This window comes from Amblyomma americanum, chromosome 1 (genome assembly GCF_052857255.1).
Source record: "Amblyomma americanum isolate KBUSLIRL-KWMA chromosome 1, ASM5285725v1, whole genome shotgun sequence".
NCBI classification, from domain to species: domain Eukaryota; kingdom Metazoa; phylum Arthropoda; class Arachnida; order Ixodida; family Ixodidae; genus Amblyomma; species Amblyomma americanum.
In genome coordinates, this window is record NC_135497.1 from 533,609,219 (window position 1) to 533,681,307 (window position 72,089).

The 72,089-nt window shown below is 45.8% G+C and overlaps 1 protein-coding gene across 8 annotated transcripts; it reads right to left on the reverse strand.

The window, feature by feature from the left end:
* Positions 1–19,516: 19,516 nt before the first annotated feature.
* LOC144116279 (uncharacterized) lies at positions 19,517–57,364 on the reverse strand. Of its 8 annotated transcripts, XM_077651001.1 has the most exons (7): positions 37,862–38,001; positions 35,432–35,533; positions 33,784–34,165; positions 29,608–30,032; positions 25,591–25,882; positions 21,753–21,820; positions 19,877–19,983 (listed from the first exon to the last, which is right to left on the reverse strand). In XM_077651001.1, exons 4-6 carry the CDS (start codon positions 29,917–29,919, stop codon positions 21,780–21,782), a joined length of 645 nt encoding a protein of 214 aa, XP_077507127.1. In that variant the 5' UTR covers positions 29,920–30,032; positions 33,784–34,165; positions 35,432–35,533; positions 37,862–38,001; the 3' UTR covers positions 19,877–19,983; positions 21,753–21,779. The 8 variants fall into 8 exon arrangements, with proteins under 8 accessions (XP_077507126.1, XP_077507125.1, XP_077507127.1 ...); XM_077651000.1 differs by lacking the exon at positions 21,753–21,820 and having other exon boundaries at positions 19,517–19,983; positions 33,784–33,891; XM_077650999.1 differs by lacking the exon at positions 21,753–21,820 and having other exon boundaries at positions 19,517–19,983.
* Positions 57,365–72,089: the final 14,725 nt, after the last annotated feature.

Below are 72,089 nucleotides of genomic sequence, written 5' to 3' on the forward strand. Positions count from 1 at the left end.
CAGGCTACGTGGCAAGAAAGATCATTGCTAAGAACTGTTGTCCACAGTGTGCAGGCTGCCTATGTGTAAGCAAAGCTGAAGCAAGTGCCGACGCAGCTTCGTAGTTTACTAGCCATTTTGACAATGGGGGCCTAGTGTACCCCAGCCAGAGCTTGTCAACTGCTGTAAAGGCCACGGAAGATGCCTTTACTGTTTTTTAGTAAAAACAAGCTCCATGAAATGAGTTTAGTTGAATTTTCGAGTCAGCTACAGACACTGTCTTTTCCTCAACTTGGCTGCTCAGAGCATGAAAAGGCAGTTTTATCTACCGTTGTAAAGTTTTATGTTCTCTTAAGGTTTCGTTTTTTTTTGTCAAGGGCCTCAACAAAGGGAGGGAAGCGCAAAGGCAGCGGCATAAGTTTCTAAAACTGCGTCGCTGCCAATAAATGCTTCTCATGTGCACATATGGGCCCTGGCTGCTGTACTTCTGTAACATGTCCGCGATTGATATTGCACGCGAATAAAAACGAGTGTTGCACGACTGTGTTTCCTGCGTTATTCACATTGCATGTGTTTACTCGTTCGCAAATGTAGTACGTACACAGCGAGAACACCTAAATATAACCCAATAAAATTAACCGAAGCGTTTCGCCTACTTTATTAGAGAAAATGTTACCGAAAAAGTACTCCATATATATATAAAAGATATTTATGTACAGCACAAGTTTCGTGATTCGAAACACGAAGTTGTGCTGAATTTCACAGCAGCTTTCGCGCAAGCGACAAGTGCTAAATGTGCAGCTCCTCGACAGAGAATCAAAACAAACCCTGAAACCTATAGTCAGCTGCCTCCATGACAGCTTTGGTCGATTACAGCTGAACGAAAGCAAAAATGCACTAGTCCTCTTGCCGATGTTGCGAGAGCGTTGCGGCTCGGCGGCACCCTCCCGACTTGCAGCGCTCCATGCGGCGGCCGTCGGCATTCATCGCTCGCGGTGCCGCCAGGAAGGCCACGGTCGGCACACTAGCCAGTATATTCTAGGCACTATAACTGTACCACGTTTCGACAGCACGAGTAAGGCCACCTTAGCACGACTACTGCGCTGCACGCGCCAGCGGCGACTGACTGAGAGAACTTTTTGCTGCCAGTCACAAAAGTAAATGAAGCCAGCTGTTTAATGTTTGACTGTATCGAATGAGCCAGGTATCAAACGTTTTGAGGTTGTAACCTTTTTCTCGTGATTAGCTTCTTTTTTAGATGACCAGAGAAGTATTAACAACGGACTACTTTTTTGTCGTGGAGGAATTCTGTGCGCCGATCCTAATGTGGGCGGAGCTTCACTGACTACATATTAATGGTAAGAATCTGTTGGACTATTTTTTAAACCTAAACTGATCTACACTCGCAGGCTCGTGTAGACGAGTGGAGGGCGTGCTAAAGTAATAACGTAAAGGCGCTGCACTCTTCTGTACGAGCGTCAGCCAATAGTGTGATACTGAACGGCGTCTTCTGCACGAGCAGACTACAACGACCACAAATTTCGATCGTATTGCGACACTGTTAGGTAGAATAAACAGTTGATTAGTAAAAAAAATGATATTCTGTCGTGGTTACGATAGCATAGAAATGCTAAAACCACCTTGGTCATTTCTCTGTAAGGCGAAGCACACCGCAACTTGTGTCGTCTGCATAACGCGAACGTGGAGCGCGTCTACGCGATAGCTGCTGAGTCTTTTTCCGACTCGTCTTCTTCGTCAGAGGACGAAAGTGATGATGAGGCAGCTATTCTGAGGCATGAAGCATCCTTGCTTCTGCTGAGATTGGACAGGAACCGCGTCCCCATTTACGTAGAGAGCGATCGAACGTTGTTCCACGGTACTTGGCCACCGAGTTTCAACGACTCTTTCGGTTCACTCGCGAGACAGCCCGCAACCTGACTGACCGTTTTGATGCGTCGGCGTACTATTCGAGAGGCGAGCATGGAAGGCCACAAATAACAGCGGAGAAGACTATGTTGATTGCTCAAGCCGGTCGTGGTGCACGGCCGGCTTTCAAGTAATAAAGCCGGTCGTGGGTCTCACATACCTGGCCACTCAGATGACCGTCAACCATATCGCCGACAAGTTCGATGTCGCCGAGTCATCTGTAGAGGTGTGCCTAAATCGGCTGCTGGAATTCCTCTTCAGTATCTCGGCGGAGATCATTCGATGGCCCACGCCAGCCGAGCGCGAACGAAGTACGGAAGAATTCCGAGCTCCGGCGACCAGGAAGATCGGCAGGCAAGGATTATACCAACGTACGTCATCGGGTGCATGTACGCGACGGGTGCCATATAGAAATTCCGAAGCCTGCGAATTCTGAGCAGTCGTACTACAACCGGAAGAAGTACCATTCTGTTGTCCTGCAGGGCATCTGTAACGAAAACAAGAAGTTCATTGAGGTTTTTGCCGGGTTCCCGGGTTCCGCGCATGATGCGTGAGTGCTGCAGAAAAGCTTCTTTTACGAAGGGGCTCTGCTGCTGATGTAGGCTTTCGACCTGCCTGATAAATTCAAGCGCCTTCTGCAGAGTAAGATAAGCGTTAAGTTGCAGTCTCGCTGACAATTTCTGGTCTTGAATGCCGACGACCAGTCTGTCTCGAACCAGTTCTCGGCGGGTGCCGTGCTCACAATGGTTCACAATGGTTGGAAAGTGTGTGCAGCGCAGTTTCGAAGTCTTCCACGGATTCTCCTTCGTTTTGGACCCTCGTGTTGAAGCATGGCCGTTCAAAAATGACGTTGCGCCGTGGTATGAAATAGCTGTCAAACTGCTTTAGGACGACTTGTAAAGTTCTTGGCGCTCTCTCTGACGAGTTTGAAGGTTCAGAAGACATTCTCGGCCTGTAGTCCATGAAGTAAAGGAGCGTGTCGACTTGGTGTAACCCTGACTTAATTGTCGCAGAGACCGGAAGCCGTGTAGAAACGCTCGAATTGCTTCCTCCATTTCGGCCAGTCGGCAGGAGTCGTCTTCCCATTTCAATTCGTTTTATATTGCCGTGAATATCTTTGCCCCGTTTGTTCGTTCGCACTCAAAATCGCGGGCACACGGCTTTATCATTTTGTTTTATAATACAAGATGCCACCATTACCTCCATTAATCGTGACGTGCAAATGCTCCTACAATTTTCCAGATTGTTGTAGTTGCTTTTGGTTCTTTATCTCGAAGTTCCATGCCAGCTTTAAATTAAGCGCGGCCAAGAACTGCACGCATTTAGTTCGATGACCGTCAAGCACGCTTGTGGCCATCGCTGCCGCCGAGTCATTGTTGTTGTTGTTAGCCTATCAAAAGATGGCACATACCCACACTGGGGGATGGGCCAAAAATCGGGTGGCTGTTCACCTGAACGCAGTTAATAAAAAGGAAAAGCACGTGGGAGCGCAACCTCGTCATGAACAGAAAAGGGATGAGAGTTTTGATTTCAAAATTCTAAGAATAATAATAATGGGAGGGATTAAATAATAATGATTAAGTCAAAATGTAATAATTGATAGAAAAGAAAAATTTAGAACACTTAGCAAGGCAGTCGGTGAGATTCTATCACGCAATTTAGAACAGCGGTACAAACACATCTGTGGCTGAACCCAAATGTGGTTGCGCCAAATGATAGCAAGAGCGGGCTGCTCAAACTAAGGCCAAGATGCTGCAAGGGCTCCTCCAGCAACATTTTCTCAGAGAGTTGAATCGGCGACAATACAGCCAAAAATGTTCTATAGATTCAGGCTCACGGCAAAATGCACAAAGAGGAGAGAGTGCCAAACCCAACTTTTGTAAATAGAAATTTAGAGGGGGGATGCGGCAGCGCAGCCTCGTCAGTGATACTTCAAGCTGCCGAGAGCAACAAATTTTCCTGTTCCAATAATATTTAAGGTGCTCATAATCCGCCGATGTTAAAAGCGTTGTGTCTTGCATGCTTAAAAATGCATGTCGCCGAAATCTAGGTGCTGTAATACAGGCTGTAGCCGGGATGATTGGCAACACGGGGTCGCTGAGGGAAGCCTTTGCGAGATTGTCAGCAATCTCATTTACTGTCACACTGCTGTGACCGGGAACCCATACTAAATAAACAAGGCTCATATGCAAAGGAAGTAGGGATAACAAAGTTGTTAAAATGGGACCGTCAACATGTGCGGCGAGGGACGAACACAGAGATAAAGAATCAGTAATTACTGCAACTGCAGTAATAGAGGGGTCTAGCTTGCGTAGAGCAAGTACAACTGCTAGAAACTCTGCTTGAAATATAGGGGTGAAATCTGGAAGGCGCAGTGAAAAGGACCAGTCTAAATGCGAGCAAAATATTCCCACACCTGCTTTTTCATTGCATTGCCATGCGTCAGTGGCTGTTGCTATATCTGTAGGTAGGGTCCTCAGATGATCTTCTAGAAGACCATTTAGAATACTCGGTTGCAAAAGTTTTGCATTTTTTGGGAATATGTCGTCGAAAACAAAGTGGATAGCGGGCCCATTGCGAAGCGCAGGAAGGATATCAAAAATGTTTACATCTAAAGGCTGAAGTAATCTTTGCACAAACATTACCTGAGGGGAATTGAAACGACACCAGGGGACACCAAAAAAGGAGGTCGGGTGACAACAGAAAATGCTTTGGGAACGGTGGAAATGGGATTCATAGATCCTGAGGTAAGTTTGCACAGTTAAAAATTGAAGTCGTGATAAGAGAGGCAGAATGCGGGCTTCAAGGTACGGCACATTGATAGCCACAAATTTTGGAAGGCCGAGGCACATGCGAAGTGCTTCCCTCTCTAAAAGGACGAGAGGACGAAGTTTATATGTAGACGAGCCTGAAAACAACACTGATCCAAATTCTAAAATTGGCCTGACATACACAGTGTAGATCATTAATAGCGCATCTCTGCGCATGCCGTACCGCGGTGATGACATAATCTCCGTAACATGCCCACGGCACGAGCCCCTTTCGCCGCGACATGGTCAATGTGAGGTCGCCAGGTGAGTTTGTTGTCATAAATGACTCCTATGTATTTTAGGGATTGAACCTGCGGTATTAATTTTAACTGGCAAGTGAGACGTACAGACCACTACAGGAGCGTATAGAGGGAAAACAAGGGTGGCGCACTTGCCAACATTTAACTTCAGGTGTAATGCGCTCAACCAGTGCTCAAGTGTATTCAAATATGACTGCAACAGACCATACAGGGAATGTATATCCGGCGCAGCAGCAAAAAACGCAATGTCGTCCGCATAGACGTAAGTGCGTACATTGCGGTGGAGAGGAATTGAGCTCAACAGAATATTAAAGAGCACAGGAGAAAGAACAGCTCCTTGCGGTACACCTCGCGTTTGTCTGTACCTCTCTGAATGAACACCATTATGGATGCAAAAGAATTCCCTGTTATAAAGAAATGCAGATATCCATGCAACTATATAATCTGGAAATTAAAGAGACTGTAGCCTATGTATCAGGATGGAAGGTTCTACACTGTCGCAAGCTTTGGCGACGTCTAACGTAACCAAATCCGGGACCAGGCGTTGACGACGAGCAAGGAGAATTCTGCTCTCAAGATCAGCATGTACATTCCATATCGAACACCGTGGCCGGAAACCGAGTTGGCACGGGCTGAGTATAGATTTGCGGTCCACAATGGCTGACACCCGAATTAGTAACACCCTTTCTATCAACTTTACCACGTTTGATGTTAAAGAAATTGGCCTAATATTATCCAATTCATAGCCTCCCTTCTGATTTTTAAGTAAAGGGATCACCTTGGACAGCTTCCACTCAGAAGGTGTCCAAGCATGTTTGAGAGAGTAGTTTATTAGGTGCAATAAGGAGTTGGGAGACTCTTCAAAGAGAATCTTGAGCATCTTTGTAGTAACACTATCAGGACTAGGAGCAGCAGCTGGAAATTTCTGGACAACTTGTGAAAGCTCTGATAGATTTACTTGTGAGGCATTATTATTTGGTACGACTGGTGCAAGCAACATTGGGCGCAAAGGTAGTAAAGACGAGAACCGCTTTTGCAGGCCTGTGGCAATTAATTCAACCGCCTGGATAGCTTCTTCAGGTGACATAACTAATGACTGGAAATTATGAGAGGACATGAGCTGTTTCCTAGACCGTAGAAAATCGAATAGTGCACGTCGGTTGCCCGCCTTTGAAAGATAATCGAAGTCTTCTGAGTCATATTTTTCATTCGCGCGAGAAACTGCGTTTAAAGGTGGCTGCAATAAATTCATAATCACTCCAGTTATTCGGGCATTGGTTATGAAGAAGCTTTTTCCATGCTGCCTTCCTCCGCCTGTTATCTCTTGTACAGTCTGCATTCCACCAGTTAGAAGAATTCCCTTTTGTTGGCCTCACCAGGAACTCCGACTTTTTACGGCTTTCCTCAATAGCCAGACATATGCTTGCTGACTGGTGGACTTCGGCGATGTTAGACACTGAAGCAAGGGCAGAGCGCAACGCCGTCTGAAATCTGTCATAATTTACATGTGACCGCAACTGAGAAGACGCCGGAGTAACACGACATATGATATCAAAATGAATAGGTATATGGTCAGTTGAGGTGCCGCCATCAACAGTCGACCAATTCGTTACGCCAATTCCAGGACTAATGAACATGATATCTAAAACAGATTGAGTGTATGAGCGAAGATAAGTGGCCGATCCTGAATTTAAGCACATCAGGTTGTGATCAGAAACCCAGTCCCAAAGGCGCTTGCCGCAAGTATTAGTCCTAAACCCCACGACACATGGTGAGAATTGAAGTCCCCAGCCACGAGAACTGGGTTTTTAGTTAGCGAGTAACAAGTCCAGAGGTCTGACATCCTGGACTCTATTGGGGAAATAACAATTTGCTATTGAAAATGGAGAGCACCCAGGAAGTACAAAGTCTAGTGCCAAAATCTCACAGTCAGGAGACATTTGTTGAAACGATACCATAGCCCTGCGGCAAAATTTTGAAGAGACTAAACTTAGTAAACCCCCTCCTCTTGACTGGCGGTCTAGGCGAAATGAACGGTAATTTTTGATATGAAAATGCTTGTCGGTTGAAAGCCACGTTTCTTGCAGAATTATGACATCCGGATTAAGCTGGGTAGAAATGCAGTGTAAATCTGTGGAAGCGGAAAGAATAGAGCGACAGTTCCACTGCAGAACTCGCAACGACACTATATGGTTGCGAAAGCCTAGCAGCAGCAAATGCTTGCTCCAAAATGGTATCCTTGGGTTTAGTGCAAAGCTGCTGCTTCTTTGATCTGGGCTGGGTGCCCAGAGAAGACAACGAATGAGACATGGGGGACCCGCTGCGCTTAAGAAGCCGCGCATCAGGCTCCACCATCTCGGAATCATAGATTATACCAACATCCCTCGAAGTACCCGAGGTAGGTACAGCGGAAGGGGCAGAAGTTAGTTCCTGGGGCTGTGATGCTACTGGAATTGTAGACCGGATAAGAGGAGAGGGAATTGCTGTCGAAAGAGGTGCCAAACCGGCCTGCAAGGCATGTGGAAGCTGAGTCGCTAGAACGTTTGTAAGGCAATCCGACACACTTGCGACAATCTTTTCTACCATTTTAGACATGGAAGCCTCCACAGCAGCCACAACTGCCTGGGACAGCGTTGAGTCTAGCTAACATGACACCTTGCCGAGCGGTCACACCGGCATAACCGTGGGCACGTTCTTTGACCTCTGAAATAGCGTCACAGCGCGAACAGCGTTTTCTGTGAATTATCTCCAGAATTTGGATTTCCTGAGCTCGAGAGGGACAATTTGAGTAGTTTGCAGAGTGCGCACCACCGCAAAGGTAACACAACTCATTCTTCTCAGTGCAGGTGCTCGTTGAATGACCATCCCCACAGTTGCAACACCTCTAGTTCAATCTGCAACCGCCGGCGCTATGTCCATAGCGCCAGCAGTTGTTACACTGTAGAGGCCTAGATGACAACGGGTCTACCCGAAAAATTAGAGGCCATGCCTTGATTTCAGAGGGGCAGGAAGTGCCGGCAAAGGTAGCAGTCATTGATTCAGTGGGCATCCGCAAGTTGTTAACATCCCGGCTACAGCGGTGCACAGCAACAACACCTGCAGCCGACAGAAGCTCAAGAGTCTCTGCCGGAGACAGGGAAGAGTCTACGCCTCGTACAATACCTTTCGTGCACGCCAGATGTGAAGGGATGAAGGAACTTACCCGAAGGGAGGCAAAGGATGAGGAGTTTAGCAAATCTCTTACACAGGCGAGGTCTGGCGATCTGCACAGAATCCCCGCCACGTCCAAACTGGCGTACCTCGGAAATTGACTCATAATGAGAAGTCGCCGACTGGAGAGCAGCCCGAACAGCGCCAGGGTTGTTCATCTTGATTGCACCAAAATCCTTAGGCACCAGTGCGACAGGTATACTGCCGACACCACTGCGCAAAAAAGCTTCCAACGGCAGGAGATTAGTGGACAGAGAAGCCGACCAGAGGTAGCTCCCCTGGCCGGGAGACTGGGCCGACATAGCCCGGGCTTACTGCTTTACCGCGCAAAGACGCAGAGAGAAAAGACCACAACCAGCCACCCGAAACTTAGCCGATCGTTCCCAGCAGAGCAGAGCTTTGTCCCCGCGTCCAAGCGTCCGCGCCGAGTTATTCAGTTCTTCTTATTATTATTATTAGCCTATCAAAAGATGGCACATAACCACACTGTGGTTAGTGGGCGCGAGTCAGCTTCTTAAACAGTTTCTTCTTCTTCTTCTTCTTCTTCTTCTTCTTCTTCTTCTTCTTCTTCTTCTTCTTCTTCTTCTTCTTCTTCTTCTTCTTCTTCTTCTTCTTCTTCTTCTTCTTCTTCACCCCAGGTATATGCACAGTTTCTTTCGGAAGCCTTTTCGTTGTCTTCCTGACTTCTGGATTGTCTTCACCAAAGCGGGACAGTTTGCATCACCTTTCAACATTGAAAAGTACAAGAAATATACAAAACTGAAGCTTATTATGTAAACGAGCAATAAATGAATAACAAAATAAGCTCGAAGTCTTGCCCCCCCCCCCCCAAAAAAAAAAGTTCAGGAGTCCCCGATTGACCATATTAGGTGTTCACTGGATGGCGGTCTTTTAGTGGGTGCCCACGTAGTGGTTGACACAGTTAACCATAATATCCTTTTTCTAAAACTTGAATCATTTGGTGCTGGTCCTGCACTTGACCCTTTGTGGGACAATGGGACACGTACGTTCCTTTTGTTCTCCATCCTAGGGGCTCGTAAGCGGCAAAGGGAAGCAGCAGTCCCACTTATATGTTATGCGGCCACCTATCTTAATGTTTCAATGATTTGTTTAGAAATGGTTTCAGCTGCGTCCACTGGATGAAGTAGTGATCGACTAGAAACCTGGAAACTTCGTTCTTTTCTTCGTTCGCGTTGCAAGTTTTTGGTATATTCAATGTAGCAAAAATAAATCGAAATGCATGGTGAGTGATTCCTTTTTTCACACAACGTGCACTCGTTCAGAAGATTTGAGATGACAAGTAATAAGAGAGAAGCATTTTTTTTACCATGCTGAAAATAGCTGGGCATTTAAAGACTGAATATTGACTGGTAATATTCAAACATTAAATGTAAAGTTTGTTCTTGTGCTTCAAATCATCAATAGCCAAACCTTCAGAACTGCCTGCGGCAAGAAGCCCTTCGGAATGAACATGGAGGGTAAAAAAAAATGGCCAAAAATAGCAGTTGGCGTCTCGGGTGAAGTTTGGCTCATTGGCAAAGAACACAACCTTCTGAAAGTCGAATAAAGACGTGGATACCGTTGGTGTTCCACGCGGGAAAAGTAGTGCGAACATGAGGTGATTAGAATCATGAGGTGGTTAGAAGAAGCCAGCTCTGGAAATCCATGTAGGTCAATGGGACAAATATATCCCATTTTCTTTATCCCACTAACTCTTTGTACTAAAATTGTGAAATTTGTTGAGAACCGTTTCTGTGCACCATCATATGCTCCTGCATTAAAAAATGTTCCACAAATTTGAAAAAAATACATGCATTCCCATAAAGGCTTAACCTAATCCGCAACTGATAGTTTGCAGGTTGTTCAATTTGGTGCCACATATTCTAACGCAAAGCTAATTGATCATGGCGTACCACAGGGGCCCCATCCTAGAGCCCCTCCTTTTCCTTGTGTACATTAATGACTTGGCAAAATATTTTTACTAGTGTAATTTCATTCGTTGTGCCGAATTCACTACCAATTTTTCCTATAATAGTAAGATAGTTACACTAAGCACGAACTTAAAAGCTGACTTCCGGAATATTTATACTTGGTGCCAAAATAACCATTTGCAAATTAATGCAAGGAAGACTACCTTTATGGTTTTCGATTCCCGCACCACGGAAGGCATTCCAGTGCCCCGGATATATTTTAGCACCCACACTATTTACCCATCTGACTTCACCACTTTTCTTGGGATCATTTTGATAGCCATTTAAAATTTGATCAGCACACTAAACTCATTAGGTCAGAAACTGCTTTTGATGTTCACGTGATAACTATAGCCTGCCATATTTCAGCTACTATCCTTGTACGTTGTAGTTTTTCTTTCATACATAGCCACCATACGCATTGCATATCATCTAGTTGGGGTACAACTAGTAACATTTATCATGTACCCACCACCTTCAAAATCAAGCTCTCCGTCTAATTACTTAGGTGTCCAACGATATATGAGACAGATACTGCGCCATTTCCTTCCCCCAAAACCAATTAATAATAATTAATAATAATTACTTACAGCCATTTCAGAATAGCCATCCTCGATACTTGCTACAATCTAAGCATTCTCCCATTATCATCAGAGCTTCATCTCAGGTTAACATCTCTTATCTTTCATACACATAATAACATTGTTCTTCATATTTTTGAATTGTCCAAACTCTTCAGTGACAATCACACATGGGTTTGCCGAGCAACCAAATCTGCTACTAATGAAAGTGCATGCTAAGTATGGAAAACAAACAGCATACTTTTTAGCCATCTTTGTGTGGAACTCATAGCCATCCGTAATAAAATCGGACCATTATTTACGTTCATTTCACCATTCATTTAGGACCTCCTTCAACCCTGGCTTCATCAGCTCACTAGTGCATTTTTCCCCCTCTATGTATCTTCTTTGCCGGTGTTAACATATTAGGTAAAGTATTGTATGTGTATATTACCTGTATTACTTTCATTTTCTACTTTGCTTTGTTCTTGTGCACTTTCTTCTTGCACTTATGTTTTGTTTGCTCGTTAGCATTGTATTATGTTTCCTTGGTTTTCATTCCTCTATTTTTGCATACTCTAATGGCCATGTAGCTTAACCACTGTAATTTTTCTCTTTTGGAGCAGGAGTTCCCACAGACAGTTATTACTTCATGATCTCCTTCAGTAACACTACAAACACCGTGTATTGAATGTACAGCCCTTGGAAATGAATGGATGAATGCTGCACACTGCAAATAAAGATTCCTTTAAGGATCTCATTACTTTAGGAGAGTTAACTGCTGGGCTAGTTGGTGTTGCATACTGAAAGAAAAATTTTGCGCCTAACACACACCACACACAGAAAGAAGACGACACCACGGGCGCACACTTCAACTATTTATTGAGGGTGAAGCACTCGACATATATAGGCCACGAAACAAAACACCGCGCATGCGTACAAGGTAACATGAAAAAAAACACTAGCTGATTAGGCGCGATAAAAACTTGCGCTCAGCCTCATAAAGAAAAACGATGTATCACTAACACAGTTAGGGCCCGCTTTCTTGATGTAGAACGCTTCCAGAGTTTCTCGGGAAGTCTGACACCTGCCTCTACCCAAAATCCTCGCCTCACGGAACCGTGGGAAGCAATCGGTGCAGGCTCTGCAGTGAACCACAAGTCGCTCACCTTCGTTATTTTTTATATCTAGTGCATGCTCCCTAAGCCGGTCATTGACACAACGCCCCGTCTGTCCAATATAGGATTTTCCGCAGGACAGAGGAATTTCATAAACCACATTTGTGGCACACTTCACGAAACGCTGGCCATGTTTCTTCTGGCAGCCGAGCTTTTGCCTATCGCAAGTAATGCGACGGCTTAACTGGGAAAGCTTTTGGGGAGCCGAGAATACCATCGGTACATTATATCGGTTAGCGACTTTTTTCAAGCCGTGCGTGACCTTATGAATGTATGGGAATACTACAGGCCACTCTTTCTTCTTCGGTTCTACCCTGCTTACCCCAGCCTTCAACTTCTTCAAAAGCGTTTCAGCCACAGGGACCAATACCGACTCAGGGAAGCCAGCTGCAACGAGCCTGCTGAATTGGTTGCAAAAACTTGCCTGCATTTCATGTACACACGACTTCCGTAGCGATGACTCCAGGCAGAGGTTGGCGATGCCTCTTTTTACAACTTTGGAGTGGGCCGAATTGTACGGCAGGAGCCCTTTCTTCGCACGAGGGGAGTAAGCCCAACAGATGTGCCCATCTGAAAACTTTAGCTGTAAATCTAAAAACTGAAGCGACCCATTATCCGGTAGCTCATAGGTAAAACGTAGCCCTTTTCCTAGGTTTCTAAAATCATCTAAAACACTCCTAACTGTAGCCTGATTCGAAACGGAGTACTTCTTGTTTAAAACTACTAAAAAGTCGTCCATGTAACGAAACACCTGAAGGACTTTGTCATTATTAAAATGGTTAAAACGATCGTGTAGAGAGCGATCGATAAAAGATAAAAAGATATTGCACAGTATAGGGGCAATGCACGAGCCTATGCATATGCCTTTCTTCTGCAAGAACGGTTGCTCGTCAAACAAGATAAAAGTACTACGAAGATAAAATTCTAAAAGGACTAAAAAGTTATCAACAGTGATGCCAGCGGCATTTTGGAAAGCCAATGGGCCGCTCTCGTCTATGCACATTTTAACAGAGGCAAACAAGTCCGGATAGGGCACTGAATGATTCAGTGCCCTATCCGGACTTGTTTGCCTCTGTTAAAATGTGCATAGACGAGAGCGGCCCATTGGCTTTCCAAAATGCCGCTGGCATCACTGTTGATAACTTTTTAGTCCTTTTAGAATTTTATCTTCGTAGTACTTTTATCTTGTTTGACGAGCAACCGTTCTTGCAGAAGAAAGGCATATGCATAGGCTCGTGCATTGCCCCTATACTGTGCAATATCTTTTTATCTTTTATCGATCGCTCTCTACACGATCGTTTTAACCATTTTAATAATGACAAAGTCCTTCAGGTGTTTCGTTACATGGACGACTTTTTAGTAGTTTTAAACAAGAAGTACTCCGTTTCGAATCAGGCTACAGTTAGGAGTGTTTTAGATGATTTTAGAAACCTAGGAAAAGGGCTACGTTTTACCTATGAGCTACCGGATAATGGGTCGCTTCAGTTTTTAGATTTACAGCTAAAGTTTTCAGATGGGCACATCTGTTGGGCTTACTCCCCTCGTGCGAAGAAAGGGCTCCTGCCGTACAATTCGGCCCACTCCAAAGTTGTAAAAAGAGGCATCGCCAACCTCTGCCTGGAGTCATCGCTACGGAAGTCGTGTGTACATGAAATGCAGGCAAGTTTTTGCAACCAATTCAGCAGGCTCGTTGCAGCTGGCTTCCCTGAGTCGGTATTGGTCCCTGTGGCTGAAACGCTTTTGAAGAAGTTGAAGGCTGGGGTAAGCAGGGTAGAACCGAAGAAGAAAGAGTGGCCTGTAGTATTCCCATACATTCATAAGGTCACGCACGGCTTGAAAAAAGTCGCTAACCGATATAATGTACCGATGGTATTCTCGGCTCCCCAAAAGCTTTCCCAGTTAAGCCGTCGCATTACTTGCGATAGGCAAAAGCTCGGCTGCCAGAAGAAACATGGCCAGCGTTTCGTGAAGTGTGCCACAAATGTGGTTTATGAAATTCCTCTGTCCTGCGGAAAATCCTATATTGGACAGACGGGGCGTTGTGTCAATGACCGGCTTAGGGAGCATGCACTAGATATAAAAAATAACGAAGGTGAGCGACTTGTGGTTCACTGCAGAGCCTGCACCGATTGCTTCCCACGGTTCCGTGAGGCGAGGATTTTGGGTAGAGGCAGGTGTCAGACTTCCCGAGAAACTCTGGAAGCGTTCTACATCAAGAAAGCGGGCCCTAACTGTGTTAGTGATACATCGTTTTTCTTTATGAGGCTGAGCGCAAGTTTTTATCGCGCCTAATCAGCTAGTGTTTTTTTTTCATGTTACCTTGTACGCATGCGCGGTGTTTTGTTTCGTGGCCTATATATGTCGAGTGCTTCACCCTCAATAAATAGTTGAAGTGTGCGCCCGTGGTGTCGTCTTCTTTCTGTGTGTGGTGTGTGTTAGGCGCAAAATCTTTCTTTCAGTCTCATTACTTTAATTCCACTTTATTCTATCAAGTTTTAATTGACTGTCCACTATACGTTATAAAGCAGTTTGCTTAGTGGCAGCAGCGTTGCAGCGAGTGAAAATGAGATTCGAAAAGTCTGGCAGTCAGGTGCAGTGTATTCTAAATATTCATTATTCTTAGGCGTTTTATTTGTGGGGCATGTTGCAGTGCCATGAAAAGTCCGAGTAGTCAAGCATGGCCAAAAAAAATCGGGTCCGAATTTTCGGTCGGTGACTGCACCTTTTAGAGAAAACTCTCAGAACACATTTCCTGCCGTAACATTTTATTGGCCACTGCCCATAGCGAAGGCAGCTCTTGAAATTCAGCATCGCTGTCGCTGTGCACATGCTATAGGGCAGGCAGGAGTCTTGGCAAAAAAAAAGTGAGCATTGAGTTAGTGTGCGTTCTCGCTCTTTTTCTACTAGCAGTCTTTCTCAGTTGTATTCGGTATAGCTGGTGTGAATGCAGCTGCAATGCTTGAGGCTGCTTTTGTGGACCTGACTGTTGCTTCTTTGCAGTGTGCAGCCTGGGTGCAGTCTTGTTGAGCAGAGGGGAGAGAAGAGACTCGACTACCACCGCCATGGGGAGGAGGGGTGGGCACAGCCGAACATGCAGACACGGGTCTTCAATTGGCGACCTGCGGGCGCAGCCCCTTTTTCTTAGCTTTGCACTCCAGTCGTCAGAGGCCCACTGCTGCTGCTTGACTCTGTTTCGGTTTGCTTTTGGTGCTAGGGATGAAGAAATAAAGGTTTTCTCTTCTTTTCTGTGCCCTCCTAAGAAGAATGGGCGGCCGCTCAAATCTTACCTTGCCCCTTTTCTGTCGTGGTTTAGTCAGACTTGATCACTTTGTCCACTATATGGGCATGAATCTTCATTCCTGCTGTGTAGTTGAGCAAGGGGAGAGGTGGGAGAAGCGGCAGCGGAGCATTGTTGTGGCGCAGTGTTGTGTTATCTGTGCATTGCCTGTTAAAACATTCCTCGCTTTTGCATGGAGGCTCCACACACCCCGTTTTATTTTTTTCATTTTCTTCTGATCTGCTGACACGTACTGCAGGCTTTATGTGGCAGCCACAGTCATCGACTCTCTGAAATTGTCGCCACTCTTGCTACTGTGCAGCTTCTTTCTAATCTACCCATGGAGTGACATGAACCTCTGGCTGTGCGTTTTTTTTTTCCCTCCACAAACCCACCACTTTCAGAAATTGTAGTTGTAGTCTGAAATGCAATCTAACTGCAAAGCTCAGACTGCATGGCTTTCATGCACAGATAACGCTTCTATTTTCCTGATTATGTTGCGATTTGCCTGTCCAATGTTGCCCGGCAGCTCTGGTTTTCAGGGATGTTCGGAAAGTGGGGAAAGACGAGAGACAGACAGAGCTGGCTACTTGCTTTCGGAGATTTCTCTACTGGGCTTTACTTTGCGACGAGAGTGTGTGCTGGCCGGTTGAGGTCGAGGAACGATTCTTCCCCCAAGTCGCTTGTGTGCTGCTTTTGTGTGTATGTGTGAGTGATTCATTTTGATTGTACATTAAACAAAATGGGGACAGAAAGGCTTCTCGCTCTGTAGTCCATTGTTGGTTGCAGAGTCCTGTTCACAGCCACTTGATGTCGGGTGGTTATTCGGGATGTGATAGTCTTATGCCTTTTTTGCCCTTCCAAGTATTATGGTACCTCTTTGTGTTGCAGACAAAGAACAGAGTGTTTATGCGCCAGATGCTACCATTAGCTTGTTTTGTATAGAACTCGAGGCTGTAAACAAATGCGTGCCCATTTTGTCTTGCTCTGTTCACAGCTGTGGTGATTACTTGCAGGCCTGGGAGCTGCATACAGATGTGGCAGTGTGTGTAACCTGTGCAGCACTCCTGTGACCCTAGTATTGTACGTAGGCTGTTCGGCGAGTTTAATTTTTTTTTCCCCTTGAGAAGGTTGCCGGCACCAGAATGAAAAAAAACTCCGACTTCAATTTTTAAGCAGGTTTCCACTTTTTTTCCCTAATGTAATTATATCTTCCACCCAGATAGCTGAACACTGACACACATTGCAGATGACATTGCTGATAAAAGGAAGACCTCATGAAGTGTGTGGCTGCCTCTGCTCTTATTTGCTGGTTTCTGCCATGTTGCATCAACCTGAATGCAGCACTGCTGTTGTTAAGGTGTGCAGAGTGATTGAGCTTTGAGTCTTGTGATAAGACCGTTTGGTTCATTTATGGCATAAGCGGATTTGAGCCTGGTTCTGCTATCTGCAGTAAATCCTGGGCACAACATACCCATATACATCAAATTGCTGTTTTTATTGAACACTCTGAATATCCCCTTGAAAATCCTATGCACAAGCATAACTCGTGTGCAGAACATTCCATATCTGATGGTGCACTATGCTTCTGCGAGTGGTGCTTTAAATTGCACTCTCGAGGTGTCCTTGGAACACCTGCTGCAGTGCTAACGCTGTGCAACTGCGCGACGCTGTGAACAAGCGGTCTCATACTCTATGTGGCACCACTATCGTGCGGACAAAGCAGTATTTGGTGCACGGCTTGTCATGTAGCGAGGCTAGCCCGACTGACTGAAGCCTAGCAACAAACCTCGCCCTGCTTACTTCGATGGGGAAGGAGTTGCGGAAGTTTAATGTGCCGTAACTCATTCCTTACTGTGCCTTCGGCCATTGGCCATTATAAGACTGATATTTTAGTCTGCACAACATTTAGTTGCCAAAAATTAGCACTCCAGGACAAGCTGCGACATCTGGTTTGCTCGTATAACACTTTCTTTGGTTGCAGTTTTGTTTTGTTTAATTTTCTATGAAACCTTGACCAGATGTAGTCCACCACCATTTTGTCGCACACTCCTCAAAGGTGGACGGCTACACCGAGCACGGGGGATCGAACCCCATACCTTCCACATGCAAGGCGGATGCTCAGACGACTAGGACACCGCTGCGGTACAAGAACAGACCTCTGAACAAGTGTAATGCACAGCACATCCCACATCTACCTCCACTTCATGTCCTCGCACAACTGCTTTCTGTAGTGGCACAGCAGTCATATTGCCCAGCAGTCATATAAGGGCACAGTAAGTGCAGTGTATTATGTACTCAGCTGAAAACCGCAAAAATGATAGCTAAGAGCATGTGCAACATTTTGTATATTTTAATTTTCTTTTAATCAACTTTTGGCTCGGTGCAGCGGTTTATTTTTGTTTTGCTTGTATTCTGTGTTACCAGTATATCTAACCAATAAATTTTTGCAAAGTTCTGCACACCAACTCTGCAGTCTTTTTTTCCCATTCCGAGTTATAATCAATAAGCTAGTTTGATGTATTGCGCACTTGAAGAAAATTGATTTTAAAATGCTCGATATGTCATTTTTTGCACTAAGGAAACTTAATTGCACTGAGAGGTGGCTCTTGCGTGTACTAGTATTAGGGTTAGACCTGTAATAATTGGGGGGACTACTTCCAAAGCAGTGTCTGCTGTGGCTTCGATAGTCCTTTTCATAGGGTGCCTCTATGGTCAACACCTCTTTCAGGGTGAAGACTCCGCTCTCGACGGTGGCATGTTTAGTCCCCTCTCCACCGGCTGCACTGAGTGCAATTCTGCAAATTTAGTGTTCTGTCAAGACTTTGTTCTACAAGAGATTGTTGAACCAGTGAATTTGATCCACATAACTGCAGCATAAAAAATTACGAGCACAAAAAAGGGGAGAAACACATACGACACGGTCGTATGTGTTTCAAGCTCGTTTTACAGTGAATTGGAGTTGCACAAAAGAATATTTTTTGCAGCCGATCTGCTGAGAAACTGTGCCTTGACCACAGTCGTTCTTGCACCGGGCGTAGCATATTCTGGTGCAATCTGTTGACCCGCATACTATTCATTTTGATTACTACTCCAACAATCGGGATTACTTATAACCAGCTGACATTTGCCAAAGGCTGCCAATCGGACAACTTCTCGCTCACTATGAAATCAAGTGCAGGAATTCAATTGCCTCTGACGGCTGCTATAATTATGGTAATAATGAGGGTGCAAAGTTACATTATAGCTCCAACCCCACAGGAACTTCTGGAATATTAGCCTTCCGCACGCCTTACCTTGTATGCATCGCTGAGTAGTCTGTTGGTTTGCAGCAGTCTCATTCCCACTTTTTTCTGCACGTCGCTGTCCGGAGCACAGCAAAATAACCACTGTCATTTTATAGTGTGGGCAGAACACCCTCACACAACAGGAACTCGAAGAAAGGGGTGCGGCCCAATGGCGAAATTGCCCACTTTCGCCTAGCTTTTGCATGTTTCGAGCGTTCCTTGCCGGATTTCTTCTCCCAATTAGAGACGCTTTGTTACTCGTCACAGCCCTCTTTTCTCCACATTACAGCTGTCTCTGTATAAATCGCACCTTCTGCACCAGACATGGGAAGCTGCATTTTTGGTCCACCGTACTAGAAGCACGTGCGCAGATTACAAAGGCTGTGAAAGCTGAAAGACGAGTGTTAAATCCTGCTAGGCCAAATCAAAATTTACAGTGCTTTGTTCAGAACTTGAAGACAGACTTTTCCCAGTAAAGTCCGGGCCTTTACCGTGCTTGGCTGGGGATTCATGGCCGTAGAACGCAACAGCCAACTGTGCCATGAGATGCAAAGGAACAGCGGGCACAATAGGATAACCAGGAAACTGCGGAGATTACCCTAGCGAAATAAAAGATGCAGGAAGGCAATAGCCTATCAGATTACTGACAGCTAATGGTGTGAGTGTACTGGTAGTGTAGGCTTTCTGGTATATTGGTCTTATAGTCCAAAGGGTGTATTGGTCTATTCCAATAGACCTATAAGGCCAGTATGCTGGCACACCAATAGGTGTCACTAATCTGATTAGCTATTGATTTCCTAATTATATTGTAGGTCTATGGTGCATGGGTCTCATTGTCTGCTGGTCCCGATTTCTGGAGGGTAAGGATAGCAATCTTCCTTGTGCCTCCAGAGCTCGGGAGTTCCAGGAATGGAGTTGTGCAGCAGTTGCAATTACTATATACAATTCAATACTCCATGAGAGTGGCAACACATATTGGAACATCACCAAAGCTTTGACTGCAAGCAGCTCTGGATTAGTAGTAAGTGGTTTATTACAAATAATGAAAAAGGAAGGAAAGAATTTTTGCTAGCCCCAGGCATCTGCCATCGATACGGAACCACCTGGGCTGGGGCAGCGGAAATAAAGGATAGCAGGCAGAATGGAGAAATGAAATGAAAGAGGTGAGGAGATAGATAAAAAGGATACGGGAGGAGGTACAATACACCAATAGGCCATTTATGCAATAATATATGTACATGATGAATGTGTGTTATGTTCATAATAAAGAGAAAAGCACACATGCACAACGCTACAGTTGTTGGATGTCTGGGGCTCGGAGCCGCACTCTGACGGAACCACGGTCACGACGACGCCTGCTCCGACCACTGCCACCACCAGGACAGGACTGCCAAAGAGTTAAGAGTGGGGTGATGGGAGGAAGGTTATGAGTGGGTTTATTGACATTTTTACAAGCGTTGTCCAACTCTGGATTGCAAGATTGTGAACTCTGGCCCAATGCTGTAGTCCTTCCAAACCTAAGGCACCTGAAAAATAAAAAGCACAATGCAGTTTGCAGAAAAAATAATCTAAAATGTAGGACACTGCATCACTTTTTCAAAAAATTGCTACTTCCCATTGTAGAGCAGTGACATGCGACTGATGCATGCATATAAATCTCCAACAGTAGGTCAACGTGCCACTGATCTTACCCGGTGATGGCACTGTATGTTTGGAAGGACTGTTCGAAAGCTCTGAAAGACAAATCGGGCTGTGGAACGCTCTAGAGCTGTCCACCCTGCTTTCGGTTCCAACGTGACTATGCATGCTTGGCATTGCACAATCTGCTATGCGAATGCGTGTCGATATACAGTGGACGACCGCTTTTTCGGACCCTCTAGGGACCGTGAAAACGACCGAAAAATCAGGGAGTCCGGAAAATCAAATTTCACCGAAAAAATCACGAACTTATTGCCATTACGCTGGAGGAAGAAGTCCGTTGTGTTGCACACATTCTAAAGCTCCTAATAACTAAATTTTGCCGCACGACACGTGCACAGACAACGGGCAGCGACTGCTTTCATGAGCTCGGCCTGGCTGTGCTGCCCTCGGCATGTCGCCGATGAACGCACGGGTTGGGACAAAGTCTAAATGGGAAAGCAAACATGCCGCTGCGGGAACTGCATTGTGCCCGCAATACGATGGGCCCAGAAACAAGAACTCAAAGATGGCAAAAGAATAAGAACCGAGAAACGGCCGAAGCAAGCGCTCCGCCGGCATTGGCCTCCATCATTCGGCCTAGGACTAGAGCCAAAATCTGCATCGTATTCGCCGATATGCACTCTGCGGTGGCTTGTGCATAATGAGGGGCGTAATCGAAACGCGTTATTTACGGTTTTACGAGAGGAGAGTCAGGGTTGCGGTGTGTTTTGCCACGGATACGCTGACCTCGCTTAAAAATGCAGCACCATTTCCTCCCGCGCTTGCCGTCTCTGTGAAGGTTTGTGCCTCCCACGCGCTTCGCTGCTACCGCTTTCCGTATTCAAACCGAAAGACTCGGCATAGATGAGTTCCACGAACTCTGAATGCTTTTCAAGTTCGTGCGGCGGAAGACGTTCAAGAACCGTACGAACTCGAAACCACCGGGGCGCAATGTGCCGACTAGCGCAAAATTTCAGTATCGCAAGAGGCCCCTTTAAGCTTGAAATTCGTTTTATTTGATCAAGTTTTCGATCTCTCCTGCAGTCTGAAGTAATGAGGTTCCACTGTACACATTACATGGTGGCGAGTGCAAACGAGGTCCATAAAATCGAGCAGTAAGTTGCGGTGCATCTGAAATTTTAGGCGCTCTTATACATTGGCTCTATGGGCCACGTCGCGGTGCCGCGAAGAAGTCCGAATAATCTAGCATGTCCGAAGAATCAGGCGTCCGAATTTTCGGTCGTCGAGTGTAGTCTCTTGACACGACTGTTAAGCTTGGAACACATCTGTGCAAGCCGATTACACCGGCTATCGACCTCCGAGGCGGCGCGTGCTACCGGCGACCGCCAGGGGGAGATAGTCGCGTTGGAATTGAAAGTAGGGTGTTCAGAGCATCCCCTGAACCGCAACAGCTGGTGTAATTGTATAGAGCCTGGGCACTATAATAATAGTCTCACAGAGGTGTGTCCCAATCTTAAGGAGGGATGTGGGGCTAAAATACTGATTTTCGAAAAAAAAAAGCAGCGTTTAAGTTCGAGTTATTTTAGATTGCTTATTTAATGAATATTCTCACCAAGTTCAGTTGTTATCTGAGAAGTAGAAAAGAAGAAATTACTTCTTTTCACGACGTAGTGGTAGGCTGTCAAAGGGGTCTATGAATGCTCTTCTCGAGACGCGGCCGCACTGCAGGCAAAAAACCAAACGAGATGTGAATGCCCGCGTTAGAAAATTTGTTTTTCGCGCTTTTATCTTCTGTCGAGAATAAGCAAGGCTACTAACGAAAAAGTAAAAAAGAAAGGCATATGGCATATTTCTGGCCGCGGCAACTGCAGAGTGGCTGGCAAACCAAAACAGAAGCTTGGAATTGCGGAAATTAACACGTGACCACCTAACGCTGTTTTTGCACCATTCGGAGTCGCTCCCACTTTGGTTGTGTTCGATGCTTGCTATCTGTTCCCTTTTCTTCCTTCTATGGGTCTATTGCGAACAGTGGGTGGCCAGTGGTGTGACCGGAAGATGCCCCTACTGAAGGCTTCGATATGGAGAAGTTTGGGAAGCGAAAACTCACCACGAAATCGAGAGGCTTACACATCACTGGGCGACCACCAGCAAGTGAGCGTCTGCTTGTGCGTTCGCCAGGCACAAGCCTGCTGCCGGCGACCGAAGCAAATCCTTCAAGCTCCAATGATGGTTCATCACCCGAAGACCGAATTTGCATCACTAAGAACCGTGGAGACTACAGCAGCATTGGCTGTACTAGAACTTAATGAGGGTGCACATGGCATCAAGAGAGTGTTTGACAAGCTGGAACTAGAACATGGGCGAGTCCAGACGATGAAGCACGATGGAGCAACCCATCATATTTCACGAGCGAAGGAAAGGGCAATGGACAGCTCTAAAGCTGAAAAACAGAAAAGGCTTGAAGCATTTGCCACAGAGCAGCGTCCTGTTGAAGAGGAGGGCCCGACCTATGGATCAGGGCCCCCACTTCAATTTTCTTTACCGCAAAATAAAATTAGGTCAGATTAGAGCAGGGGTTGCACGCACCCGGTAAGAACTTGAAACAGCCAAAGCTCACTGCGTTTTTTGCACCTAAATAAAGTTTTGCTCCACTGAATACATTGTATTTTGACTTCCTCGCCGCTGCACAGCAGTTAAAGCTCGACTGTTTTAGATTTTCTCGAGTGGTCGCTTGTATCGAATTACCGCTTATAACAAATTTTTTCGCTGTCCTGCTGACTTCGTTTTGGTAAGGGATTACTGTATAATGGCAACAAAAAACTGAACTTTGTTTTTAGAGTGATAACATTTTTAAAATATATTATAAAAAACATGCGAAAGGTCTTATCCTGCACTATAAACCATCTAGAAGATATCTAATTAGAAAATATTAGAATATCTTCAATATTTTGGAAATGATAGTTTTCCTAAGCTGACACACCTGATTGCTTAATATGACAGCTATAACTTTTTTTCTGTTTGAGCTAAGAAGCTGATATTTTGAATATTGCCTGATGAGAAGATACATTCTTCCTAAAAATTTTATCAAAATCGGTGCAGTAATTCAGAAGTTGACTCTTCAGCCTAGCATCCCCCTAAAAAGCCATAGCAAGAGGTTATATGGACGTATATCCGTGAGGCGAGACGTGTTGCAGGGCGCCGCTACTGCGCAACACCAATGAGAAAACTGCCGAGCTGTAGCATCGCCAGCAAGAACGAAGCAAATCTCTGTACAAGTTAGCAGCTTGCTTGCCAGTGAAACGAGCGTCATTTGACTTTACTATGCAAAAAACAAAATGGGGTAGACAAGACGTATTTTAGTGGCATTAATGATGAAAAATTACTAATGAAATAGACTATCGAGTGCTCCGAGCGCGAATTACTTGACCCAACCTTCCGTTCCAAGCTTCCAGGACACGACTTGCCACTTAAGGAATACAGCGAGCAGCACAGTAGAAGGCAAAATTAAGGTTCGAAAGTTTAAACAACAATCCCAAGAAATCCTGCATACCATTTTAAAACTACCCACCGCACTCCATCATACTGTGCGATTGAAATTCCTTTGTCGCGCATGCGACAGCCATTGTCAACGCAACGCTTGATTCAAACACCCTTGTTCGCGCAGGCAACAGCATTTAGCAACGCAAAGCCACAGCACAAACTGAAAGAAACTAACCTCCAGCCTGCATTCATAACGAATTCGTGCACCCGGGGTTAAAGTCAGGGTGGTCTTGGGCCGGTCTCAGACCCCCTCCAATATTGACGAGGGGTTTGAGACCTCCCTTGCCTTCATTGTCTTTGGGTATTGTTCAGAAAAGTTAAGACTGTAATGTAGTGGTTTCATAAATATGCATATGGTAAAATTACCGACGCTTCGTTTCACTGTAAGATGTTTTACACAAGATACCATCGAGCATACTGGCAGAGCAAGAGGACCGCTTGTTTAAAGGGACGCAGAAAGGGATGTTTGAGCTTGGCTTTAAAATGCTTGCACTGTATAGAGTACAGGCCACCCAGCGTCCGTGCCACGTAAGAGACCACAAAAGCAAGCGGGAAATTAAGAATACATTTTTAAAAATTCCCTCTTTCGCACCTCGCGGCGACGCACAGTCCCGGGCTTTCATGTGAAAACCTGGCATACAACATCATGCCGTGCAAGCGATGTCAGCAGCAGGGGGTTACCATTGGTTCACAGCGCCTAATTCTTTCAGACGTCATGTGCTACCACGGCCGCTCCGTGCGCCGCAGCTGGCAGAGGTAGTGGAGCGGCCGGGTGCGTGGGGCTGGCAGGGGAGCGCCGCTGTTCTGGCGTGTGAGAGGAGAGGGAAAGGCACGGAGACGCGGAAGTTCAAACTTTATCTGCATTTAACTCGCCTTCCACAGAACGAATTAAAATAATTCTTGCTGAAGGAGGAAGCGTTACACAAAGGTGCCCCTGTGCTGTTAAAGATCCTCAGGTGGTGGAAATTATTGGAGCCCTATATTACGGCACATCTTTCCTCCTTTCTTATTTCACTCCCGCCTTTATCCCTTCCCTTACAGCACAATTCAGGTGTCCCCGACAGTGAGAAGAATACTGCGCCATTTCCTTTTCCCAAAAATCCAATTTTCAAATTCATTTTTTTCACTTTGGAGGATGAACATAGTGCATTTCAATAATTCCGGTCACATCTCTTTCAACTCTCTTCCGAGGTCTTGTGTGCGGAACCACTCCCTGTGGACACATTTTGCGGTCAGGGTTTGCGGGGAACTTCTGGTGACGGCTTTTAGTTCGCACGAGGCATGTAATGCTTTCCCACTCAATGAAAAAAAAAAAAAATTAGCTGCGGTTCAACTACTGCTAAACCTGGTTAGAGCGAAAGCTGTATTGAGCAAGAAGAGATGGCTTGGAGTCATAACATTGAGCGCGTCCCGCACACCAGATACTCAGTGCACCCATTCTGCCAGCCTAGCAGGTGGCAGTTAAATTAATGGTTGATCACAAAAGGTTCCTTAGCAAATGAACGCTGCACCCTACTGCTGCAGTGCGGCGTGTCTGCCACAATGCAGAAACCGAACGTGAAACAGCATAAGAGAAGAAGTTCAATTATAAAATATTTACTGGTTGTACGCAAATAGTGCAGAAGAACCTAGTTCGTATGTTTCCGGTTCAAACAACTGTCCAAACATTTGGGATTTCAGTGACTGGTGCCTTCCCTTGTTCTTGAAGTCATTTTCAAAACCAAAATACTAGTTTTGGATCACACATTTTTCCAGAGAATAAGTCTTCGCGTCACATTTAAAAAAAAAAAACTTATGACAAGGTTCTACTGAACCACATGGTGATCCGTGTTTCACAGTAAAGTCTTACTACATCAATATAGTAATAGCATCATGTAATATCAATATTACGAGAATAAAACATGGTACTAAAAATCTGGTGTCTGTAGTCCTCTCATTTCACACTGACATACCCAGATCTTGAGGGTCCTGCAGATGGCAGTCACAGTGGGGCAGTAGGTTCGGACTGCAGCATAGCAGAAGAGGGTGCCGTGGGTACAGCGCTGCGAGAGCCATCCAGCCACCCGCCACGCCAGGGAGTGGTCCCGGATGACCAGCTTGAGGATGAGGCCGCCCCAGAGTGAGGAACCATAAATGCAGCCAGCGTAGTGGGGCAGCTGCCGCAGCACTACCGGACTTCGCGTGATAGTCGTTCATCACCTCGCCCAGCAGCATGGCAGGTATCTTCTTTAGGTTGATCAGCACCTGGTGGGTTGTTTCAAATTAACAAAACTCCTCTGCATTTACCAACAGGAATTTAGATAAATTTTTTAAGCATCGAGAGCACTAAAGCACTTCCTGTTGCTTATTCGGCAAGAATTTTCACCGCAAATAATGCAGAGTGGTTGTCTTGTATGTAGTGTTGTTAGGCACTGTTAACGTCTGCGGTTCCAACGCTGTTTCCATGACATGATCCAACTACTTGCTCAGGACGTTGCCAATGGAGTTCCCACTCCTATCTTTTCTCAATCCATGGCTGGCAGCTTGGCAGTTAACTTGCTCACTTCCTACGTTTTCAGTCTTCAACTCAATTCCATCACAGACAGCATAAAACTCTTGGCACTTACAGGGCTAACCCTTAATACTTTACTAAAGAAAGCATGTACCCCCCTCCCCATTATAAGAGGTGCTATATTGTTCACTGACCATCCTGCTGCTTTTTTATACACCCTTCACATCTGTCACAAAATTCAGCGCATTTTCGAAAAAAACAGGCGCTGCGCCTAAGCAATCGTGAACGCGTGCGGTAAAATAAAACAAAAACAGCGGGGAAGGACCCCCCGGGGAGTGCGTAGCTTTGAGTACTGCTGCAACTCGGCTCGCCAGTGGGGCACCAAAGTAAATATAAGACACGCACGGCATCGATTTTTCTCGAATGTCGAAGTTTTCGCTCGTGGACGGAAAGGGGGTAACCTTGCCAGCGCCAAAGTGATACCTCTCCCCTTCGCTCCGGCACCGATGACTCAGCGTGCTGCAAATGACCTAGATTGTTCTAGAAGGTGGTCTCCGCGCTCGACCAATGGGGTCACGCGCCCGGCGCAAGTAGGAGGAGCTTGTGCAGTTGAAGCGGCGTGTGTGTGTGCGCCTGCCCTAGCGTGAAGAACAGACGCAGACTGCACCTATAAATGAGGGGCTTCAACCGCTGTCTGTTAGCCCGAGTCACCATTTAAGCTTCCGAGAAGCGCGCCCGCTCGACTCCCGGGAGAACACCACTCGACCAGCCAAGGACGGACCAGCGAGGCAACGTGCGCCAGTCTGCAGATCGGCCCCGTCCTCCTGAAGTCGTTGGACTGTCGCAGTGCCCGGTGAACAAATTGCGTTTTCATTATTTGTCTCTCTGTGTGTTAGTGCACTTTAGGTGCAGGTATTTTGTTAAATTGCCATCTCTCTCTATTGTGACTGCATGAGTTGCATTGTATTTGTGAATCTCTTTGTATGTGCTCGTACGAGTGATTGTAAATTCCTCTGTATTGTCTCTTATCTGTATACTGTTTTTTTTGTGAACTTTGGGCTCCGAACTTTTGGCTCTGGCTTGCGTCCGGCGAAAGCGGGACACCAAACGACCAACCCTCGTCACTTGGTAGCTGGTCTCCGGCTGAGCTTGCCACGCTGAGTCGAAGGCATATCCTCTGTGACCGAGACCGCTACCCCCACACGCTCTTAGGGTGTCTGGGAGCGCACGCAGAAGTGCGCGAAGTGGTGACACCGTCATAACTTTGTCTACCAGTGTAATGTGCAATGAATGAGTTTTCTAGTGGTACACATTTATTATTTTATCATTACTCATTACTACTGCTGCAGTAAGCATTCATCCACTCAAGTCCCCATAGTAAATACAAATATTGATTAAGTGGAATGTTTTCCATGTTGCACAAAAAACTCCAATAGGCAGAATGTGTACGTCAGCAGTTGTTCCTCAAAAGGTTCCTGTGAATGTATCCAAGCAGGGCACACGAAAACTCAAAATTTAACAAAATGCCCTTAGCCAGTGGCATGCACGACCTGCAGGTCACACAGCAAACCATACCATGGACCAAGCGAGTCTGTGGTAGTCTGCCTCCATGTGCACCCCAAGCTGCACTTCCTCTACCAGCTTACCATAAAGTTACAACATTACAACAGAGTCCATTCTCTAGGCGACCGGGCAGGCCCAAAGATGAGGACATGTGGAAAGGAGCAAGAGCCTCCGACCTCTCTACCCCCTCAGGTTAGCAGCATTGTTTGAGCTGTCGCTCAGAAGGCAGTTTTGGCCACATTATCTATGGGATTACATGTTCATCTCTAGTGAATGTTATTCCTCGGAGTTTCGTGCTACAAAAAGGATATCACTGGTTTTGTTACAAGTAGAGCGCTCAGTTAGTGTTGTAAAATTTGTACTGCGAAGTAAAGATACAAGACTTAATTTGGAAATGCACGAATACACGACCAGCACAAAGGAAATTTTAGTACTTTCCTTTTTAATTTTCAAAACTTTTTTATCTTGGAATTTTTGTGTGTTCTTGGGCCTCTGTGTTAGGGAAGGTTAAGTGTACATCTTAATATACATCAGAACCTACTCAGCAAAAAATACAGAAACAAAGAGCTACCTTGCAACACTAGGCTCTGTGACTGATTCATGTGTTAGCAACAATCGCTTGCTAGCTACCGTATTTATACGATTTGAAGTCGACCCGCCTACATCTATTGCGTCCAAAAAAAAGAGGGCGTGCTCACAAGCGCATTCCGAATTTGTAGACTTGCGCCATCGTTCTATTACTCCCGTTGTCATCGATGCTGCGATCCCACAGCACGTCGTTCTAGCGTCGTCGTCCAGCGAAATCATCCTCTTCGCAAATGAACACGGCACGTCCCCATCCCGCGAATTCCCACACTTAGTAAAAAGCTGCACCACAAACATCGCGAGGAACTGCTGAGAAATTTTGCTTCGTTGCAGCCGACATCCGCATCACCCATTCCGAAAAGTCAAACTAGAGTCACCATAGAGTTCTTTGTTCTTTTGACGTAAAGAATGACAGACATCTAGAATGCTTACCAGGCCCAGAGCACAAATGATTGCCGAAGCACCACATTCAAGACTGGTAAAACCTCGGTACCAGTCAAGTGAAATGTGTCAAAAAGAGCCAAAGAAACCACGTGTGAGCGGTGCTGGCTCTCCGACCAGTTACCAACACTCCTTGGAAGCGTGGTCATTTCGAGTGGCGTGCCACCGCAATTGAAACAGCAGCCCTTCCAGCAACTATCGACACTTCCATGAGCACCAAGTGTGCAGTTAAAAGTAAAAAAAATGAAGAAAAAACATTCTTAACATGTGTGCAGAATGGCTGAATGCTACTGGACAGAGCCGTAGGTGAAATGTAAAATTGGAACCACGCTGTAGCATCCCTGATAAATCACTTCTGTCGCATTTCTTTATGCCATGCTTTGATTTTGACAGTAAATGACGTCCAATGTGCATTAAAAGCGGCATCTAGATTTGCATATTTGCGAACTCCTAGTTGGGTTCTTTATAATGTAGCAGATATAATGCAACACCAGCAGATCCGAGAGACTGTGGATAGGACAGAACCAGTTATTTGCTACTAATAAACAAAAGGAAATCTGAAAACATGTTCACAGAATGATATCTAATTGTGCCTAAGTGGGAGGTGATTTCAATTCTGACCGTTGTCCTTGTCTGCAATTAGATAACAGCTACACCTGATGAAAGCACGCATAGGAGACAAGCTTATTATCTGAATGTATACTTAGACTTGGACATGCTTGTTCTTCAGATATTTTGTGCATTCTGTCTCATGCAATAATGCACTGCATTCTGTGCTGAATGTGCTACTCTCCCCACAGCTAAGAACACAACCCATGCTCATGCATGTTTTCTCCAGTCCAAATGTAATAAAAGAAAAGAACAGACACACATGAACGTATCCACGTACCTTGAGGGTGTTGATGAATGGCACCTCCAACCGGTACTCTGCCACTCGCTGTGGGCAGGCATTGCAGAGGTTGAGGTCGACATGCAGCGACTGCTGCTCGTGCTGGAAGGCTGCATCGAGGTGGTCTCTCACCAACCACCTCAAAACAATCTGGTGCTCGACAAATGCCCCCAGTCCCAGCAGCGTGTCCAATGAGGCAGAGAGCAGGGCCGTGGGTACAGCGCTGCGAGAGCCATCCAACCACCCGCCACGCCAGGGAGTGGTCCCGGATGACCAGCTTGAGGATGAGGCCGCCCCAGAGCGAGGAACCATGAATGCAGCCAGTGCAGTGGGGCAGCTGCCGCAGCACTACCTGTCTTCGAGTGATAGTCGTTCATCACCTCACCCAGCAGCATGGCAGGCATCTTCTTTAGGTTGATCAGCACCTGGTGGGTTGGTTCAAATTAACAAAACTCCACTGCATTTACCAACAGGAATTTAGATAAATTTTTCAAGCCTCGAGAGTACTAAAGCACTTCCTGTTGCTTATTCGGAAAGAAATTTCACCGCGAATAATGCAGACTGGTTGTCTTGTATGTAGCGCTGTTAGGCACTGTTAATGTCTGCTGTTCCAATGCTGTTTCCATGACATGATCCAACTACTTGCTCAGGACGTTGCCAATGGAGTTCCCACTCCTCTTTTCTCAATCCATGGCTGGCAGCTTGGCAGTTAACTTGCTCCCTTCCTACGTTTTCAGTCTTCAACTCAATTCCATCACACACAGCATAAAACTCTTGGCACTTACAGGGCTAACCCCCAGTACTTTACCAAAGAAAGCAACTACCCCTCCCCACTATAAGAGGTGCTACATTGTTCACTGACCATCCTGCTGCTTTTTTATACACCCTTCCCATCTGTCACAATATTTGGCGCATTTTCGAAAAAAACGGGCGCTGCGCCTAAGTAATCGTGCCCGCGCGCGGTAAAATAAAGCAAAAACAGCGGGGAAGGACTCCCCGGGGAGTGCGTAGCTTTGAGTACTGCTGCAACTCAGCTCGCCGGCGGGGCGCCAAAGTAAACATAGACACGCGCGGCGTCGATTTTTCTCAAATGTCGAAGTTTTTGCTCGTTGACGGAAAGGGGTAACCATGACATGGCCGGCACCGATGACTTAGCATGCCGCGAATGACCTAGATTGTTCTAGAAGGTGGTTTCCGCGCTCAACCAATGGGGTCACGCGCCCGGTGCAAGGAGGAGTTTGTGCAGTTGAAGCGGCGTGTGTGCGCAGCTGCCCTGGCGCGAAGAACAGACGCGGACGGCGCCTATAAATGAGGGGCTTCAACCGCTGTCTGTTAGCCCGAGCCGCCGTTTAAGCTTCCGAGAAGCGCGTCCGCTCGACTCCCGGGAGAACACCACTCAACCAGCCAAGGACGGACCTGCGAGGCAACGTGCGCCAGTCTGCGGATCGGCCCCGCCGTGCTCCTGAAGTCGTTGGACTGACGCAGTGCCCGGTGAACAAATTGTGTTTTCATTACTTGTCTCTCTGTGTGTTAGTGCACTTTAGGTGCAGGTATTGTGTTAAATTGTAATCTCTCTCTATTGTGACTTTGCAAGAATTGCATTGTATTTGTGAATCTCTTTGTATGCGCTCGTACGAGTGATTGTAAATTCCTCTGTATTGACTCTTAGCTGTATACACTGTTTTTTTTGTGAACTTTTGGCTCTGGCTTTCGTGCGGCGAAAGCGGGACACCAAACGACCAGCCCTCGTCGCTTGGTAGCTGGTCTCCGGCTGAGCTTGCCACGCTGAGTCGAGGGCATATCCTCTGTGACCGAGACCGCTACCCCCACACGCTCCAAGGTTGTGTGGGAGCGCACGCAAAAGTGCGCGAAGTGGTGACACCATCATAAGTTTGGCTACCAGTGTAATGTGCAATGAATGAGTTTTCTAGTGGTACACGTCTATTATTTTATCGTTACTCATAACTACTGCTGCAGTAAGCATTCATCCACTCAAGTCCCCATAGTAACTACAAATGTTGATTAAGTGGAATATTTTCCATGATGCACAAAAAACTCCAATAGGCAGAATGTGTATGTCACCAGTTGTTCCTCAAAAGGTTCCTGTGAATTTATCCAAGCAGGGCACACGAAAACTCAAAATTTAACAAAATGCCCTTAGCCAGTGGCTTGCACGACCTGCAGGACACACAGCAAACCCTACCATGGACCAAGCAAGTCTGTGCTAGTCTGCCTCCATGTGCACCCCAAGTTGAACTTCCTCTACCAGCTTTCCAAAAAAATTACAAGAGTCCATTTTCAAGGCAACCGGGCAGGCCCAAAGATGGGGCATGTGGAAAGGAGCAAGAGCCTCCGACCTCTCTACCCCCTCAGGTTAGCAGCATTGTTTGAGCTGTCACTCAGAAGGCAGTTTTGGCCACATTATCTATGGGATTACATGTTCATCTCTACTGAATGTTATTCCTTGGAGTTTCGTGCTACGAAAAGGATATCACTGCTTTTGTTACAAGTAGAGCGCTCAGTTAGTGTTGTAAAATTTGTACTGCGAAGTAAAGATACAAGACCTAATTTGAAAATGCACGAATACACGACCAGCACAAAGGAAATTTCAGTACTTTCCTTGATATTTTTAAAACTTGTTTTATCTTGAAATTTTTCTGTGTTCTTGGGGTTCTGTGTTAGTGAAGGTTTAGTGTATATCTTAATTTAAATCACAACCTACTCTGCCAAAAAATACAGAAACGAAGAGCTACCTTGCAACACTAGGCTCTGTGACTGATTCATCTTTTAGCAACAATCGTTTGCTAACTATCGTATTTACACAATTTCAAGTCAACCCGCTTACACCTACTGCATCAGAAAAAAAAGGGTGTGCTCACAAGAGCATTCCGAAATTGTAGTGTTGCGCCATCGTTCTCACTATTGCTGCCGTTGTCATCGCTGCTGCGATCCCACAGCACGTCGTTCTAGCGACGTCGCCCATCGAAATCCCCCTCTTCGCAAGCGAACACGGCACGTCTCCATCCCGCGAAATCCCACACTTCGTAAATAGCTACACCACGACATTGCGAGGAACTGCTGAAAAATTTTGCTTCATTGCAGCCGACACCCGCATCACCCATTCCGAAAAGTAAAACTAGAGGCACCATAGAGCTGTTTGTTTTCTTGACGTAAAGAATGACCGCCATCTAGAATGCTTACCGGGCCCAGAGCACAAATGATCGCCGAAGCACCACATTCAAGACAGGTAAAACATCGGCACCAGTCACGTGAAATGTCTCAAACAGAGCCAAAGAAACCACGTGTTAGCGGTGCTGGCTCTCCGACCAGTTACCAACACTCCTCGGAAGCGTCGTTGTTTTGAGTGGCGTGCCACCGCAATTGAGACAGCAGCCCTTCCGTCAACTATCGACACTTCCATGAGTGCCAAGTGTGCAGTTAAATGTAAAAAAAGAAGAAAAAAATCATTCTTAACATGCGTGAAGAATGGCTGAATGATACTGGCCAGAGCCTTAGGTGAAATGTAAAATTAGAACCACACTATAGCATCCCTGATAAATCACTTCGTCACATTTATTTATGATGCCATGCTTTGGTTTTGATTTTAAGTAGAACCCCCCATCCCACTTCGAATTTTCAAACTACAAAAAAAGGGTAAATTTACAATCTTGTAAATACAGTAAATGACGTCCAATGTGCATTAAAAGCGGCATCTAGATTTGCATATTTGCGAACTGCTAGTTGGGTTCTTTATAATGTAGCAGATATAATGCAACACCAGCAGATCCGAGAGACTGTGGATAGGACAGAACCAGTTATTTGCTACTAATAAACAAAAGGAAATCTGAAACCATGTTCACAGAAGGATATGTAATTCTGCCTACGTGGGAGGTGATTTCAATTTTGATCGTTGTCCTTGTTTGAAATTAGATAACAGCTACACCTGATGAAAGCACGCATAGGAGACAAGTTTAGTATTTGAATGTATACTTAGACCTGGACTTGCTTGTTCTTCAGATATTTTGTGCATTCTGTCTCATGCAATAATGTACTGCATTCTGTGCTGAATGTGCTACTATCCCCACAGCTAAGAACACAACCTATGCTCATGCATGTTTTCTCCAGTCCGAATGTAATAAAAGAAAAGAACAGACACACATTAAAGTATCCACGTACCTTGAGGGTGTTGATGTATGGCACCACCAACCGGTACTCTGCCACTCGCTGTGGGCAGGCATTGCAGAGGTTGAGGTGGAGGTCGACATGCAGCGACCGCTGCACGTGCTGGAAGGTTGCATCGAGGTGGTCTTTCACCAACCACCTCAAAACAATCTGGTGCTCGACAAATGCCCCCAGTCCCAGCAGCGTGCCAAGCGAGACAGAGAGCAGGGCGATGTCTCTGTTGACAGGGCGGGTGGCCAGTGGATAGGCCTCAATGGGGCTGGGCATCAACCACTAGAAAAGCCCCCTTCCACAAGGCTCCATTTTTTAAGCCGAAAGCCTTTAATGGCTCATGGTCGGCCAGAAGTGCCGATCAGCAGGGACGTGTTCACCTCACCTGCCAATAAAATGATGCCATCAATACTAAACAAAAAGCATTAAACTTAATGAGCAAAAAAACAAAAAAATGAAAATGGTAACGAATGCAAAAAATAAACAAAATAAAAAACAAAAAATTCCGCACAGGAGTCGTGGAAAACAACCCGCGTTCTAGAAAGTTCCATGGTTTGGCATTCCTGCGGGTAAGCAGACTTAAAAAAAATTAAGAAATCAAAAAATCAGAAGTATTTAAAACGAAATGGAAAGCAAGGACTGGGGGCAGGAATAAATTGCTCACACATCTGATGGTCATCGCTTGGGTCGCTGAAGAAAAAAAAAAAGGATGAGGTGAAAAAATACAAGAGAACAAAGGGAAGCAAGGAATAGAGCCAGGTACAATCAGCAACGCAGAGAAAAAAAGGGAAAAGAAAACGAAAACAAAAACATAATGAATGCAAAAATATATAAAAATAGAAACTGATAAGTAAACAAAACAGAAAATACAATGGGTACAGGAGTCATGGAAAAAAACCCGCATTCTTGAAAGTTGCATGCTTTCGCATTCCTGCTGTAAGCAGACTTAAGTGCCCTCAATTTTTTCTCTACCTGCTTCACACCATGCGTGGCCCACCTGCACGGCAATTAAATAATAGAGCTGGTGCAACATGAACCCTCAGAGCCTGTGCAACATCACCCCGCTGAGCCTGTGCCAAATTTGAAAAAACTAAATATATCAATAAAGCTGCAAACCCCTGGGCTATCTGCAATTCTTCCCTTCGCCATCATGAGGTTATTTACTCCCAAGAACTATGCAATTAGGACAGGAACATAAGCACATATGGGCATGTTCAGTACAGGTCGGGTATTTAAATTGGGTTCCTCGGGAACACTGGGTTACCACTTTATTTTTTTACTAATCACACCATCATACATATAACCATATCAATTATAGAACACAAGTTGGAAGCTAGGGTGGAAGCCAAAGCACAGCATGCACAACATTCATTATGCTTGATGAACTGCATGCAGACACGCACAGTCCCTTAACGCATTTCCATTATTTTTACAATGAGCATGATTTACAAGCACACAGTCTTCGCATGCAAACAGCCCGTTGACTTTTTTTTTTTTTTTTTGAAAATGCACTCCCAAGCATTTTCTCTTTTTGGGCGAGAAAGCTGTCCAACGGTAGCTTTTCATAGCATGCTGCAATGGAAGCAACCCTGATGCATTGACAGTCGTGAGGGATGGCAAGACATTGGCATAAATATGGAAAAGGGCTCACAGTTCCATTGACCAAGCTGCGTGGTAGAAGTTCTCCAGGGAGATGTAGTGACCAATAGATATTACAGCCGTACAAGGAGGGCACATTATGCGGTGCATATCACTGCAAGGGGAGCATTTTACGCATATTTTGGACTCCACGTAGGTCACCGTCGATTGACAATTGTAATAGATGTTGACAGTCGGCTCAATGTAAACACTGTCCAGTAACAACTGACAAGCACATGGGCCATCCTCCGAGAGACGTGCAGTGCTACCACAACTGCTTTCACTGTAAGACGTTTTATTCAAGATACCATCGAGCACACTGGCAGAGTGTGGGGACCGCTTGTTTAAAGGGCCGCAGAAAGGGTTGTTTGAGCTTGGCTATAAAATGCTTGCACTATGTAGAGTACAGGCCACCGAGCGTCAGTGCCACGAACGAGACCTAAAAGCGAGCAGGAAATTTACAATACATTTTTAAAAATTCCTGCTTTCGCACCTTGTGGAGATGTACGATGCCGGGCTTTCGTGCGAAAACCTGGCAAATGACGTAACACCATGGGAGTGACGTCAGAAGCCAGGGGTTACCATTGGTTCAAAGTGCCCAATTCTTTCTGACGTCACGCGCTACCGCGGCTGCTCAGCGCGCGCTGCAGCTGGCGGAGGTAGTGGAGCGGCCAGGTGCGTGGGGCTGGCGGAGGAGCGCCGCTGTTTTGGCGTGCGAGAGGAAGGGCCGCAGTGAAGGGCTCTGGAAATTTCGACCACCTGGTGGGATTCTTTAACGTGCACTGACATCGCACAGTACACGGGCCTCTAGAATTTCGCCTCCATCAAAATTCGACCACCGCGGCCGGGATCGAACCCGCGTCTTTCGAGCCAGCAGCCGAGCGCCATAACCACTCAGCTACCATGGCGGAAAATTCGTTTTTGAGGTAAGGAAATGGGGCAACTCTCACATCTCCATGTCTCCGTGGACAACTAAGGTCTCAGAAAGCATGCAACTCAATGTGCATATGTCATCGGTTCGAACCTCTGTTGCAAGCTAGCCTTCAACTTGACTAAAACATATAAGCTATAGGCAGAGAAATGCTAGGACACCACCAGGAACGGTACATGACGAACGGCTTGAAATTTTGGTGCGAATGCAGTCTAGAATGCTGCCACCACGTTGAGGTCAACCATGTGATGCCGTCGCTGGGATTTCAACTTCAACTGGGGTATGTGTTGCTGAAACCACCATCCTCGCTTCGGCGGATAAGCGGTGGCTCAGTGGATAGGGCGCTTGGCTACTGGTCTGGAGTACCTGGGTTCGAACTTGACAGCGGCGGCAGCGTTTTGGTGGAGCCGAAAAACAAAGGTGCCCCTGAGCTGTTAAAGATCCCGGGGTGGTCGAAATTATTGGAGCCCTCCACTACGGCACCTCTTTCCTTTCTCCTTTCCCCAAAAACCAATCGTTAATCTCAATTTTTTTCTTTAGGCCATGTTTCTTTCAATAATTCCTGTGACATCTCTTTACACTTTCTTCTGGGGTCTTGTGTGGGATACCACTTCCTGTGCGGTCACAGTTTGCGTGGATCTTCCGGTGACGGCTTTTCGTTCGCATGAGGCATATAATGCTTTTCCATTGAATGAAAAAAAATAAAAAATAGCTGCGGTTCAACTACTGCTAAACCTGGTTAGAGAGCGAAAGCTGTGGTGAATCTGGCAAATAGACGTGGCTTGGCGTGTTAACATTCGCGTTCTGCACACTGGATAGGCTGAGCACCCACTCTGCCAACCTAGCAGGTGGCGGTTAAATTAATGGTTGATCGCAAGAGGTTGGTCACCCAATGAATGCTGCAGCCTGTTGCTGCAGAGCGGTGTGCCTGCCACAATGTTGTAAGCGCTAAAGTGTGCAGTCCACATCTCTCTCTCACAACCGCGACGTACCTGAAAGTGTGACTGAGGCGTCCCCTGTTCCAGGGAGCCAGTTATGAGCTTTGCTTCCTCAAAATCATAGGAGCAACAATTATATCAGCGTTTTATGCCTCTAGTGACCTATACTGAACTTTGAACTTGCAGCCATCGTTCAACTGCAGAAACCGAACGTGGAACAGCATAAGAGAGGTTAAATTTTAAATTATTTACTAGTTATATGCAAATAGTGTGGAAGAACCTCGTTTGTATGTTTCCGGTTCAAACAACTGCCCAAACATTTGGGGTTTCAGTGACTGTTGCCTTCCCTTGTACTTGAAGTCATTTTCAAAACCAAAATACTAGTTTTGGATCACACATTTTTCCGGGGAATAAGTCTTCGCGTCGCATTTAAAAAAAAAACTTATGACAAGGTTCTACTGAACCACATGGTGATCCGTGTTTCAAAGTAAAGTCTTTCACATTATTACAACGAGAAGAAAACCTGGTACTAAAAATTTGGTGTCTGCAGTCCTCTCATTTCACACTGACATACCCAGATCTTGAGGATGCTGCAGATGGCAGTCACAGTGGAGCAGTAGGCTCGGACTGCAGCATAGCAGAAGAGGGTGCCATGGGTACAGCGCTGCGAGAGCCATCCAACCACACGTCATGCCAGGGAGTGGTCCCGGATGACCAGCTTGAGGATGAGGCCGCCAGAGAGCGAGGAACCATGAACGCAGCCAGTGTAGTAGGGCAGCTGCTGCAGCACTACCGGTCTTCGCGTGATAGTCGTTCATCACCTCGCCCATCAGCATGGCAGGTATCTTCTTCAGGTTGATCAGCACCTGGTGGGTTGTTTCAAATTAACAAACTCCTCTGCATTTACCAACAGGAATTTAGATAAATTTTTTAAGCATCGAGAGTACTAAAGCACTTCTTGTTGCTTATTCGGCAAGAATTTTCACCGCGAATAATGCAGAGTGGTTGTGTTGTACGAAGTGGTGTTAGGCACTGTTAATGTCTGCTGTTCCAATGCTGTTTCCATGACATGATCCAGCTTTGATTTAACTGCTTGCTCAGGGCGTCGCCAACAGAGTTCCCACTCCTATCTTTTTTCAATCCAAGACTGGCAGCTTGGCAGTTAACTTGCTCCCTTCCTACGTTTTCAGTCTTCAAGTCAATTCCATCACACAAAGCATAAAACTCTTGGCACTTACAGGGCTAACCCTTAACACTTTACTAAAGAAAGCATGTACCCCCTTTCCCATTAAAAGAGGTGCTATATGGTTCACTGACCATACTGCTGCTTTTTTATACCTTTCCCATCATAAGTTTGTCTTCCAGTGTAATGTGCAATGAATGAGTTTTCTGGTGGTACACATTCTATTATTTTATCGTTACTCATTACTACTGCTGCACTAAACATTCGTCCACTCAAGTCCCCATAGTAACTAGAAATGTTGATAAAGTGGAATGTTTTCCATGCTACACAAAAACTCCGATAGGTATAATGTGTATGTCACCAGTTGTTCCTCAAAAGATTCCTGTAAATGTCTCGAAGAAAGGGAAAAGAAAACAAAACATAATGAATGCAAAATATATAAAAATGAAAACATAAAAGCAAACAAAACAAAAAATACAATGGGTACACAAGAGTCGTGGAAAAAAACGCGTTCTAGAAAGTTCCATGCTTTCGCATGTCTGCACGCAAGCAGACTTAAGTGCCCTCAATCTTTTCTCTGCCTGCATCACCCCATGTGTGGCCCACCTGCGTGGCAATCAAATGACACAGCTGGTGCAACATTACCCCGCTGAGCCTGTGCCAAATTTGCCACAACTAAATGAATATAATACAGGTGCAAACCCCTGGGCCATCTGCAATTCTTCCCTTCGCCATCAAAAGGTTGTTTACTCCCAAGAACTATGTGATTATGCCAGGAACATAAGCACATATGGGCATGTTCAGTACAGGTCGTGTATTCAAATTGGGTTCCTCAGGGACACTGGGTTACCACTTTATTTTTTTACTAATCACACTATCATACATATAACCATATCAATTATAGAACACAGGTTGGAAGTTAAGGTGGAAGTCAAAGCACAGCATGCACAACATTCATTATGCTTGGCGAACTGCACGCAATCACGCACAGTCCCTTAACGCATTTCCATTATTTTTACAATGAGCATAGTATACAAGCACACACTCTTCTCATGCAAAAGCCCGCTAACTTTTTTTTTTTTGACAATACACTCCTAAGCATGCTCTCTTTTTGGGCAAGAAAACTGTCCAACGGTAGCTTTTCATGGTATGCTGCAATGGAAGCAACCCTGACGCATTGCCAGCCATGAGAATGGCAAGACACTGGCATAAATATGGAAAATGCCTCAGAGATCCATTGCCCAAGCTGCCTGGTAGAAGTTCTCCAGGGAGATGTGCTGACCGATAGGTTTTACAGTAATAACCATGCAAGGTGAGCATCACACATATTTCGTACTCTATGTTGGTCACCCTCGACCGACAAAAGTGATGGATGCTGATGGTTGGCTGAATGTAAAAGGTTTATGGTTTATGGGGGTTTAACGTCCCAAGGTGACTCAGGCTATGAGAGACACCGTAGTGAAGGGCTCCGGAAATTTCGACCACCTGGGGTTCTTTAATGTGCACTGACATCGCATAGCACACGAGCCTCTTGAATTTCGCCTCCATCGAAATTCGACCGCCGTGGCTGCAATCGAACCCGCGTCTTGCGGGCCAGCCAGCGTTGCGGCTGTGGCTCAATGTAAAACTGTCCGGTAACAGCTGGCAAGCATGTGGGCCATCCTCAAAGGGACGTGCAGTGGTACCACAACTCCTTTAAATTGGCCCAGGAGGAATAGAAGCCTGGCAGGGTTCTTTTTTTACAGCAACAGCTGTTAAGGCCCTATTGCTTGGTTACACGATACTGACGTCGGCGTAACATGGAGTTCGAAGTGGGAAAGGAATGCAGATGCCCATGGATTTGTCACAGCGTAATGCAGTGACGTCACATATGCAGTGCTGCCTCACATACATGCATGAGTGAGCATGCATGACAATGCATGATGCACTGTCACATGTGGATGCACAGCTGTGCATTTAGGCATGCCTATCCTACACCTCTGCCCCAAGTCCACACTCCAGTTATGCCACCCCAGCCAGAGTTACTAATCACTCTGACTACCAACAGCTATCGCACTGGCTCAGCTGTCACTGAAATTCTCATCTCCACAAGGATTAACGTGACGATTTTTTGTTTTAATGAATATAACCCACAACACACTCCATGTGAAAAATAAGCCCTGCGACCACTTTTGCACTTGTGCTACAGTTATAGTAGAACTTTTTGTGTTTTGAACTTGTATGTTGTTTCAAGGATGATTCTTGGCTATATTTTGTTCTCAACCTCCCACTGCGTTGCAACCAGCAATTGTGCTGCTACTGCTCTGTAATCTACTTCTGACTATCATATTGCAATTCTTTATTTCACAATATACCTCTTTGTTTCATAATTTACTGCTTGGTACTGCCCAAGCTGTGCTTGGTTCACTAATGTGCTTCTTTCTGCTCTTTTTGTGAGCATATTTTCAACTTTGGGTTGTAATCGTGCAGTGTGTTTTAATTCACATTCACCTCTTTATATTGTTTTACACCGAAAGCTGATGTACCTTTGGTTTAGCCATATCGCCCGTCATTCTACCATGGAATCTACAATGCTAGACATAAGACCTCAATTAGTTAATTAATTTAACTTGACTGCATTCAATCGAAGTTCAGTGAATTATATTGAATGTTTGCCACTGCCACGGTTGGCAGATGGAAAGGCGAAGAGAGGAAAATCTCGCACTCAACATTTAGGAGAGAAGGAGAAGGTAGAGAGAGACCGGTGGGACGTGACGGGCAGCTAGCCCAGAAGGAAGAGGCTGATGGGACGAGAGGAATGCACAACCACTGCACAACCGGAATGTGGTTCCATGGCAGAATGCAGAGAATACTCAGCATTTCTGGACAAAAGCATTTTCGACCAGGAAGCTAGCCCAGAAGGAAGAGGCTGATGGGACGAGAGGAATGCACAACCACTGCACAACCGGAATGTGGTTCCATGGCAGAATGCAGAGAATACTCAGCATTTCTGGACAAAAGCATTTTCGACCAGGAAGCTAGCCCAGAAGGAAGAGGCTGATGGGACGAGAGGAATGCACAACCACTGCACAACCGGAATGTGGTTCCATGGCAGAATGCAGAGAATACTCAGCATTTCTGGACAAAAGCATTTTCGACCAGGAAGCTAGCCCAGAAGGAAGAGGCTGATGGGACGAGAGGAATGCACAACCACTGCACAACCGGAATGTGGTTCCATGGCAGAATGCAGAGAATACTCAGCATTTCTGGACAAAAGCATTTTCGACCAGGAAGCTAGCCCAGAAGGAAGAGGCTGATGGGACGAGAGGAATGCACAACCACTGCACAACCGGAATGTGGTTCCATGGCAGAATGCAGAGAATACTCAGCATTTCTGGACAAAACCATTTTCGACCAGGAAGCTAGCCCAGAAGGAAGAGGCTGATGGGACGAGAGGAATGCACAACCACTGCACAACCGGAATGTGGTTCCATGGCAGAATGCAGAGAATACTCAGCATTTCTGGACAAAAGCATTTTCGACCAGGAAGCTAGCCCAGAAGGAAGAGGCTGATGGGACGAGAGGAATGCACAACCACTGCACAACCGGAATGTGGTTCCATGGCAGAATGCAGAGAATACTCAGCATTTCTGGACAAAAGCATTTTCGACCAGGAAGCTAGCCCAGAAGGAAGAGGCTGATGGGACGAGAGGAATGCACAACCACTGCACAACCGGAATGTGGTTCCATGGCAGAATGCAGAGAATACTCAGCATTTCTGGACAAAAGCATTTTCGACCAGGAAACCATTTATGAACGGAATTTTTTCATATAATGTAAGATTTCAATAGAACACAACGTTGTAAGCGCTAAAGTGTGCAGTCCACATCTCTCTCTCACAACCGCGACGTACCTGAAAGTGTGACTGAGGCGTCCCCTGTTCCAGGGAGCCAGTTATGAGCTTTGCTTCCTCAAAATCATAGGAGCAACAATTATATCAGCGTTTTATGCCTCTAGTGACCTATACTGAACTTTGAACTTGCAGCCATCGTTCAACTGCAGAAACCGAACGTGGAACAGCATAAGAGAGGTTAAATTTTAAATTATTTACTAGTTATATGCAAATAGTGTGGAAGAACCTCGTTTGTATGTTTCCGGTTCAAACAACTGCCCAAACATTTGGGGTTTCAGTGACTGTTGCCTTCCCTTGTACTTGAAGTCATTTTCAAAACCAAAATACTAGTTTTGGATCACACATTTTTCCGGAGAATAAGTCTTCGCGTCGCATTTAAAAAAAAAACTTATGACAAGGTTCTACTGAACCACATGGTGATCCGTGTTTCAAAGTAAAGTCTTTCACATTATTACAACGAGAAGAAAACCTGGTACTAAAAATTTGGTGTCTGCAGTCCTCTCATTTCACACTGACATACCCAGATCTTGAGGATGCTGCAGATGGCAGTCACAGTGGAGCAGTAGGCTCGGACTGCAGCATAGCAGAAGAGGGTGCCATGGGTACAGCGCTGCGAGAGCCATCCAACCACACGTCATGCCAGGGAGTGGTCCCGGATGACCAGCTTGAGGATGAGGCCGCCAGAGAGCGAGGAACCATGAACGCAGCCAGTGTAGTAGGGCAGCTGCTGCAGCACTACCGGTCTTCGCGTGATAGTCGTTCATCACCTCACCCATCAGCATGGCAGGTATCTTCTTCAGGTTGATCAGCACCTGGTGGGTTGTTTCAAATTAACAAATTAGCCAGAGTTACTAATCACTCTGACTACCAACAGCTATCGCACTGGCTCAGCTGTCACTGAAATTCTCATCTCCACAAGGATTAACGTGACGATTTTTTGTTTTAATGAATATAACCCACAACACACTCCATGTGAAAAATAAGCCCTGCGACCACTTTTGCACTTGTGCTACAGTTATAGTAGAACTTTTTGTGTTTTGAACTTGTATGTTGTTTCAAGGATGATTCTTGGCTATATTTTGTTCTCAACCTCCCACTGCGTTGCAACCAGCAATTGTGCTGCTACTGCTCTGTAATCTACTTCTGACTATCATATTGCAATTCTTTATTTCACAATATACCTCTTTGTTTCATAATTTACTGCTTGGTACTGCCCAAGCTGTGCTTGGTTCACTAATGTGCTTCTTTCTGCTCTTTTTGTGAGCATATTTTCAACTTTGGGTTGTAATCGTGCAGTGTGTTTTAATTCACATTCACCTCTTTATATTGTTTTACACCGAAAGCTGATGTACCTTTGGTTTAGCCATATCGCCCGTCATTCTACCATGGAATCTACAATGCTAGACATAAGACCTCAATTAGTTAATTAATTTAACTTGACTGCATTCAATCGAAGTTCAGTGAATTATATTGAATGTTTGCCACTGCCACGGTTGGCAGATGGAAAGGCGAAGAGAGGAAAATCTCGCACTCAACATTTAGGAGAGAAGGAGAAGGTAGAGAGAGACCGGTGGGACGTGACGGGCAGCTAGCCCAGAAGGAAGAGGCTGATGGGACGAGAGGAATGCACAACCACTGCACAACCGGAATGTGGTTCCATGGCAGAATGCAGAGAATACTCAGCATTTCTGGACAAAAGCATTTTCGACCAGGAAACCATTTATGAACGGAATTTTTTCATATAATGTAAGATTTCAATAGAACAATCAACACACCTCCTGATCACCCGAGGGCAGTCTGATTTTTTGTTTCTATTAATGTTTTTTCCTATCATCAAAAGTATTCCCGGTTGGTTTTCTATGGGAGTCTTAACTGTTCGATGCGACCGGTGGAAACGCTTTATAAGATTTCGCTACATATCAAAAGAATGGGCTATTACCTTCAATATTAATGTAAAAGTATCTTAGAATATTTCACTTCTTCAGACTTTTCGTCTGAAATTGGTGGACATGTATATAGCCAAATCAAAGCTATAAGAGCTTTCACTGATTCACACTCTAAGCCGATGAGCCTAGCTCAACAAATTTTTCTACCCAAAGACCTAGTACAGAACTAGCAGTAAGTAATAAAATGAAAATAAAATCAGCCATGTGAAGTCCAACTCGGAACTAAGCCTCCACCTGCCCACCTGCTGGTACTTGTAGGACAGGTTGAACCACATAGTAGCCGGCCACTCAGTCGTGCAGTCCACCTGGTGCATGGCCTCTTCAGACTCTTGACGGGCTTCCGGTACACTTCACTGAGCACGAAGGGTGCGTCAAAGTCCAGTAGAGGCGCTTGCTTTGCAAAGAAGGCTCGGTGCTTTATTACGCTAGAAAAAGCAAGAAAAAAGACATCAGCAGTACCGCGATCAGCTGTTTTCACAAGCAAACTTCAATGACATCAATACAGTTCTTAAGGTTGCGGATATCTCAGGCTGGGTGATGCCGTCATTCAGTGTCAAACAGTGACCACAGAGTCCATTTTCAGTATAGACACAATTCTGAACAGAGTGGCGGCAAGAAAGTGTTCCATTGTTAAACACAACTTTTATCAGGAACAAATGCTTCTATTGGTGGATAACGTATAATCGATTCTTTACAACGAACAAGAAATGAGAGAGGATGTCTCTAGAGTTCCTTTAAAAACTAAAACAATAATAAGAAACTTCGGATCCCAAGGCTAGTGTGTGATAGTAGAGGGCTCGCCACCACCGATATGAGCGCCAACCAGTTCTTTATTAAAGAGCGCCAATTTCTATATTCACGGCCGTTTTCGCATATTGTGTGAACTGAATTGCATTTGACACGACCAGGCATTAAACATGCCAACTAATGCTTAGCACCACAACAGCAGTGGAAACCTAACCAGACAAGCAAACGAGCGCTGGCACAGGAGACGTTACAAAGCGTGCACCACTGCAACAGCCCCGTGCAACCATAATCGCATACCATGAGTCTGACTTTCTCTTGTACTGTGCACAGCACATTATACACAATGGTACACTGTATGTGCGTTAATTTACTGTCAGTACCTCAAATATCTTAGGAGTGGGGTATTACATGAGGGATAAACAGCATTAAAACATGAGGATACCGCAAAACTTCTATTACCTAATGATAATGGCACCTCATTAAAGGGACTATGCAATGAATTAAAAGTCAAGTCTCTTGTAAATGTTTTCAGCGCTTAGAAATGATGCTAAGGATCATTCACACTAAGTACAAGTCTTCGGAGCTGAGCTGACAATTTATTATGAACTTTTAAAAACAGTGTTTCTCAAAATTCTCGTGCCGATTGGTGTTCTCGTAGTGACGGATTTTGCAACTAAAATCGTGAAAATAGAATCACTATTTCCGTGACGTCGGCAGGCCCCCACACGCTCTGATTCGCTGGAGCCACGGCAGCCACTACGTCACGAGCACACTTCCGGTAGCCGTTAAAGTCGTCTGACCGTGCCGCCGCGCAAGCTCCTCGGGCAAGTGCAAGCCAGGTCACTGCGTTCGCGCATATGGTTTCAATTTACCTCTGTCACCTCTTTCTGTCGGGAGTTCCGGAGCCACCCGCAGTGTCTCTTTCGTCCGCAACAATAGACGACAAGCAAAAGAATCTGACGCGGGCCGCAATCAAGGAAGGCGAAGAGAGACCGCGGAGACGCTGCCGATGCTGCTGCTGGGGCGCTGGGTGCGACAGCCGGAAACTGCAAACCGAACGCCAGCAGATGTCGTGTTCATAGGCGGGGCCCAGTCCCATACCTGTTTTCTTTATTTTTTCTGGTGCCCCGCGTGTACTTGTTGAGGGGGAGAGGGGGAGCGTAATTTTTAATCTTCTATATCTTGGTTGCAGTGGTGGAACTGGCAACTGTCTTCTAGTAGCAGCTTTTGTAGCAGAAGAAATCGCAGTTTGTAGCAGCAATTCCAAGTTTTGTAGCAGGAAAAATGAAATTTTGCAGCAGATATTTGAGCTTTTGTAGCAGGTTTCACAGCAAAATTTCATGTCTCGAAACACTTAAATAAAGAAGGCTTGTTTTATTTCAGAACAACCAACTGCTCAGGTGTTTATGACGACCATAGCCATGCAATTAAAACAAGCCTCAAGCCCAAATTCAGTCTAAAGTGCCGTCCTTTCCTTAAAAAGCCCCAAAAATAAGCAAACAAACAAGCAAAACAAAGCCGTTTTTATTCAGAGGGAAGCCATAACGAGATATGCAACAAAGCTATAAAAAATAATACCAATCTTAAAACTGCAAATTTAAGGTACTATTTCTTCTCTTTCCTTGATGACTCCAGCTCAAACAGCACCGCTACGAGCTTTTCCTGTCCATTCTTCAGAAGGGCTTGCAACATCTGCAAAATTTTGACTTGACGCCTTTTGCGAAAAGCAGCTCAGCATTGGTGATCATATTCCTGGCCAGCTTGGTCTTCGTTCTGACCTCTTTTCTGGGCGTCCTTGTACCGTACATCAGCCTTCTTTTGCTTGTTTTGCACGTGTCACTTCTGCTGCATCTGCCTTTAACCACTGCAGCTGTCACTGCCGCGAGCTTTCACCGCTCTGATTAATCGTTGTGTCATAGGAATGGCAGCTGGATTTCGGCCGAAATGCTAGGAATATGTCATTACAGACCTAAGCCCAATTACACTTTGTATTGAAAAGGACGATCGATCTCTCTGCACTCCCCGATTTTCACTGAATTTTCACTGAATGCGAGAGGCAACGAAGTGCTTTTACGAGTGCCGCCAATAAAGGATATTTTCGAGCCCCCAACCTCTTGCTTGAGTTTGAAAAATTTTTGCCAGAAGTCATCAAGTCGTTCAGATTGTCTGGCTAATAACTTGTGAGACACAAAGACTACACTCATCCATCAGGGCGGAGACCTCGTGAGCTGTCATGACCTCCGTCAGCGATGACCAGCAGGGATGAAGATGGACACTTTCTTCGCACCTTTTTCTTGCAATCAGCACGGGTCTTAAACAGTGTTGCAGGCAGATGTTGGATTTAATAATAATAATGATAATAATTGGTTTTCGGGGCAAGAAAATGGCGCAGTTTACGACAATGAATTTCGGATTTGCTCTCGGCAGAGTTATTCAGTGCTGTTTTGGTGCAGGCATGGCGCAAAAGTAGGCAAGAAATCGATTTTGTAGCAGCATATAGCAGGATTTCTGATTTGGCGCAGTTTGGCGCAATCAGCGCAGCAGTTTCACCACTGTGGTTGTTATTGATGGTAGCTCAAAAATCCTTGCACTTGGGTGACGAGTGATTGAATGCCAATCTCTCATCTGCTTTATATAACCTCAATTAATTTATTGCATAGTCCCTTTAATACGACAGCGTTAAGGAGCTCGTGTCACAGAAAAGCCGGTGTCATCGGCGTCGGCCGTGAGCGAAAAATCCTCCTCCTCGCAATCTACGACACTGCCCCAACAGGTTGCGCGCGACGGCAGCGCCTCCTGCTCGTCTCGTTCGGGCACAGCGGGGCCTTGCTGGCACGCAGGAATCACGCGGTGAGCGATGAACAACGCAGCGCACAAGCTTGTGGCTTGCTGCCCGTTCGTTCGGAGCAGAAGCTATGCTGGCGTTCGTGGCATCGACGAACTACGACTGCAACTTGAGTCCCGCGCATTTCGGCAAGGCATCTGGCAGTGCTTCTACGTGGTTTGCCGCTAGGCGCGTCCGTTTCACCGTACGTAGCAGAGCGATTCGTCTCACGGGCAAGGCGTCGTGCCTAACGGGCGATGGCGTTCCGTGGACTCCCTGGCAGTGCTGCAACACGCTGTCGCGGTCCACTCTTAAAGGCGAAGCTTAAGCATCCTCCAATTTTTTATATGTGAATTTAGACAAAATTGTATAGCCAAGCAGAAGACGAAGACAAAAATTATACAAGTTTGAGCAATTAACTCTTGGCACTGTTTGAATAACCTACCACCACTTAATTGTCTCCAAAGCTTCACGGAAATTGAGGTAATGTTCTGTAAATATTTTTTAACTAGGGCTGCAGTTTATGGGTGTTTAAAGGGACACTGAGGAGAAATTGAAGTTGTCTTGTATCGTTAGAATACGAGTTAGAATACCATCGTTAGAATGCACGAATCTCTGAGGCTGACAAAGGAAGGTTGCGCGCTTCAATATTGAAGTAAGTTTTGTTTTGAAACCGATAGTAGACTTTTATCACACAAGGAAGAGAGACAAAAGAGAACCTGAACGTTGGAAGCAAAGAAAACCGATGCTTGGTGGCGCCACAGGCGGCCAGGAGAGTTTCGGTTTGTTATAGCGATTGGCGTCTATGAGCTTTGCGTGCCCCGTGGTTTTGTTTTTGACGCACCTCGACTTACAAGTGCCAAACAGCAAAGGAACTGCAAGTGCCGCTTCAAGTGCTTGTGAACCTTTGAAGGAGCCTGTTAACGCTGGTCAGATGATCGCCACGGTCGATGAAAAACTATAATGGCACGATGGTCGGTGATCATGCAAGGCAGTTAGCAGTACAAAGAACACGTGTGTCTTCGTAAGTTTACCCGGCGAAACGTTCCCGGCTGTGCCAGTCAACTTTGAACTACTTAAAGGAAATCGTTTATTAGGGAAGGGAGACAAGATACAAGGCAGTTAAGAAAAAAAATTGCTGATGGCCTAGCTCTGTTAGGCCAGGATATACGTAGCGAAAGCGAGGAGACTTCTGCATCGGAAGAGTGCGCCTTTATTCACGCTGAATGCTTGAGCCATCGTGGCAGAGTGGTAGCGTCTTCGCCTCAAACGCCGAAGGACCTGGTTCAGTTCCAAGCCTTGGTGCAGTTTATTTTTTTTATTTTGTGAGTGTGTGGAGGGTTTCAATGGCTCCCATAGATGCTGCCACTGAATACGTTGGTTAGCGTTTTAGTGCAAGTTCTGTTAAGGCACGTTTATACTCCGGAATAAAGCGCACGCGCGCGCTGCACGGCGACGTCACGTCGGCCAAAGCGAGACCCTCTATACTCTAACTGCGCTTGACCGCCGATGTGTTCGGTGGCTTCGGCGCACTCTGACCACACTGGCGGAGACTTGGAGCACGTCTCTATTTCTCACTGAGTATGCCAGCCGCCGCCGGCCCGGCCAGACCGGTTCGGCTCCGCAGCGAGGCGCGCATTGTGACCTCATGTGCCTCCTCAGAGCACCGCCATGGCGAAATCGAAAGTTCGCGGCAAGTAAAACTGTCGCTTTAAAAGAGATTTGGAACCTGCAGAGACCGTGACCCTGCTCTCCTCCAACTCGTTTGTTTACGGCTCTATTCAATAGCTTCGGCAGTTGGGCGGAGCTGTTCTCTTCAAGCTCTCGGTTAGTTTAATCCATTCACAGTGCACATCTGAAGGTACATGCATGTGGGCGAGAGAACACGATCCAGTGGACCCCGTACCGCCGGAAACGTGCGGAACCCGTTGAAGCGTCGTGCATCGGTTTTACTTTCAAGCCGCCAACTGTAAGCGCGAGCGTCCTTGAGCACCCGTCCGTTTTTTATGGCAAAAAAAGTAAGCAACCTGGCCATTGCAACCGTGAGAAACCTCCTTGACGCCGCCTGCTGCACCGTGCAACAGCGCCTTTCAAGGAATCACAATCCATTGGCCCAAAAGCCTCATCCAGCCTCCGATGGGCGCGACGTGCCGACCGTGTTCTCGCCCCTCGCTCCCCGCACTGGGGTTAAGATATTTAATTAGCAACGGCTGCTCGCTTCGGAAGGGGGAAACGACCCGCCGGCGCCTAACCTAACCGTGCTCCCTCAAAAGCATCTGACGCTCTGTGGGGCTGAGGTCGCTGAAATGCAGGCCGGAGTTTTTGCAAGAACTTCGTTGGCAGGTTCGGGAACGGGATCCACGCTGGCTAGATGCTGGTGCAAACGTAAACGAAGCGACGGTAGCGACCACCGATAGATGCCTTCAACGTGTGGCGGCGATAGCTTTTGTTTCGGCTGCTGCTATGCCGCACCACTAGCGGCCAGAAATCATGGAGTCTGTGTTTACGTCACGTTTCACGTCACTCCGTCCTGTGACGTCATAAGAGTCGCCGTGATGTCATAAGAGTACGCTGAGTTTGAATGCGAGGGCCGGAAAAACTTTTTCAACTTCGAACCCAAATTTCATTTAAATAAACGCATCTTTCGCTCCCGGACAAGCGGCAATAAAGCCATGAAATGCCGAACTATGAAATTTTGCTAACGAAAAAAATTGATAGAGTTCTCCCCGCTGTCCCTTTAATGTCCTGAAGCAGCTCAGGCTATGAGGGACGCTGTAGTGAAGGGCTCTGGAAATTTCAACCACCTGATGTTTTCTAACATGCACTGACATCGCACAGTGCACGGGCCTCTAGAATTTCACCTCCATCGAAATATGACCGACCCGTCGAGATCGAAAACGTCTTTCGAGTCAGCAGCCGAGCACCATGAGCACTGAGATACCGCGGCAGCTGAATTAGGGCTGCATCTATATAGAATTACAATGGTTTGGCTAAGTGCAGCAGGTGCAGAATTATGAGTCAAAGAAAGCCTGATACATCATGGAGAACTTATTTTTTACTGATGTGCAAGAAAGAAAATGCAATGCCAGCACTATTAAACAGTTCTTTCTGTAGTTCTGGGTGGTCAATTCTCATCTAACTGAACTGAACCTGTTCTCAAGCACAATGAGGAGCAAAGCGCAGGTGTGTGGAGGAAGGAACCTGTCCTCTTCTTGCTGGCTTGTGCAACAGCCCTGACTACGCCACACTGAGCTGGAAAACCAGGTATTACTGTGATAGCGTTAAGGCTCTCATTGTGCAGAAAATCCAGCGTCGTCGGTGCTGTAACCGAAAAAGCAGCTGGCCCACCTGCCACCTAGGTCACGTGACCTTGTGATGTCATCACAAACTGCCAACCATGGCAGGTGGCACTTAAATTAATGACAGGTCGCCAGAGGTTGCTCGGCGTCCGACAAGCTGCAGCGGCAGCTGTGTTTGAAACGGCCACCTTCCAGGGCAGTGGTGCATCACTTAACTGCTGCACCTATGTGCCGGAAGTGGTTTGTTGACTCCCACGATATATGAACACAAAATAGAGAGTGACTATACTGCGAAGCAATATGCAAAGAGGACCCCAGGCCGCTAAAGAAACTCATTAATGCTATCGCGTCTTACCTTTAAGGCAGAGCTTAAGAGTTCCCTCAAGCTTTATTGTAGATTTAAGTACATTTGAATGGAGCATTATTCTTTGGAAGAATGCATGCACTGCACATGAGCCTTGGCTAGAATTGCTTTTTCATTTTTGTTAGAATTTGGAAAAAGAAAACACAAACAAGGTGCGCACTACGGCATATCTTCACTACCCTTCTTTGGGTTTAGATATGTGCCATGCACAGGTATAATGTGGCAGCTTTCATCACATATTGTCACATAGTAGTTAGTTAAAAAAATTTTAAATCACGGCATTTCTGTTGGAATACATAACTGCAGAAATGTATTCCAACTGACTTCTGCACTTACATTCTATCGAGGCTATCTTCTCAGACTGCTTCTTCAGCTTGACCTTACTTTCAATTTGGTGGGATAATCTACAAAATATAACAAATTTTTTTGTAAGTGAATGGAAATAAACAGAAGTCCCAGAAAAAGCCCTTTTTCTTATAGGCAAATTTTAGGCTTAGAATGTGCCTTTTCTTACTGTTATACTCCCTCTCAAAGGACAGTTTGCAGCACTGGGAAAGGTACAGCACTGTCATCCAATGAGGCGCAAAGAAAACAAACAGTCGCTGAAATATACGAGAACTGTTGAGACTCTCTTATAAACAATCATTGAAGTAATGAAAAAAGTAGTTCACGATAGTGTTTTGAGAGTTCAGCGAGCATTATGTGCACTGGTTAAATTATCAGAGAAAGTCCTCAGAAACACAGCACTGCAGAGGCCTGCGCCGTCGTTTGTAAACAAGGCGTTTGCCGTGTTTTGCAGTGTTTCATGTGCGCAGAAGCTGATCAGTAGTGCTCTTTACCTCCCTGGGATGGAGGCATTGTACTGGGGTGAGGGCATGGATGAACACATTTTGCAGTGCACGCTGTTCTGGTTGGGTCAGATTGCTGCAGGCTTCACAATGCTGCAAACTTGTGAGATGGAGTATAATTTCAGCATTGCGTTACGAGCCATTTCACAGAAAATGGTACTAACGTGCAAAAAATAAAGATGCAAGTAAACTATGAGAATATTTTGGCATATTTTATACATTTTTTGTAACTACTGCTTCTGTGCATTACTTGTGCAAAGTTGTAATAAGGTAGCTTTGATCGTACCATTGATATTGTTATTCATTCTTAAGTCTCACACCACCTTAAAATGCACTTTTGCATTTTAACCTTCACTTGAGTGCTTTTAGTCCCAAGACGTCTACAGCCCTCTATATTTAACAGAGAGGAAATTCACACGATCTTTCTGTTAAGATTTCCTTTTTCAGCAAGGCACATTTGGACGTGCAAAATAAAGCTGCACGTGTCAATAGTGGAGTCGTCCCAGAAAAGAATACAAAGATTAAAATATGCAAATGAGCAGTGAATTATATTTCAGTGGACCAATCGGTTGACTACCTAAATGCAAACATATTTCATCCCAGCCGCGTCATTTATTACCAATGAGTACAAATTGCTTGATAGAAGCTGATGTGACAAGCGCAAATGTGGTGAACATTCATGGGTGTGGCTAGCCACATCTTTGTTTTAATCATGCAATACACACTCCGCAGCTATAACCGCACCTAAGTGTGCTGTCCGTTTCCAAACAGCTGGACTCAAATCCAGATTTATTTAAAAACAGATCGCAGCAACAACACGTTTCACTCTGGCAATTCTGCACACTGATTTGCACTGGCAGCGAGCAAGCAATTCTCCCTATAACACAATAATGATGGAGAATCCACCTTTTTCACAAGGCCGCTCTGCGCATGTGCCTCTCTTCTCCTCCTGCTTCACTGGTTGAAAATGAAACCACCTGCTCTCACTAAGAATGCGCAGTTCAAGTTGGTAACAGGCGCATGCGACAGATGGTGGCAGATGTCAAATGCACATGTACATGCACACACATACACACACACATATTTTCCGCTTCGGAGGCACAGGTGACCCTTTGTGGAACCAGATCGCACCTGCATCTCCCACGTGCATTTGATTTCAACAACTAGCAGATTTATTTTCCCCACTCACCAGAGGGTGCCACATCTTGTGAAAAAGGCCTTATGTCACATAGGATGTATAATAGATTAGCTTAATGAGCATAGATGAACATGGTTCCAGAAGTCTAGGTAATGACCAGAAACTGATCAAGTTGAGTTTCAGAAGAGAAACCAATGTAGGACTAAAGCGAGATGAACAATCAGAGGGCAATTTTTGCTTAGAAAAGCAATTGGAAGCAGCAGCCAAACAAATTAAGAAACTAACTTTTGAGGATAATGAAACAGAATGCACTATAACCAAATTAATTCCATTACTTGAGCTAGAGCTAGCTAAGGTGCGAGTCAAGCCAAAAGGGAAAAGACGCAAGCCCAAGAGTTGGTGGAATGAAGAGGTCAGGGACATAGAGAAATGTCAGGAAGCGTCCAGCGAACACATATATTCCAATCAGAGGGGAAAACCAGAAGCTGAAGGAGACAAAAAATGGGATACCTTCATAGAGTGTAGAAGGGAAGCACCCTATTTGATTAATGAGAAAATTAGCGGAAATGGTGCCCAATGGATGTCAAAAGTAAATAAAAAGGATAGAAAAGCACCTCTAGAAATTCTGCAAACATCTAAATACAATGAGTAATAAGGCTACAGCAAAGGTTTATAGTTACAGATCAGGGTATTTGACTAGAAGGGGATGAAGCAATGAAACACATAGGAACAAGGATGACAGAAAAATTTAAAGATATATAAAAGAAAAGGGGACAAAGATGACATAAGCAACTACCGTCCCAAAACAGTGGCATCTGTGGTTTACAGGGTGGAGATGCAGATTATAAAGGACAGATTGCAGGCTTGGGTGGAGAACGAGGAGTTTCTAGGGGAGCTACAAAATGGGTTCCGGAAACAAAGGAGGTCGGAAGACAATCTGTTTTCATTGGCACAGTGTATAGAGATTGCTGAAAAGAAACACAGGCCCTTATTGCTAGTATTTCTGGATATTAGGGGAGCATACGACATCGTTATTCACGGGGATTTGTGGGACATACTGGGCACACTGGATGTGAAAGATGGATTAATTAATCTTTTAAAGGATATATATTAAGGTAACAGAGTGCTTATAGAAAGGCGAAAAATGTATCCGGGCCAACAGAGATACACCGGGGGCTTAGGCAAGGAAGTCCTCCGTCTCCTTTGTTGCTCACGTTGAACCTGCAATTGTCGGAGACCAAACTAGAGAGCATCAGACTGAGCTTCAACCTTTCTTTTTTCAAGCAACAAGAATGGATTAAACAGTCATTACTGGGACTAATGTACGTGGATGATATAGTGTTAATAGCTGACAACAAGGAAGATTTGCAGAAGTTTATAAAAACGTGCAGTACAGAGGGAGATAGATTAAGTTTCCAGTTTAGTAACGGAAAATCTGCAGTCATGACACTGAATGATGAGGGCGGCGAGCATAGGATACAGGAGTTCACGCTAGAAGTAGTGGATAATAAGTACAAGTATTTTGGGGTGTGGATAAGTAACGGTGATGAATATCTGACAGAGCATGAAAAATATGTAATGAATAAAGCTAGTAGGAATGAAGCTGTCATGAAAAATAGGGCGCTGTGGAATTACAATAGGTATGAAGTGGTAAGAGGGATCTGGAAAGGGGTGATGGTTCCTAACCTGACTTTCGGTAATGCGGTCCTGTGCATGAGACCAGATGCTCAAGCAAGGTTAGAAATCAAACAACGCGGCGTAGGGAGGATAGCTTTGGGAGCACACGGCAATACACCAAATCAGGGGGTACAGGGTGATATGGGATGGGCGTCGTTCGAGATCAGAGAAGCTAGCAGTAAGTTAGAATTTGAGGAACGATCAAGAAAAATAGGAGAAAAGCAGTGGGCTTGGAAAGTCTTCAGATACCTGAACATAAGGAATGTTGACACGAAATGGAGAAAGCGAACTAGAAAATTTACAAGCAAATATATGGATAGCACTCGGGGGGCAAATCAGCAATTATCGGTTAAGAAAAAGGTTAAAGAAACAGAGAAAGCTCTGTGCAAAAAACAGGGATGCACTGGGAACATAGAGGATCTTGAAGCAGAAAATTGCCAAAACAAATCTGATAATTGTAGGGAAGCTCTTTGTTGTTGGAGGCCAGGAAGGGAGCTTTGCGGATTAAGACATATAGAGTCAGGTGCTATGAGATAGACACGTTGTGGGGTGCGTGTGGAGAGGAGGAAACAGCTGAACACTTGATACTTTTCTGTAATGGGCTTCGTCCTGCAGTGCAATGAAGTGAGACTGATTTATCCAAAGCATTCGGCTTTAAGGACAATGAAGGAAAAGTAGATTTTAAGCAGGTAGGGTAGAAATAACCAAGCGGAGGTTATTTGATTCGTGGCTAAAATCATGACAAGATTAAAATTTCACAAGTCATGGCTAGGTGGCTTGAACCACTGCCCGATTTAAAGGGTTCAACTTTATCCATACATCCGAGGCAGACTCATTTCACAAAGGCAAGTACTCGTAAACATTTCATGCGGGACATATGACAACTTCGAATATGCGGAAAAAAAATCCTTTGCCTTTATAAAAAAGGAAAATTGCGTAACGTTCTCTGATCTGTACCGCTGGTCTCAACTGCTCTTTCGTAACTGCATCCCCGCCTGTAATCATCTGGGCCATGAAGCTCGTTTGACACACGCGCGGTTGAGCCACGAGAAAGGCCACAACTTAAAGCGGAATGCAACGAAAAAACTGCAAATGATCCCAAGACTTAACATGCCTCTATAAAAGATCGAACGTCCGTCAGTTTGTACATTCGAACTAAAAATATCAATGACGCTAACCTAACCAGCGCTGACGCAGTTTGACAGAACAGAAGACGACGAATAGCGCTGACAATGCACGCGATCGGGCTACACCCGTCCTGAATACATCAGCAACAGTTAAGAAAATTCGATCCAGAGGTAGCCTGAACTGAGCCGTTAGTTACATGTGCACGCTTGAAAACTGCATCACATGAATGAACGCAGCTGTCAAGAGCAGCGCGACCGGTGCGGCATGTCAAAGCATGCTGGGCCGACTGCTTCGGCCAAGTGAAAAAATCGCGAGCCCCGAAACGTACGGCTGCTGGGCGGCAGCAGAGCGAACGCGACGGTGTGTGCGAGTGTCACCGTGTAAGTACCTGTCAGCAAGAAAAGCACTGCAACACCTCGCGCCCCGAGACGATTAACATGGCGAGAACAATTCATTACAGTTCACTGCTTATGAGAAAAACAAATTCGCCCTACCTTACTTTTAGAGTTTACCACCTCATGGCTTCCACTGCTGCCGTCGTCTTTGTTAGTCACAGTATCTTTGTGACACATGGAACGCGAGCACGCGACACACACATCCACTGTACTATAGTGCCTAGAATATACTGGCTAGTGTGCCGAGCGCCAGCGCTGCGCAATAGGGGCAGGTGGCACCGTTTGCAATGAAAGCCCACCGATGGCGGCAGAGGGCGCTGCTTGTCGGGAGGGTGCTGCCGCAGCAGACGACGCGGTTTTCTCGCTTCGGAAGGCAGCGACCTGGTCTTGTGCGTGCGCGATTAACCTGCTTGTGCACGAAATTTTGTTGACTGAGGTGCAGTGTATGTTATCCAGTGTGGCTCCTTGCACATGAAAGTCGACGCATCCGCTCCTCCGAGCAGTTCTGTGGTGATTTCGTCGGTTTTGTGCGCGCGTTCTGTGCGTGCGTGTATCCGTTCTGCGTGCTTTCACCGTGTAGTCAAATCATGCACTGAGCTCTCGATTGCTTTTTTTCCCGTGTCCACCACTAAACGAGCTACATGTGACTGCACAAAAAAGATGTCGAAGCCAAAGCGACAGTGCAAAGAGAAGACTTGCTTTGTGCCAATGTGTAAAAGCGGTTACCGCTCGAACAAGGGACGTGTTTCCATGTTTACTGCACCATCTGATGCTACGCGGCTTGCAGAATGGGCAAGAAACATCAAAAGAGAGGACAGAAGGCTGACGCCAGCTGCTGTGGTTTTCGAGAAACATTTTGAGAGCAGTTGTATCGAGCGCACATTCAGTGTCAGCGTAAATGGTGTTACCAGCGAGCTTCCCCGCGATAGACCGCGCCTGAAACCCGACGCCGTGCCTTCGATATTCACGCATTACCCAGAACAAATTCTGCCTAAAGTGTCAGCTAAAAGAAAAACTAGAAATCTGTGCCAGCAAGAGCCTCCAACAAAGCGTCACAGGCGTGCTGCGTCGGAAGCCTCCGAGTTGTGCTCAGGCATTGATAATGCTGAATCGGTGAGCATGGAAGCATCTGACACCAACAGCGGAGCTGCAGTAAATGAAAGGTGCACCACCCCACGCTTTGTTTCTGCAGAAGGAAGCGCTGGCGAAGCGCAAAATGCTGGTGACGAACGACCACGAACAACCAACGATCGTCTCCATCCATTCTCCAACGTCGCTATTCCAGTGACATGGATGAAAGTGCCATCCGTGACAGTCGATTCATTAGCGTACGCCTATTGTGAGGCTGAAAAAAATAACTTCGCTAACCTCTTCATTGAAAAGATGGTAGCATTTGCAAAGCCATTACTTGATGGACAATCAGTGGTAGCCACGGTTTACCTCAGGGGAAGGGAAAAGTCAAAACACATCGTCACAACTTGCGAAGAGGCCGAAACTTTGATCAAGGAAGTTGCCTTGACAAATCTTTGTGATGGATGCGGCACATAAAGCCGGCCTCAGGAAAGCACACCTCCTACAAAGGCATGATTTTTTCTGAGAAGTGTTCATTATCTGTGAGGTCTGAAGGTGAATCCTGCGCTTTCTGCAAGTACCAAAGGATTCTGGCTCAAAACCAAGCGTGCAGAAAAAAGCAAAGCACAAGTGAAATTGCCAGAAAATCTGATGAAAAGAAACAGTGCAGGAACATTTCTCGAAGCCTGTCAAGAACCAAGAAAAGATTGGCAAATGCAAGGATACAGGTGGCTCACAGGAAAGAGCGAAATGAGGCTCTTAGTGAAGAGAGATTTAACAGCAAAATTAAATCTCTTCCCTCAAAGCAGCAGCTGGTTGTAAAGAGTTGTTTCCTTGCTACAAGGCGAAAATCACACAAGGGAATGCGATACGATGATGAGTGGATTTTAGAATGTATGCTGATGAGGATGCGAAGCCCGAAGTTGTATGAACATCTCCGCAGACAGTCTATTATGGTTCTGCCAGGGCGAACTTGCCTGAAAAAGTACCTACAGCGCTTCAAGGGTGGCTTTGGCCTCAGTACAAAGGTCTTCGATGCCCTAAATGAAAAAACAAAGACCATGGATGCTTACAGTCGTCACGGTGGCCTCGTCATTGACGAAATAAAGCTTTCGGAGCACCTAAATGTGAAATCAGCTGGTGAGTATAGCTGCAATGAATTCTTGGACCGTTCTGTGTATACGGTAAAAGCTCTTTGATTCAAACCCCGCAATGCGAAAATCCGCATAATTCGAACTGCCGGCGCGGTCCCGGCAAACGCTGTGCAAATCTATGGCGTTGCACGCTCGCTGTTTCGGAAGCTACGGGTCTCGCACCGGTTAATTCGAACGGGCTCCCAAAGAAGGTTGTGTACATACAGGTATCGGTTCGGCAAGCGGTCGTCCAAATAGCCCCCCTCAAAGCTGAATTCTGTGCTGCAGAATCACTCGCGCACCTCTGACTTGCGCTGAACAGGAGGCGTGATGGCGGACGGACGGCCTCATCTACAAGAGCGGACACACTGATAGTTTCGATTTTGCTTTTCTGAAACGTACGCCCAACCGCACTAGCCAGCCAGCCAAACCCAGCTACGCGCCGTTTATAGCGTTGGTTGGCTGTTTCGCTAATCTTCCCTATCCACATTTTTTTCTTGCCGCTTCGGAGCTGCTGAGCAATGCCGTATTCATCGCCCGTGAATCTTCCGCGCTTGCGGCGTGCGATGCACTAGCGGCAGAGCTCCACCGCTAAAAATAGTGATTGTTGCGCCGTTGTCATCTAAAATAACAAGGAACTACTGCCAAGTCTTTCACCAAATAAATTTACCGCGATGCAAGCGGTTCTTGTCAGTTTTTTTTTTCGGGTCATTCGTTAGTTCGAACTTAATTTCAGACTATGCGAACATTTTTTCCGGTCCATTGAAGCACGAATCAGCGAGCTTTTACAGTATGAGAAAAATACGATGTTCTGCTAAGCACTACAATATTGCTCGAGCCGTGCAGTGCTCTGGTAATACTCGATCGTCAAGTATTTTAGCACGTGTTTCTTTTTATGCTGATTTAGCACCTTTGCCATATTCTGATCTGTGTTGAGAGATGTCTGCGCATAAAACAAGGTGTTTTTCCTGTGCTTTTTCTTTACAATTCAGGTGATATTGAAGGCTTTGTTGACCTTGGAGGTAGTACACCTGCTGACCAGAAGAATGTGCTGGCAGACCATGGGATGATTGTGCTGTTTCAGCCATTTACTGGTAAACTTTTTATTCTCTTGGTTACAGTTCGCAACTTTATACGTAAAACGCACGTACATTTGTGAGAGATTACCTTTCCGCAGGAAAATGGACGCAAATCCTCGGTGTTTTTGCCTCAAAGGGCAATGTGAAGGCCCCAACACTGGCGAAAATCATATTGGAAACCACAGTCCTTGCGGAAAAGGCTCGTCTGTTCGTGGATTGCATAACATGCGACGGCGCCGGTTGGAATAGGAGCATGTGGCGGCTGTTTGGAATACAGGGTAAGGCAGTAATTTCACGCAAAATGCAAGATTGCTTAGAGTGTGCATGGTGCTAGTGCAGATTTCATGTTTCTAATGTTTAAATATTATGATGAAGAAACTGATCGCAAGTTTTTTTTTTTTTCAAAGGTTCTCAAAGCCACGTTCGGAGCAGCACCAAACACCCAGTGGATCCTAAAAGGCAGCTCTATTTTTTGTCAGATTTTCCACACCTTTTGAAGAATGTGAGAAATGGATTTGTTGGAAAAGGATACCTGACACCAGCTGGGCATGTTCACATTGGTATTGTACTAGCAGCCTTCAAAGCGGATCGAGAAAATGTTACACTGAAAGTTATGCCAAGCCTGACAAATGCACACCTTAAGCCAAACTGCTTTGAAGAACTGAAAGTGGACATCGCATTTCAGCTCTTCAGCGACCAGGTCATCAAAGGACTTTTCATTTATAGAGAACACATTGAAGCCTCACATAGGACCGTGCAGCCGACAGTAGATTTCGTAAAAGAAATGAATCGCCTGATTCGTGTTATGACATCGTGAACAAGCGAGAAGGCACTCAAGCCTGACAGTCCAAATGTGCAATTTCTGAAAGGCTTCCTAGAGTATCTGCAGGAATGGGAGCAAACTGCAAAACCAGCTGGTTGTGGTTTTCTTACAGAAAGCACGTCTGCTGGGCTAAGGGTTACCATCAAGAGTACACTTGGCTTGTTGTCCTACCTGACGTCGACTGTGGGTTTCAAGTATCTTTTAACATCCAGATTAAGCCAGGATAAGCTTGAAAACCTTTTTGGTATAATTAGACAGTCGTCTGGCTGTAACGACCATCCGACAGTATCACAGTTTCTGATGACTGTGAATTTACTCGCATTCTACAACCTGGCAAAGCCACCTAGAGGAGTGAACTGCACCCCAGACGTAATCAAAGCACTGCTGAGCCCAAATGAGGTGTGTGAAACTACGAGTAAGTTCCTTTCAGACAAAATAGATGACCTTCTTGACCACGGAAACGTCAGTGAAGCTGAAGATGTAGTTCAAGCTGTCGTGTCTAGCAGTGACCATGCATCGTGCATAGAGAAGAAGAGCCACAGTGCTTTGATCTACTACACTACAGGCTACGTGGCAAGAAAGATCATTGCTAAGAACTGTTGTCCACAGTGTGCAGGCTGCCTATGTGTAAGCAAAGCTGAAGCAAGTGCCGACGCCGCTTCGTACTTTACTAGCCATTTTGACAATGGGGGCCTAGTGTACCCCAGCCAGAGCTTGTCAACTGCTGTAAAGGCCATGGAAGATGCCTTTACTGTGTTTTTTAGTAAAAACAAGCTCCATGAAATGAGTTTAGTTGAATTTTCGAGTCAGCTACATACACTGTCTTTTCCTCAACTTGGCTGCTCAGAGCATGAAAAGGCAGTTTTATCTACCGTTGTAAAGTTTTATGTTCTCTTAAGGTTTCGTTTTTTTTTTTGTCAAGGGCCTCAACAAAGGGAGGGAAGCGCAAAGGCAGCGGCATAAGTTTCTAAAACTGCGTCGCTGCCAATAAATGCTTCTCATGTGCACATATGGGCCCTGCTTGCTGTACTTCTGTAACATGTCCGCGATTGATATTGCACGCGAATAAAAACGAGTGTTGCACGACTGTGTTTCCTGCGTTATTCACATTGCATGTGTTTACTCGTTCGCAAATGTAGTACGTGCACAGCGAGAACACCTAAATATAACCCAATAAAATTAACCGAAGCGTTTCGCCTACTTTATTAGAGAAAATGTTACCGAAAAAGTACTTCATATATATATATAAAAGATATCTATGTACAGTACTCACGGATTGAAATAGGACATTCGGAGCGCGTGGCCGTCGCTTCATGGAGCGCCGCCCGTAGACGCTCATGGAACCAAGGTGGTGCATTGTGGTATGGCGCGAGAGGGAGAACATCTACAAAGCAGAATTGTTCCTTCCAGTAGCCAATGACCCGGCCTGTGGTTTACCACATGCCTGCGTGGCACTGCAAGGCTAGCGCTCCGAATGTCCTATTTCAATCCGTGAGTACTGTACAGCACAAGTTTCGCGTTTCGAAACACGAAGTTGTGCTGAATTTCACAGCAGCTTTCGCGCAAGCGACAAGTGCTAAATGTGCAGCTCCTCGACAGAGAATCAAAACAAACCCTGAAACCTATAGTCAGCTGCCTCCATGACAGCTTTGGTCGATTACAGCTGAACGAAAGCAAAAATGCACTAGTCCTCTTGCCGATGTTGCGAGAGCGTTGCGGCTCGGCGGCACCCTCCCGACTTGCAGCGCTCCATGCGGCGGCCGTCGGCATTCATCGCTCGCGGTGCCACCAGGAAGGCCACGGTCGGCACACTAGCCATTCTAGGCACTATAACTGTACCACGTTTCGACAGCACGAGTAAGGCCACCTTAGCACGACTACTGCGCTGCACGCGCCAGCGGCGACTGACTGAGAGAACTTTTTGCTGCCAGTCACAAAAGTAAATGAAGCCAGCTGTTTAATGTTTGACTGTATCGAATGAGCCAGGTATCAAAAGTTTAGAGGTTGTAACCTTTTTCTCGTGATTAGCTTCTTGTTTAGATGACCAGAGAAGTTTTAACAACGGACTACTTTTTTTGTCGTGGAGGAATTCTGTGCGCCGATTCTAAATGTGGGCGGAGCTTCACTGACTACATATTAATGGTAAGAATCTCTTGGACTATTTTTTAAACCGAAACTGATCTACACTCGCAGGCTCGTGTAGACGAGTGGAGGGCGTGCTAAAGTAATAACGTAAAGGCGCTGCACTCTTCTGTACGAGCGTCAGCCAATAGTGTGATACTGAACGGCGTCTTCTGCACGAGCAGACTACAACGACCACAAATTTCGATCGTATTCCGACACTGTTAGGTAGAATAAACAGTTGATTAGTAAAAAAAATGATATTCTGTCGTGGTTACGATAGCAGAGAAATGCTAAAACCACCTTGGTCATTTCTCTGTAAGGCGAAGCACACCGCAACTTGTGTCGTCTGCATAACGCGAACGTGGAGCGCGTCTACGCGATAGCTGCTGAGTCTTTTTCTGACTCGTCTTCTTCGTCAGAGGACGAAAGTGATGATGAGGCAGCTATTCTGAGGCATGATGCATCCTTGCTTCTGCTGAGATTGGACAGGAACCGCGTCCCCATTTACGTAGAGAGCGATCGAACGTTGTTCCACGGTACTTGGCCACCGAGTTTCAACGACTCTTTCGGCTCACTCGCGAGACAGCCCGCAACCTGACTGACCGTTTTGATGCGTCGGCGTACTATTCGAGAGGCGAGCATGGAAGGCCACAAATAACAGCGGAGAAGACTATGTTGATTGGTCAAGCCGGTCGTGGTGCACGGCCGGCTTTCAAGTAATAAAGCCGGTCGTGGGTCTCACATACCTGGCCGCTCAGATGACCGTCAACCATATCGCCGACAAGTTCGATGTCGCCGAGTCATCTGTAGAGGTGTGCCTAAATCGGCTGCTGGAATTCCTCTTCAGTATCTCGGCGGAGATCATTCGATGGCCCACGCCAGCCGAGCGCGAACGAAGTACGGAAGAATTCCGACCTCTGGCGACCAGGAAGATCGGCAGGCAAGGATTATACCAACGTACGTCATCGGGTGCATGTACGCGACGGGTGACATATAGAAATTCCGAAGCCTGCGAATTCTGAGCAGTCGTACTACAACCGGAAGAAGTACCATTCTGTTGTCCTGCAGGGCATCTGTAACGAAAACAAGAAGTTCATTGACGTTTTTGCTGGGTTCCCGGGTTCCGCGCATGATGCGTGAGTGCTGCAGAACAGCTTCTTTTACGAAGGGGCTCTGCTGCTGATGTAGGCTTTCGACCTGCCTGATAAATTCAAGCGCCTTCTGCAGAGTAAGATCAGCGTTAAGTTGCAGTCTCGCTGACAATTTCTGGTCTTGAATGCCGACGACCAGTCTGTCTCGAACCAGTTCTTCTCGGCGGGTGCCGTGCTCACAATGGTTCACAATGGTTGGAAAGTGTGTGCAGCGCAGTTTCGAAGTCTTCCACGGATTCTCCTTCGTTTTGGACCCTCGTGTTGGAGCATGGCCGTTCAAAAATGACGTTGCGCCGTGGTATGAAATAGCTGTCAAACTGCTTTAGGACGACTTGTAAAGTTCTTGGCGCTCTCTCTGACGAGTTTGAAGGTTCAGAAGACATTCTCGGCCTGTCGTCCATGAAGTAAAGGAGCGTGTCGACTTGGTGTAACCCTGACTTAATTGTCGCAGAGACCGGAAGCCGTGTAGAAACGCTCGAATTGCTTCCTCCATTTCGGCCAGTCGGCAGGAGTCGTCTTCCCATTTCAATTCGTTTTATATTGCCGTGAATATCTTTGCCCCGTTTGTTCGTTCGCACTCAAAATCGCCGGCACACGGCTTTATCATTTTGTTTTATAATACAAGATGCCACCATTACCTCCATTAATCGTGACGTGCAAATGCTCCTACAATTTTCCAGATTGTTGTAGTTGCTTTTGGTTCTTTATCTCGAAGTTCCATGCCAGCTTTAAATTAAGCGCGGCCAAGAACTGCACGCATTTAGTTCGATGACCGTCAAGCACGCTTGTGGCCATCGCTGCCGCCGAGTCATTGTTGTTCTTGTTAGCCTATCAAAAGGTGGCACATACCCACACTGGGGGATCGGCCAAAAATCGGGTGGCTGTTCACCTGAACGCAGTTAATAAAAAGGAAAAGCACGTGGGAGCGCAACCTTGTCATGAGCAGAAAAGGGATGAGAGTTTTGATTTCCAAATTATAAGAATAATAATAAAGAGAGGGATTAATAATAATGATTAAGTCAAAATGTAATAATTGATAGAAAAGTTTGGAACACTTAGCAAGGCAGTCGGTGAGATTCTATCAGAAAATTTAGAACAGCGGTACAAACAGATCTGTGGCTGAACCCAAATGTGGTGGCGCCAAATGATAGCAAGAGCGGGCTGCTCAAACTAAGGCCAAGATGCTGCAAGGGCTCCTCCAGCAACCTTTTTCTCAGAGAGTTGAATCGGGGACAATGCAGCCAAAAATGTTCTATAGATTCAGGCTCACGGCAAAATGCACAAAGAGGAGAGAGCGCCAAACCCGACTTGTGTAAATAGAAATTTAGAGGGGGGATGCGGCAGTGCAGCCTTGTCAGTGATACTTCAAGCTGCCGAGAGCAAGAAATTTTCCTGTTCCAATAATATTTAAGGTGCTCATAATCCGCCGATGTTAAAAGTGTTGTGTCTTGCGTGCTTAAAAACGCACGTCGCCGAAATCTAGATGCTGTAATATAGGCTGTAGCCGGGATGATTGGCAACACGGGGCCGCTGAGGGAAGCCTTTGCGAGATTGTCAGCAATCTCATTTACTGTCACACTGCTGTGACCGGGAACCCGTACTAAATGAACAAGGCTCAAATGCGGAGGAAGTAAGGATAACAAAGTTATTAAAATGGGACCGTCAACATGTGCAGCGAGGGACGAACACAAAGATAAAGAATCAGTAATCACTGCAACTGCAGTAATAGAGGGGTCTGGCTTGCGTAGAGCAAGTACAACTGCTAGAAACTCTGCTTGAAGAATAGGGGTGAAATCTGGAAGGCGCAGTGAAAAGGACCAGTCTAAATGCGAGCAAAATATTCCCTCATCTGCTTTTTCATTGCATTGCCATGCGTCAGTGGCTGTTGCTATATATGTAGGTAGGGTCCTCAGATGATCTTCTAGAAGACCATTTAGAATACTCGGTTGCAAAAGTTTTGCATTTTTTGGGAATATGTCGTCGAAAACAAAGTGGATAGCGGGCCCATTGCGAAGCGCAGGAAGGATATCAAAAATGTTTACATCTATAGGCTGAAGTAATCTTTCCACAAACATTACCTGAGGGGAATTGAAACGAGACCAGGGGACACCAAAAAAGGAGGTCGGGTGACAACAGAAAATGCTTTGGGAACGGTGGAAATGGGATTCATAGATCCTGAGGTAAGTTTGCACAGTTAAAAATTGAAGTCGTGATAAGAGAGGCAGAATGCGGGCTTCAAGGTACGGCACATTGATAGCCACAAATTTTGGAAGGCCGAGGCACGTGCGAAGTGCTTCCCTCTCTAAAAGGACGAGAGGACGAAGTTTATATGTAGACGAGCCTGAAAACAACACTGATCCAAATTCTAAAATTGGCCTGACATACACAGTGTAGATAATTAATAGCGCATCTCTGCGCATGCCGTACCGCGGTGATGACATAATCTCCGTAACATGCCCACGGCACGAGCCCCTTTCGCCGCGACATGGTCAATGTGAGGTCGCCAGGTGAGTTTGTTGTCATAAATGACCCCTATGTATTTTAGGGATTGAACCTGCGGTATTAATTTTAACTGGCAAGTGAGACGTACAGACCACTACAGGAGCGTATAGAGGGAAAACAAGGGTGGCGCACTTGCCAACATTTAACTTCAGGTGTAATGCGCTCAACCAGTGCTCAAGTGTATTCAAATATGACTGCAACAGAACATACAGGGAATGTATATCCGGCGCAGCAGCAAAAAACGCAATGTCGTCCGCATAGACGTAAGTGCGAACATGGCAGTGGAGAGGAATTCAGCTCAACAGAATATTAAAGAGCACAGGAGAAAGAACAGCTCCTTGCGGTACACCTCGCGTTTGTCTGTACCTCTCTGAATGAACACCATTATGGATGCAAAAGAATTCCCTGTTATAAAGAAATGCAGGTATCCATGCAACTATACAATCTGGAAATTAAAGAGACTGTAGCCTATGTATCAGGATGGAAGGTTCTACACTGTCGCAAGCTTTGGCGACGTCTAACGTAACCAAATCCGGGACCAGGCGTCGACGACGAGCAAGGAGAATTCTGCTCTCAAGATCAGCATGTACATTCCATATCGAACACCGTGGCCGGAAACCGAGTTGGCACGGGCTGAGTATAGATTTGCGGTACACAATGGCTGACACCCGAATTAGTAACACCCTTTCTATCAACTTTACCACGTTTGATGTTAAAGAAATTGGCCTAATATTATCCAATTCATAGCCTCCCTTCTGATTTTTAAGTAAAGGGATCACCTTGGACAGCTTCCACTCAGAAGGTGTCCAAGCATGTTTGAGAGAGTAGTTTATTAGGTGCAATAAGGAGTTGGGAGACTCTTCAAAGAGAATCTTGAGCATCTTTGTAGTAACACTATCAGGACTAGGAGCAGCAGCTGGCAATTTCTGGACAACTTGTGAAAGCTCTGATAGATTTACTTGTGAGGCATTATTATTTGGTACGACTGGTGCATGCAACATTGGGCGCAAAGGTAGTAAAGACGAGAACCGCTTTTGCAGGCCTGTGGCAATTAATTCAACCGCCTGGATAGCTTCTTCAGGTGACATAACTAATGACTGGAAATTATGAGAGGACATGAGCTGTTTCCTAGACCGTAGAAAATCGAATAGTGCACGTCAGTTGCCCGCCTTTGAAAGATAATCGAAGTCTTCTGAGTCATATTTTTCATTCGCGCGAGAAACTGCGTTTAAAAATGGCTGCAATAAATTTATAATCACTCCAGTTATTCGGGCATTGGTTATGAAGAAGCTTTTTCCATGCTGCCTTCCTCCGCCTGTAATCTCTTGTACAGTCTGCATTCCACCAGTTAGAAGAATTCCCTTTTGTTGGCCTCACCAGGAACTCCGACTTTTTACGGCTTTCCTCAATAGCCAGACATATGCTTGCTGACTGGTGGACTTCGGCGATGTTAGACACTGAAGCAAGGGTAGAGCGCAATGCCGTCTGAAATCTGTCATAATTTACATGTGACCGCAACTGAGAAGACGCCGGAGTAACACGACATATGATATCAAAATGAATAGGTATATGGTCAGTTGAGGTGCCGCCATCAACAGTCGACCAATTCGTTACGCCAATTCCAGTACTAATGAACATGATATCTAAAACAGATTGAGTGTATGAGCGAAGATAAGTGGCCGATCCTGAATTTAAGCACATCAGGTTGTGATCAGAAACCCAGTCCCAAAGGCGCTTGCCGAATGTATTAGTCCTAAAACCCCACGACACATGGTGAGAATTGAAGTCTCCAGCCACGAGAACTGGGTTTTTAGTTAGCGAGTAACAAGTCCAGAGGTCTGACATCCTGGACTCCATTGGGGAAATAACAATTTGCTATTGAAAATGGAGAGCACCCAGGAAGTACAAAGTCTAGTGCCAAAATCTCACAGTCAGGAGACATTTGTTGAAAAGATACCATAGCCCTGCGGCAAAATTTTGAAGAGACTAAACTTAGTAAACCCCCTCCTCTTGAATGGCGGTCTAGGCGAAATGAACGGTAATTTTTGATATGAAAATGCTTGTCGGTTGAAAGCCACGTTTCTTGCAGAATTATGACATCCGGATTAAGCTGGGTAGAAATGCAGTGTAAATCAGTGGAAGCGGAAAGAATAGAGCGACAGTTCCACTGCAGAACTCGCAACGACACTATATGGTTGCGAAAGCCTAGCAGCAGCAAATGCTTGCTCCAAAATGGTATCCTTGGGTTTAGTGCCAAGCTGCTGCTTCTTTGATTTGGGCTGGGTGCCCAGAGAAGACAACGAATGAGACATGGGGGACCCGCTGCGCTTAAGAAGCCGCGCATCAGGCTCCACCATCTCGGAATCATAGATTATACCAACATCCCTCGAAGTACCCGAGGTAGGTACAGCGGAAGGGGCAGAAGTTTGTTCCTGGGGCTGTGATGCTACTGGAATTGTAGACCGGATAAGAGGAGAGGGAATTGCTGTCGAAAGAGGTGCCAAACCGGCCTGCAAGGCATGTGTAAGCTGAGTCGCTAGAACGTTTGTAAGGCAATCCGACACACTTGCGACAATCTTTTCTACCATTTTAGACATGGAAGCCTCCACAGCAGCCACAACTGCCTGGGACAGCGTTGAGTCTAGCTAACATGACACCTTGCCGAGCGGTCACACCGGCATAACCGTGGGCACGCTCTTTGACCTCTGAAATAGCGTCACAGCGCGAACAGCGTTTTCTGTCAATTATCTCCAGAATTTGGATTTCCTGAGCTCGAGAGGGACAATTTGAGTAGTTTGCAGAGTGCGCACCACCGCAAAGGTAACACAACTCATTCTTCTCAGTGCAGGTGCTCGTTGAATGACCATCCCCACAGTTGCAACACCTCTAGTTCAATCTGCAACCGCCGGCGCTATGTCCATAGCGCCAGCAGTTGTTACACTGCAGAGGCCTAGATGACAACGGGTCTACCCGAAAAATTAGAGGCCATGCCTTGATTTCAGAGGGGCAGGAAGTGCCGGCAAAGGTAGCAGTCACTGATTCAGTGGGCATCCGCAAGTTGTTAACATCCCGGCTACAGCGGTGCACAGCAACAACACCTGCAGCCGACAGAAGCTCAAGAGTCTCTGCCGGAGACAGGGAAGAGTCTACGCCTCGTACAATACCTTTCGTGCACGCCAGATGTGAAGGGATGAAGGAACTTACCCGAAGGGAGGCAAAGGATGAGGAGTTTAGCAAATCTCTTACACAGGCGAGGTCTGGCGATCTGCACAGAATCCCCGCCGCGTCCAAACTGGCGTACCTCGGAAATTGACTCATAATGAGAAGTCGCCGACTGGAGAGCAGCCCGAACAGCACCAGGGTTGTTCATCTTGATTGCACCAAAATCCTTAGGCACCAGTGCGACAGGCATACTGCCGACACCACTGCGCAAAAAAGCTTCCAACGGCAGGAGATTAGTGGACAGAGAAGCCGACCAGAGGGAGCTCCCCTGGCCGGGAGACTGGGCCGACATAGCCCGGGCTTACTGCTTTACCGCGCAAAGACGCAGAGAGAAAAGGCCACAACCAGCCACCCGAAACTTAGCCGATCGTTCCCAGCAGAGCAGAGCTTTGTCCCCGCGTCCAAGCGTACGCGCCGAGTTATTCAGTTCTTCTTATTATTATTAGCCTATCAAAAGATGGCACATACCCACACTGGGGTTAGTGGGTGCGAGTCAGCTTCTTAAACAGTTTCTTCTTCTTCTTCACCCCAGGTATATGAACAGTTTCTTTCGGAAGCCTTTTCATTGTCTTCCTGACTTCTGGATTGTCTTCACCAAAGCGGGACAGTTTGCATCACCTTTCAACATTGAAAAGTACAAGAAATATACAAAACTGAAGCTTATTATGTAAACGAGCAATAAATGAATAACAAAATAAGCTCGAAGTCTTGCCCCCCCCCCCAAAAAAAAGTTCAGGAGTCCCCGATTGACCATATTAGGTGTTCACTGGATGGCGGTCTTTTAGTGGGTGCCCACGTAGTGGTTGACACAGTTAACCATAATATCCTTTTTCTAAAACTTGAATCATTTGGTGCTGGTCCTGCACTTGACCCTTTGTGGGACAATGGGACACGTACGTTCCTTTTGTTCTCCATCCTAGGGGCTCGTAAGAGGCAAAGGGAAGCAGCAGTCCCACTTATATGTTATGCGGCCACCTATCTTAATGTTTCAATGATTTGTTTAGAAATGGTTTCAGCTGCGTCCACTGGATGAAGTAGTGATCGACTAGAAACCTGGAAACTTCGTTCTTTTCTTCGTTCGCGTTGCAAGTTTTTGGTATATTCAATGTAGCAAAAATAAATCGAAATGCATGGTGAGTGATTCCTTTTTTCACACAACGTGCACTCGTTCAGAAGATTTGAGATGACAAGTAATAAGAGAGAAGCATTTTTTTTACCATGCTGAAAATAGCTGGGCATTTAAAGACTGAATATTGACTGGTAATATTCAAACATTAAATGTAAAGTTTGTTCTTGGGCTTCAAATCATCAATAGCCAAACCTTTAGAACTGCCTGCGGCAAGAAGCCCTTGGGAATGAACATGGAGGGTAAAAAAAAATGGCCAAAAATAGCAGTTGGCATCTCGCGTGAAGTTTGGCTCATTGGCAAAGAACACAACCTTCTGAAAGTCGAATAAAGACGTGGATACCGTTGGTGTTCCACGCGGGAAAAGTAGTGCGAACATGAGGTGGTTAGAATCATGAGGTGGTTAGAAGCCAGCTCTGGAAATCCATGTAGGTCAATGGGACAAATATATCCCATTTTCTTTATCCCACTAACTCTTTGTACTAAAATTGTGAAATTTGTTGAGAACCGTTTCTGTGCACCATCATATGCTCCTGCATTAAAAAATGTTCCACAAATTTGAAAAAAATACATGCATTCCCATAAAGGCTTAACCTAATCCGCAACTGATAGTTTGCAGGTTGTTCAATTTGGTGCCACATATTCTAACGCAAAGCTAATTGATCATGGCGTACCACAGGGGCCCCATCCTAGAGCCCCTCCTTTTCCTTGTGTACATTAATGACTTGGCAAAATATTTTTACTAGTGTAATTTCATTCGTTGTGCCGAATTCACTACCAATTTTTCCTATAATAGTAAGATAGTTACACTAAGCACGAACTTAAAAGCTGACTTCCGGAATATTTATACTTGGTGCCAAAATAACCATTTGCAAATTAATGCAAGGAAGACTACCTTTATGGTTTTCGATTCCCGCACCACGGAAGGCATTCCAGTGTCCCGGATATATTTTAGCACCCATACTATTTACCCACCTGACTTCACCACTTTTCTTGGGATCATTTTGATAGTCATTTACAATTTGATCAGCACACTAAACTCATTAGGTCAGAAACTGCTTTTGATGTTCACGTGATAACTATAGCCTGACATATTTCAGCTACTATCCATGTACGTTGTAGTTTTTCTT

Bases quoted from the DNA above. Each gene is read 5' to 3' on its own strand.
- LOC144116279 (XM_077651000.1), bottom strand. From the start codon at position 29,919: ATGGTTCCTCGCTCTGGGGCGGCCTCATCCTCAAGCTGGTCATCCGGG. The intron at 25,883-29,607 runs GTACGTGGATAC...ACAACCCACCAG, and splicing joins CATTCATCAACACCCTCAAG to GTGCTGATCAACCTAAAGAA. The intron at 19,984-25,590 runs GTATGTCAGTGT...TTTATTTTTCAG, and splicing joins GCAGGACCCTCAAGATCTGG to GTGCCTTAGGTTTGGAAGGA.